This window comes from Buteo buteo, chromosome 3 (assembly GCF_964188355.1).
Source record: "Buteo buteo chromosome 3, bButBut1.hap1.1, whole genome shotgun sequence".
Taxonomy (NCBI): domain Eukaryota; kingdom Metazoa; phylum Chordata; class Aves; order Accipitriformes; family Accipitridae; genus Buteo; species Buteo buteo.
The window spans coordinates 70,503,153-70,575,241 of record NC_134173.1 but is presented as its reverse complement, the minus strand read 5'-3'; positions in this window follow the sequence as shown (position 1 = coordinate 70,575,241).

Below are 72,089 nucleotides of genomic sequence, written 5' to 3'. Positions count from 1 at the left end.
CCTGTTCCCTGCTCTAGCTGTTGTGTGATTGGGCACAGCTCATAGTGGAGTGATCTATTAAATAACGTTTTCTACCCTGTTGCCACAGAAGCAGGATGTTGCCAAGTACAGAGGCAGCCCATAGGGTAAATATTGCTGATAACTTATGCAAAATTGTGAGCACCAGAAAGAGAGGAAACTGTTTCAACAAGAAGACTTTGTTGGCACAAGGATGGCTAGGAAGAAATAAAACTTGAGTAATGGAAACTAGAAGAAACTTTCTAATGAATCAGTGGAATAGTGAAGTCTTGGTATTGCTGAGGCAAAAATGGGCAGCTGCTATTCAGGAAGGAGGTTGATCAGTTTTATGGGAGGTTTATAGTTCACTGCAACAGTGGTGGGTTGGATTTGGTGACTTTGAAAGACCTTTCAAGTCCAGAGTGCCCAGCACACAGTCACTCCTGCTACTGGGAGCCAACACGTGGCACTCAGGCATAGGTAGGACAGTGTGCCACAAGTCACCAGCCCCAGGGTCACACAACAAAGCAGCAATGTCCCATGGCACAGACATATAGTCTCACAGAGCACTGCAAGAATAAAAGAAACTGCTTTGTGCAGGAGGGAGAGGTAACAGGGTTGCTTATATGGAGTGAATGGTTTCCACATCTTAGCTAGGAGTAAAATGAAATAAACACTTGGCTTAAACATTTAGGACACAAAACAAGTATTTGGTTCAAATACTGTTCAAGGAGCTAAGATCTCCATATCTTTATGGAGTGTTCAACCTATATAAAGTAGTGCATAGAGGCAGAATTTAACTGTACTTGGAGTCTTGAATGTGGTGGTCAAAGTTAAAATCACAGGAAACTCGTCTTTCAGTAAAATCAAAATATGGACATTAGACTGGTCACAGAAATGTTGCTGCATGACTACAGCCTGGAAGCAATGCAGTAGAGAAAAACCTATGGACAAAGGAACGGCTTTCCCCTGTTCTGCTGCGGTTCCAGGGAGCTGGAGTGACTCCAGGTGGGATAGGCTTTTGACCCAGGCAGGTTTGAGGACTGTAGCCCTCTCATTCGGACCTCAGCATCAAATTTCCCTTCTCTATTGAAATAAATGTTTTTCAGGAGAGGATGATCCATAGACAGCAGACAACTAGAGACTCACTCCTCATATTGTTTGACTTCCAAAGGGAAACAAAATACATAGCCCATAGTTTAGGGATGCAGAGACAACTAATATGAAAGGAGGACAGCTGTTTATATCCCCTCTGCCCTTTGTGTAGTGTCTATGTGACTCCCCAAAGCTACATACAATTTACTGACTCCCATGTAGTAGCTGAGGAAATGGAGACAGATACAGAAACTGAGGATTCAATCCAGTAAGGATACAAGTACTACTAGCTTCAGAAGGACCTTTCATATATTTGAGATTAAGCACGTCTAAATGTCTTGTTCAAGGATCTGCTTGTTCCAGCAAAGTCCTGTGCAGTTCCAGCAATAACTTCCATAGAGCAAACTAAAGAACCCAGAGATCCTAAATTAAGGCTAGCTACTGTCATTACTGTCAGGTTATCCTTCCTGTTGCTTTATTAGTAGTGACCTCAGTTTGAGAATCTCTGTCTTACAAATCAAATACCTCATTGTTGGTATCCACTAAATTTATCCAAGTAGTATTCCCTTCTCTCATCTCATTGTTCCAGATTTAAAATACCAGTACGCTGTGACCAAAGAAAAGTCGAGTGGGTTTATTATGAGAGTGTTATTTTGGGAGGCCTGGGAAGTGGACAGATTTTGTTCACTTTGGTCCAGTGGATGACAATGCCTTAAACCTTCCAGTCTCCCTGTCCAGAATTACATTTGGTTACTATGGGAATCCAAGTTGGGATCTGCCTTTCAGATTTGCTCAGGTACTCACCTGAAGTGACACTGTGTCCCTCACTATCTCCCGAAATCTTCAGCACTAATCTCTGTGTTCTGTGTGAAAACTTCTTTGAAGGACTTGGAAACCAAACAAGGGAGAAGTTATTGGACAGAAGGAGTTGCCCAGAAAAAGGGAAGAGGGGAGAGGAGAATGGATAACTCTGGTATGTGGTGGGGGAGTGGATGACAAATAGAGATCTTGAGTGAGTTACACTAAGTTCCTGGGCATGGGAAAAGGGCAACAAAGGGGACACGCATCTCCCAGTACTGTTGGGGAAAAACCAAGGGATTTATTACTTCAGGGTAAGGAGGAGAGGAGGTCCTTGGATGCACAGCAAGTTTGTCACTTGAGGGCTTTCACAGAGATCATATATCTATCCAAATAACTTATCCAGAAAACCTGCTTCAAAGAAGTGGGGGTTTTTCTTCTTTTTTTTTCCCAGAGCCATTTTGATCAGTAAATGGCAGAGCAACAACGCAGCTTAGATGTCGCATTTGGTGGCAGGAATTCCCTTTCAAGGATCATAAGTCATCTGCATCTTGACTTATGATCTGTCTGGTTTCATAGGCAGCTGCTTTATCCCTTACATCAGGCATGAAACTTGGGGACTACCCTTATCCAAAATCTGCACTGTAAAAAATACCCAGTGTTCCCATTTTTCAGGATAGAGAAGCTGAATCTTTTTTGTGAATTATGCCTGGAATTGAATTCCAGTTTCCTCCATAGCTGTACAAGCAGGTAACCTCCTTATGCCTTCTCTGCAGTCACAACAGGGTTGGAACATAGTTTTTCAACTTGTCTGGGTTTTGGAGTCTAGTATTTGCTGGTTCCTTCATTTATTCCACATTACTTGGGATTTGCATGTGGTCTTCCATGTGAGTACCAGCCAGGCCTGGAGACTCCATCCAGGAACACTTGTGGGAAGCCTGGCATGCCATGGTCAAGCAGATGCCAGGAAAATGTCAAGGCTTTGGGCAGCTGCTCAAACAGTGCATCTTTGTTTTACTTCTCAGGCCTCCTGTTATCTTGCCATCCATCTGCATTGGAGAAAACCTGCTAAAAAGCAGGACTAATCATCTGCTGTGCACTGCTCTAATGAAAAATTGTTCAACTGCCAACTACAACTCAATTCTAGAGGGTAAATATCAATTCCCTCTGCTCATTTGACACTCCTCACAGATAGCCTTTTTTTTCCCCTATGAATCCAGGTGCTTTCGTTAAGGGCCAAATGAGAGCTGACAGTTTGTGAGCTTTCCTCTTCCTTTCCAACCTTCCCCTGAACGGTATGCCACATAACACACTACTCCTTTCAGCCTGCCGAGTGGAGCTCAAGTAAGAAATAGAGGGTCCAGACTTAAACGAAGGAAGAAATGCCATAGTGTGTAATGAATCCCACACAGTGCGGTGTTCTGACTCCAGACATCATAATAGCAGAACTGGTGGTACAGCTAGGATTTATTCTCCTATGAAATCCTGGGTGAGGTGCAGCTCAGCCCTGTTTCCTCCAAACTGCCAAGAAAACTTCCATTTTAGATAGCAGAATTATTGCAGAATATTACCATGATATGCCTGCTCTGGTCAACTCCTGTTGGTTCCCACATTGCAGGAATGTGGGACAACTCTGATGGATTGTTCCCTGTATATCTACAAACAAATGGATTGGGAAAGTAGCAGGTACATACCAGATCACATAGCCAGCCTAAGGGGATCAGTATTATACTGCTTCTGAGCAGACATTCAGTCCAAGGCAAAAGCTGTCCCTTAAATAAATAAAAAGCATTGTGACTCTGAGTTTATTTAACCCACCGGGGACACAAGAATATGGCATTGCCGCAAGTGGTTTCTTCTTCAGGGTATAAAACTTGGAATAATATTAACTTTTTAAAATTAAAAATTAAAGTGTTACCATCTGGGAATTGCTTCCCTCCTCTTACTCCTGCCTTCATCTGCTATTTCTTCCAGTAGGAACTTCCAGAGGCTGGTCCCAGCATTGGCTGGACCATCATTTATCCAATGGCAGAAGGTATTTCATATCCTTTAGCCTCACTAACATAATCATATTTTTCTCCAAGTTAATGAATAAAGTTCCTGTTATTACATATATTTCCCTCCTAGTGGAGGGAAATAGTGTTATCTGCTTCATGCACATTCCTCAGCACCACATTGTTTGAATGCCCCCAAGCACAATTTTATCTTTAATAATACAATAATAAAAAAAAGGAGAGAGCATTTCTCCTCCTCTGCTGCCTGCAGGACACAGTTTGAGCTTCCAGGGTTTTACTGCTTGCTTGAAAGGGAACCGTTTGCATTAGATTTCTGGCACGTCACAGTTTATGCAGTATGTTTTCATCTTGACTTGCTGTAGCAGTAAGGAAAGGAACATCTGTAACAATATGTTCTTCCAGAGTACCTTTTATCCACTGCTCTCCAGATGCTTGAATCCCAAATTAATTTTCTCTACATTGCTGGAAGGTAGCAGGCAGAGATTTAAGGGGGAGGAGAGAGGACAGCCAAGGTGGCTTTTTACCTCCTTCCCCTGGCTTGCATCTGCTGCTGTGTAGGTGTTCAACTGGCACCAACTGGGGCTGCTCATTGGGGATGCGGCTGGTCCAGTACTATGTGTTACAGTGGCTGGAGGGGGAGGCTGCAGGCTGTCGTCATGGCTGGGGATGAATCACCAGAGCTGTGGTCCCAGCCCAAATGTCAGCTTTCTCAAAAGTTGGCGCAGGCTCTGAGCATGGCCCCACACAAGTACCAAACCTCCTGTCACAAGTATTTCTTCTATGAGATGGGATAGCTTCCCCAGTGGCAGTAAACTGAGAGTACCATCACAGAGCAGATGAAAAAAAGCATCTAGACAAAAGAAGAAAATCTCACAAACAATACCCAAAGCTTTCCTTTTGGAAATTTCTTGAAGTTATGGTATTTCAGGATGTCTGGTTTCCTCTCTGAGTGAAGTGTAATGAATAAAGAAAAGAGTAAAGGAAAATGTTGAAAGTATTTTGCCTTTTTTTTTTTTTTTTTCCAGTTACCTGGCATATAATTTTGTTCCTCATTCTTTCTTTTCTCATTGTCTTGATGTATATATACATATATACACATATGCATATGTATATGCAAATGCATATGAGTTTCATATAAGCAAAGACAACAAGCTTTACCCTTGAAGGAGAAGAAGAAAAGACAGCAAGCTAATTCCATAGAAGAAATTATTAATTATTACAATCATTACTTTTGAAAGTATTTCACCTTAACTAAAGGCAACCTATGAAAGTAGACAAAGCAATTAATTCAGCAGCTATCGTGGTAAAATAAGTCTCTGCTAGAAACCACCATGCATTTCCACAGATCCCTTTATTCCAAGTGATGCCAGTGAACTCTGGCACTTTTCATTGGATAGCTTTTCCACCTTTTCTCTTTTAGCAGCAGCATTCAGAAGTGCAATTGAGAGCACGGCAGCACTGCTGGGTCTCATACAGGCACACAGCAAGAAATTTTACATAAACATGGGAAGGTCTTTGTATCACTAGTTTCTTAGCAGAATAGACAAGGCTGGTAATAAACAGACAAGAAAGCTGAAGTTTTTCCCAAATTCCCACCACAGGTTATTGGTGGAGCTGAGAATGGCTTTCAGGTGACCCTTGCAAGGGATCAAAGTTTTGGCCACTGGATTATCCTTTCAGACACATCTATGCACACCTCATTATAGCACTTGGGATTGCAAAGAACCACTTATTTAACAGCACAGAGCAACACTTGCTGTAATAATTGTCCTGCTATTAAGTACAGAAGAGATAATGTTTACCTAGGGGAGAGGAATATCACATCCAATGGCATTAATTAAATATTTTCCCCTGTTTCAGCAACACTTCAGACTTTGCACTTAATTTTAACAAAGAAACTAGGGAAAATTTTACCTCATTGTTTCAGTTGATCAAAGAAGTTTGCTGATGTTTGTTAATTTGTCTCAAACATCTGCCATCAGAAGGCATTTGTCTCTTCTGTCAGCTCCCTCTTTCTCTGGCTTTCATGAAAGGATTTATATTGCTCAAAACTTGCCAGGGCCTTGTTAGTTTGACAGGCCCAAAATGTGCCTAGTAAGAGCTGTCAAGGCCATGGAGAGTTAGAATGCACAGCCTGGTAATTTAGTGGAAAGCATTGAAGAGTCTCTGCCTGTTAGAGAACATGTCTAAGGTATTTCAGTATGCCTTGGTCTGGTACAGGATTCTGCAGGACAGGCCTGACAAAGCAGATGAGATATAGGTTTAGAAACGTGGTAAATCAAACCATCATACAGTAAATTGCGAGGAGGTTGGCACAAGCAGTTAATTAGCTGCCAGGAATTCATGTCCCATGTCTGACAGGTAGTCAAATAGGTGACAGAAATGTGTGATTGGGTAGCACGAGGTACACCTGCATATATTTATGTGAATAGAAGTACCTACAAAGGGTGCAATAAAAATTCTCTTGCACACATATTTAACCCTGCCCAGTCCCTGCCATCAGTCAGCATGATCACTCAACTGATGGCATCGTTAAAGGGCTATCTTGGTTAATGTTTGCACACTTAGTCCAGCGGTGTTGCTGTAGATCTGTCAGCTCCCTGAAAGTAGGTAGCTGACAAGCTCCTTGAGAGCAGCACCTGTACGTATGCAAACATAAAGAGCAGGAGTATGTATGTTCTCCATCTGGCTCCAGGCTGGAGCTTTAGGTCTATTAATCATGCTCAGAGCCTCAAAGGCTTTTCTAGCTTGTTCATTGCCTGACCCAGAGGAGTAATGGTTCAGTGCTTGGCACTGAAAAGCCAGGGCTTTTGCATTTTATCCCTAGCTCTGCAATCAATTCACAGCACAGGCCTGAGTAAATCTCTTAGGATTAGGTCCAAAGGGCTGAAGACTGTAACACTAGATCAGAGACATTTCTCTTTCCGGGATTTGGCTACTAGACTGCAATCCAGAGCCTGGGGACAGGTGCCTGGTCCCCCCACATAAACTGATGAGGGGTGCAGCCATTACATCAACTGAGGACATCTCTATGGAGAGAAAAATGCTGGAGAAAAGGGCACATACGAAATCTTGCCTTTCCTCCAGATGTGGATGCTTATCTGGGCAACATTCACTCTCTGCTAAATGTCTCTAGTCTTCCTTCACCAAATCAAGACCTCTTCTGGTTTTGTTTTTTTTTTAATGGAAAGCAGTTTTGGTGACATCCTTTTATATGCATTTCACTGCTGAGCACACCATATGGGAGAGCTGGTACCAGTCACAGCTGCATGAAGTGATTCAAAGCCATCTCCAAGAACAAAATCTTCCTATTTGGGTGTGGGGAGGAGAAAGGTTTCCATTCCTCCTGCTGAAGCTGTTCTCTCTTGTGGCAAAAAAGCCCAAAGAAGTTATGGTATTGTCTTTGGAGATACTAAAAACTCAACCAGACAATGCCCTGAGCAACCTGAACTTTGAAGTTCTCCCTGCTTTGAGTGGGGAATGGAACTACGTGACATCCCAAGCTCTCTTCCAGACTTCTGTGAGTCAATGATTCTAGAATTAGATGGAAACTACTTTAAAGCAAGGAATATGTGAGAGTTTCCTTGCAGCCTAAAGTCTAGGGCTCTCACTGAAAGGGACTTTCCTGTCCCCTAAGAACTATTCATGTATTTTACTCCATGTCCAAAACTTATGGACTTACCTCTTTTTGTTCCTTTTCCAATTGCTAGTCAGCAGATCCACACATCTACCTGAGAAACAGGATGCTGCAGCTAAACCCATACAATGTCTGAAGCCAGACTTTCAGAGAAGGTGTCTTCTGAGATGCTTCAGAGCAGGTAGACAAGGTGGTCTGCAGTCTGTGAATCTGTCCAGTCCTGAACAGAATGAAACACAGAAATACAACTGAGGTATCTGAATGATGAAAGCCAAGAGTAAAGTAGTCTTGAATGGGAGAGGTTTGGATTTATGCACCTAAGTTTTACCAACTCCCCATTGTGTGTGCTTACAGTTTTCTTAGAGAGAGCCCCAAACCCAGGATTCAAAAATCGTTACTTATGTTACTAAATAAGGATTCAAAAATCATTGCTTATGTTACTAAATAAGTTGCCTGATTTTCATCTGGAGTTAACAGACACATATGATTTATTTCAACACTTTCAGGATCGTGACTGAAATGAAATCATACACAGATGAGTGTCCCAATTACTACTTTTATTAATCCTGCTGTTTAGGTTCATGTTTAACAGGAGGCATATGCAAGGCTCATTTGATATCAAAACAGTGAAGAAGCTCCTAATCTGTCACTGTCACAGACATCTGCAAAGAGCCACCTGCAGCACTCTTCAGTGCAGAGGGCAACTGAACAGTGTGAAAAGCCACTGTGACAGAGGGACTGAGATATTGATTGTGCAATGTGTTTTCCTTGTCAAAATGGAACAAACCCGTCTCAGAGAATCCAATTTCTCTACATCACACAGGCACACAATGGGAGTCACGAGATGCCACAGTGAATTGGAGGTACATTGCAGTGAATTATCTCTGTTATAGAAAAAATATGCCTCCTGCCCTCGACGCATCAGTGCTGGGCAGCAGAGTGACACTTGCCTGTCCTCTGTGGAGCGCAGAGAGCTCACACTCAAACTTTTCAGCAATGTTTGCCTTAGATACTTTCCAAAATGGAGGAGCTCAGATCTTATCCCAGCTTTTAAAATGGGCTCACCCTACCAGTGTACTCAAAGACAAGTATCTCCACTTCTTCTACAGCCTATGCACAGTAAATCAAACCATGCCAGGGTACTTTCACAGGCACTTGAGTGCAATCATCTACACACTGCTGAAATGACTCCTTGCACAATCTTGGCCCAAACCAACTATCACTCTTCCAGACAATCTCTAGGCCAAACACAAACCAGGGACTATTTCCAGTAGGTAGTCTGCACGTTTTTCTGGTAAGCCAGTCTGTTGCTGGGGACTAAGAGAGTACCAGATATGCACCTTTCCATACTACTCTGCTTCAGCTTCAGAGAACGGTCTTGATCATGTTTAATTTACAACAGTAATTGAAGCCACAGACTTTTACTGGCTTATTGGTAGGAAGGAGTCCCAGCTATTTTTCATTCTGGAGGGGAAGTCAGTGGACAATTTAATAGTGATACCTACAGAACGATGGCCCAAGTATATCTCACAGCACTTTGAGTTTAGTCAAAGATTTCAACAGTCATAGGAAGGTTTTCCTTATCTTCATTCTGTGTCAGGTGAACCATTCATGCTTAGCTGGCTCCCCTGAAAGCCAATTCATCCATCTTCCCTCTTGCCGGTGTGGGACAGGAGAACTGCAGTCCTGGCTCTGGACCCTGGCCATTTACTCTGGTTGCTTGTTACTGACACAAGCCAGAACCATATCCTTCAGAGGAAGACATAGGAAATGGCACAATATTTAGGTTGAGTAATTTCCACCTCTGGATGCCACATTATAAACTCAAGGGCTGCTTCAAATCCTGAAAAAGTCCTGATTTCATCCCTAGGACTCTCAGAATGTTGGACAAAGTGAGCATGGGGAGCCATTCCTCCCTCCCTAGAAATTATCATTATGGAGCTGTTATAATGGTCAAGGATACCTCTGCTTTAATTCCCACACCCAATTTAATCACCCTCTTTTTTTCAAAGCTGAACACAGTGGTGTTTTTTGAATATTAAAACAATAAATATCTAAAACATTTCCACACACGATTCTGTATTGCATGAAGAAAGTGTCAGGCTCATAACACCTCTACAGCACATTTTTTAATACATGTCTGATTTATTTTCTCCCTAATCTCCAAAGTCTGCCAGGTTCCTCTCAAAACCAAGAGAACATACAGTACAGCTGAAAAGACCCTGTAACTTACTTTAGTACACGAAATTTCTCTTGCCAAACAGACAAATATTTAACACTTTTCAAAGCCTTTTATGGGCTTGTGAATGTGAAATCCTTTAAACCTTCTTCAGGCTTGCGTCCCCTGTGAAGATTTCAGAGATTCATTTGCCTCATACTCAGAAATAGACAACCTCTCTCTTTTTGCTCACAAATACTGCTTCTGGCCTTCCTTTTTCAGTCAGCCTTCCTCTAGGGTGGGCTTTCCACTTCTTCTAATTTAAAGATCCTAAGCTGGTCACTCTCTCAACCAACTTTATAGTGTATGACCTGTCAGAAAGGGTGCTGAGGCTTAACTGCCTTCTCCAAAACATCTATTTGAATACCCACAGCCGCAGCCAAGCAGTCCAATGAGAGCTGGAATCAAGTCTTTGATTAATGTTATGCTGAGGATACATTTAAATCCAGAATCCTAGTTATACCCCTAAGCCCACATGGACTTAAAAACGTGCTTTTCTCCCTAATTTTTTACACACAGAACTTGGGTACCTGGCTTCAGGAGAACATCTGCAATTCAGGACATGAGTTGAGGGATCTGAAAGCCCAAGAAAAAACAACTTAACTTCTCATTGAAGCTGCTTCCATTTTCCTTGGGGTCTGAAAATCCTTCTCTTAAACACCTGTAGTGGTTTAAGCCCAGCCAGTAACAATGCACCACGAAGCCACTCGCTCATTCCTCCCCACTGGCCCTAGTGAGATGAGGAGAAAATAGAAGAAAAAGCTCGTGGGTCGAGACAAGGACAGGGAGGGATCACTCACCAATTATGGTCACGGGCAAAAAACCAGACTCAAATTGGGGAAAAAACAAAATCAATTTAATTTACTACCAATCAAATCAAAACAAGGATAATGAGAAGTAAAACCAAACCTTAGAACACCTTCTCCCTACCCTTCCCTCCTTCCCAGCTCAATTCCACTCCCGATTTTCTCCACCTCCTCTCCCCAGCGGTGCAGGGGGACGGGGAATGGGGTTTGGGGTCAGTTCATCACACGTTGTCTCTGCCGCTCCTTCCTCCTCAGGGGGAGGACTCCTCACTCGTCCCCTGCTCCACCGTGGGGTCCCTCCCCCAGGAGACAGTCCTTCATGAACTTCTCCAGCATAAGTCCTTTCCACAAGCTGCAGTCCTTCAGGCACAGACTGCTCCAGTGCGGCCTTCCCCATGGAGCGGTGGCCATCTTCTGGGGCATCCATCCCCCTGCTCTGGCGTGGGATCCTCTCTCCCCAGGCTGCAGGTGGGCACCTGCTCCCCCGCTCCCCTCCGTGGGCTGGGGGGGGACAGCCTGCCGTCTGGTCTCACCACGGGCTGCGGGGGCATCAACCTTCTCCCCTACTCCTCCTCCCCCTCCTTCACTGACTGACCTTGGTATCTGCAGAGGGGTTCCTCTCATATCCCACTCCCCCCTCCACTGCAGGTTTCCCATCTTAAATATGTTATCCTAGACATGCTACCACCATCGCTGATGAGCTCAGCCTTGGCCAGAGGCGGGTCTGACTTGGAGCTAAGGAAGCTTCCAGAAGCTTCTCACAGGAGACACCCCTGCAGCCCCCCCGCTACCAAAAAACCCCACCACACAAACCAAAACCAACACCCCTGATACAGGGTGGTCCTTGCAGTCTGAATGTGAGTGGAAGACTACCCAGAGGTGCTTGTGGCTTTGTTATCTGTAGATAACTCTTTGTCTCCTTCCAGAACATATAGGGCGGTATCTACCATGGAAAGGCAGGAACAGAGCCCTACGGTAGTGGCCGCGTAGTACTTCTGAGTAGTCAGGGCACAGCAGTCACTCAAAACTAGAGAGCTAAATAAATATCCTTACCACCTAGCAGACTTGTGAAGCAGCCTACATCTTTAATTTTGTTGGAGATGAATCACTTGTGAACAATAAAAACACTAAAATGAAAGCCGCTGCAAGGACTAGACTGGGAAAGTAGAGAGCAAGGCCTCAAATGTTTTTTGCTTGGTTTTACTCATGGAAAGCTTCAGGCTGAACTGAATGGGAGGTGGCTGCCCTGAGCATGTCACAGGATAAGGCTTTTAAGCAAATCTTTAACACAAGCTATAAAAAGTCACCCGTTGCTGTTGTATCATGGGAAGAAATAGACACTGAACACATGAAGACAAGTCCTTATTCCAGTCTGAGCTTTCCTAACAGTGCTTCAGCTGCCTTTGCTTCACTTTCTGCACCCATCTACCATTTGCAACAAATTCAACTGGAAACTGTGATGTCTGAGTCCTCCCTTATTTCAATTATCTGTTTAGTCTGCTGACTCTGGCAGAAATATTTCTGATTTGCAGTGCTAAAATGAAGGGATGTTTTGGGTAGTTAGCAGTGCTCTGGTAATCCAGATATTCTCTGAATGGGTTTCATCTGCTGCCTACATTTTCTTCAGAACTGAGTGTAAAAAAGGGAGTCCCTAGGACTGTTTAACACTCCATCTTTACAGTTTTGCAGTCCCCTTGATTTTGCAAATATAACCAACAGCTCTGCGGAATTTCTGTTGCTACAGTCTTTCAGGTAGTTTCTGGTGGCAGGATACTGTAAGCTAGGATTCCTCCCCGTGTGCTTTCAGACGCTTGAACACTTCCCTCCACCTCCTCTGGCTGTGGTTTATTTCCTCTGATGAGTGACTGCTTCATCACAGTAAGTGCATCTAGCTCATGACAAAATTGATAGCTCAATGCTTTTGCCCGCATGAGCTGGTATTTTATTGAAATGTTCACACAAGCTGCAATACACAATAGAGATCCAAAGACAAAAGAGTAACAATAACAATATTATGAGGATAGCTCATCTGAGAGCTCCATTGAGAGCCAGACTTTACAATATCCTAAATGGAAAAACACAATGCACCTACAGCAAACACAAGGTTCATCGGTAGTGCAGCTTCCTTCATCCTAAATTTATGTGTAAACATAGCCCAGGGGAAGGTAAAATCATAAATGAATACATCGCCTTTAAGGAGGTTTCAGAGAAAGATGAGTCTTAGGGTACTCCGTAAAGAGTCAGTTCAACAAGCAGCCTTTGGAGCCAGGCCCAGTCCATCTCCCGCACACCCAAATACTGATCCATGGTCCTGCTGTTTTCTCTTTTTGTGGCTGCCCAGGCTGCTCTGTCTGTTGGCTTCTCTCTGGAAAGAGACAGCCCTTTACCTCATTAGTGTTGGTCTTCCTTTCTTAGTGCTGGGGTCTTCTTGCCCAAATGAGTAACCCATTGCCTCATCAGCAATCAAGTCTACAGGTGTAGCTTTTCTCCTCTGCCTTTCAGAGGAGGACAGCAATACTGTTATGCTATACTGTAAGCATATCAGATATTTCAGAGCATTCCATCTAGTAGGGTTTCCTGTCAACATAACAGCTGTTGACATGTGCCTTGAAGGGTTTTTATTCCTGGAGACTGCAGAATCCTACAGACAACATTGTCCTTAATTATAACAGTCCCTAGAAAGGACTGTGATCTTAACAAGGGACAGAGATGAGTTTGTGCTGTTTATCCCTCTCTTCACATCAAATCTAGAGCTGATCCATAGCTCAATTTTAGAAACAGACATGTCTGATCTGACCAGAGGAATAGTTGGGCCTCTTTCCAAGGAATGGTTTGTGGATCTTTCCTGTTAAGAAATAATCCAAATGTGGGCTACAAACATAGATATGATAGCCCTGATATTCTTCCAGAAAGACAAATGTTCTACCTGAAAATTACATAATAGGGTAGTAACCTGCAGGATGTGACCATCTCTACCATATAAATTAAACCCAAATAAAAAAGGTCATCAAGACTAAATGACATACATGGAGAAAAAGGCATGAAACAACGGATAATTGTGAACAAGATCAAGAAAAACCTTGGTCTCCCAAGAAGTAGTACGCTCACCTAGCAAAGCACAAAACAAGTTAGGTCACTTGGCTGAATTCATGTGGGAGGTCTCGCAAGTGGTTAGTTTCAGCATCTGCCCTTAAAGCAGGGTTGATGTTTCCCTCTGCCATTCTCTCCTAGCAAAATCAAGCTTTGTCACACAATTACCCGAACCACAACCTTTTTTTAAATTATTTTATTTCTTGTTTTAACCCTGGAAGGCCTGCAATGGACTGCCACCCACAAGCAGCTATGCACAAGTGTGACTGACTGTCACTCACAGTTTACAGGACTAGGCTGACCTTCAGGGAGGCCATGCTCTAATTTTCAGCCCTGCTGTACAACACTGAGTGGTAGTTACTGCTGCTCCTCTATGAGCCTCAACTGTTCTTTTGCAATTAGACAGCTCTGATGAACTTTGCACTTTTATCCATGAGTTGCACAAACTTGCTCTTACTGGGAACACAGGGGTTAAATTTCCTCTTCCTCGGGATGAGTTTGGCAAACATATGCCGATTCTGTTTTCAATTGTGCCATTTCTCTCCCAGTGCATGTACAGGCACAGCTGTGAATGAGTTGCAGGTTTAAATTTTTAATGCTGGAGGCTATTCCTAGCTACCTCTTCAACATTGCCACCTCCACTGCATCCTATAATGTACCCATGGAGACATCCTGGGTTCCACTTAATTGGAACACCATTTACATCTGTCTTTCTGGTTTGTTTGTATCATCAAGTTCTTAAATGGAGTCTTGCTGAGGCATGGTAACAAGATTGTCTTTCTTTACTTCTCCATTTGGGGAAAAAAAAATAATCAAAATACATTATCTGCAAACTGTTGCAAAAGAAGGATGAAGAAAAGAGTTCTTAACTCAGAATCAAAGACATTCAGTTAATAAGGAGGAAAGATAATGCTGTTTATTAATGGCTGGACGGAAAATGGTTGCTGTGATTTATTTAATGGGATGAGCTGAGCTCAGGGTATTGTTTTCCAGAGTATTGTACAAATACAGAGCAAGAAGCAGCCTCTGCATTGAAAACCTAAATAGCAAAGACTCAAAAAATAGAGGCAGTGAAATCATCCTTATTTTACAGGACTGAGACAGAGAGAAGGTAAGGTCATACAGAAAGACTTGGAAAATCTGGCAGCTGATAATGTCTTTTGTCAGTTTAAGTCCTGTGCTTTAAACTGAACAGCATCTATTGGATTTGCAAAACTTCCACATATCCATATCTTCCACAATTTGGAAGCAAGCTCAAATCTATGGGAGCTTTAGGTAAAGAAGACATCTTTAGGAAAAAGAAGCAACACAGTCCTCTCTGTAAGCATCTCTGCAAGTCAAAATTATTTTTTTTTTTAATTTTTAAATTATTTTTTTAATGTGTCTTTGTTGCTGGTTAATTAATCAACTTCTGCAGGGAGACAGAGTGTGCTTCCTACATGTTGGAATGGGACTCTGCCAAAATGAGCATCAGAGAAATGTAGTGTTGAATGGGAAAAGTAAAACACTGTTTCTTCTTATGCTGTATTGTGCAAAATCATTAGAAGCTCCTATTGTAGAAGAATTTAGCTCCTGCTTTAGCCTTAGGAAGTGTCATCCTCTCAGTCTCATAATAAAATTAAATAAATAAATAAATCCTAGTTTGATGGAACTATTAAAACCAGCATTTGTATCATATTGTCCACAGTTAAAAAGAGTTAAAATCTCACTGTGAAATCTCCTGGCAATTCTTCCTCAGCTGGGGAACATGCTAATGAGATATTGCCTTACTGTATTTTAATTTGAAAGTTAGAGAGACGAAGTAATGCAGTCTTCCCATATAAAATTATTTGTTTTTGTTTTCAAGACACCCCGCATATTAATGTTAACACAAGCACAGTCTGAAGGAGAGCAGAAAAGCTAGCTTCCAGCCCCTGCTATTTTAGGAATAGTAAAGTTATAAGCTAGAAATCTAAATTCATCGAAGAATCAGTCAGGCCAGAATATAACCACTGCTGACATCCTTCTCATGGCCAGTATTACCCTCTAGCAGGCACAATGTGGCTCAGTATCCCAAAAAGTGATGGACCCTAATTAGCACACCCATCTATCTAGTGCTCCTCAATGCAGATGGACATACAAAGTTGTTCCTGCTGCTAATTAGAGCTGAAGCCTCCCCCACTCCAGGGTTTACCATCACACAAAGACAGGTGATGGAAAACTTCTGAGGGAAAGGTCTGGCTCTAACTTATGGATAGTTAAACGGAGGTCCATATTAACACGGGTAATGTTCTCTCAGTAAAAAGGCGACTGAACCAGGATGAATGGGGTGACAAAGCCCTGTCAGCCCCTGGCATACATATCTGATGGTTCAGGGGTGAGTGTATGCCATGGATATTGTGCAAATCCACTTCGTCTCTTGGCTCACTGATGCTGAGTCAGTTCTGTCCTGTGGCTCTTCATACACCAGCTAGACATTGCTGAGGGTGGAACCACAGCCAGCAGGTAAAGCAGTTTCCCCTGAACCGCAGTGTCCAAAAGCTACTGTCCCTTATTCCTGGGAGGAATAGAAAACATGCTGCTGGCTCGTGCCCTGTTCTAGGAGTATATTTTCCTGTTATATGCTTCTTTCTCACTGAGTCATTCCCAGGGTCTCTCGTCCAAATTTGCGAAAGGCTGTGTGGACTGAGTAAGCTGGATGTATTGTCACCTTCACAATAACCTGTGAGAAAGCTGATGCCTAAACAGTTAATCACGAAGCAGAAAGGTTCTGGGGTTTGTGTTTTGGAGCATTTTTGACAATTGCATATGAGCTCTCTGCCCTCTTTGCTGGCCCTGATTTTGCATTCAGCCCTCAGGGAGTTGAGACAGTCCTGATGATACCAACAAGCCATTTTATTGTCAAGTCCCCAGGATCAAAAATTCTCACTGAGTTTGAGAGAGGTCATTAGTAGTGGGGAAGCACTGAAGAATATTGTTATATTTCTTAGCTTGCCTCTGTCAGCCATAACACTGGAGTAGTGAAACAAGGCTCTCATTCAGCTCTGTTTGATTTTGTTGAGATTCATCTTGTTCCTCAGATAAATCTTCTCATTGAAAGATTCTTGATAATGATTAGCTTACTGACTTTCTGTGCTCAAGAGACTATGTTAAAGAAGGATGAACAGAGGAATTCAGGTTAATGGGAGGACCCAACTGGTAAAATTAATTCCATTTGGGGCCCTCAGTACAGGAGAGAGTTTGACAAACAAGGGAGAATCTAGCAGGAAGGAGGCAGGTTAATTAAAGGGCTGTAACACATGTAGCAGAGATAAATCCTCGAGAAAAAGTTAAGGATGGACCCAATGTCCTCTGTATAATGGGTGGCTATACAGCAGATGGAGACAGAACTTCTCAGAGGTGCACATAAAAAAGACAACTGGACAACTGGCATAAGTTGTAGGACAGGAAATATAAATACTGAAACAGGGGTCCAGAGAGGTTGTGGGATCTCCATCCTTGGAGTTACTCAAAACTCAAGCGGACAAGGCCCTCAGAAATTTCTTTTAACTTTGAAGTTGCCCTGGTTTTGAGCTGGAGCAGGTAGGTGACCTACAGAAATCCTTTCCAAAATTTTATTCTGACTCTATATTCAACATGAGGATGGGAACAACATTTTATTATCTTCCCACTATTCCTCTTCCAAGTTTCACTAGCACTGCTTGAATTATTTGTTAATCCTGAGGAAGATGCTCTGTCACATGTCTAAAATTTGAGAAGACTGTAAGGCACTGGACTGTCACAGTGTTTTTCATATATATATGCATTTATGCAGCACATATGGGCATCAGCTCATATTAGGATCATGTTGAACCTGTTTGCGGTTTCAGTCTCTTAAAATGGTTGCATCTGGACCTGAACTCAGAGACACAAACATACAAAGGCATTTTAAATGGAATTTAAAGAGAGTTTTGCTGAAATATGTTGTTACTTTATCTCATTTTTCTCTGCACATGTCAGCCTGCAGTCTTCTTATCTCATCCAGCACCTACTTTCCTGTCAGACTTCTTTAAGGACTCTGCTAAGCCTTGGTGTCTCCTTGCCCTTCAAGGGAGAACACAAAGCCTCTTCTAAGAGACATGGGAGACAGCACATCTGCAGCAGTGTCACCTCAGTGGCTATTGTCTCACAAATAATCATGCCAGAAGCTTTATGAAACTTGGATGAAGGAAGCTGTAATGTCTGTCTAGAAAGAAACAGATGAAGTGGTTTTCAGCAACACTTTGGGAAATGTATCCGCGCATGTGAAATTGTCCTCTTTTACCTCCATTCATGTAGAATATATTGCAGTGAACTCTGCTTAATTGGGGTGCCTGGTCATGCCACCCTCCATGGGATCAATTGAACCTAATTATAGTGATCAGTAAATAACCACTGCTTAATTAGGCCAAAATTAGCATAAATTCCAGATAATGGGGGAAAATTTCTGTGGTTAACAAAAAAGGTAAAGTGGAGAAAAATGTTGTTGTTAAAGACCCAAATGACATGCAACTGTGCCTTATTAGGGACTTTTGTTAAAGCTTCAAGCTCAGAAGAGCTAATGCAGGGTGACAAGCCATTTGAGGAAACCTGGTCTGGGTTTCACATCATAACCAAGCAACAGTCCTATTCATAATTGCATATGATTAGATGTGTTATGATGTGAAGCATGGGAAGTGTAAGAGCTTGACATGGAAATTTTTGGAGTTGTTTCAACATAGAACTTACTGGGAAGGTGCAAATATAATCAAAACTAAGAGGAAAAAGGAAAACAGTCTGGATCTTTTAGCTAAGGGTCAGACTAGCTGGATTTCTCCTGCAGATTTCGGCTCACCTAGTTTACACCAATTATAGATAGACTGAGTAGCCAGAGCTGTGGAAGCAAATTCAACACGGGAATTGGTTCCTCTGCTTTTTTGAAAGCAAAATGTTGGTATCAGGAGAAGAGAGATCTCTCTTAAGTTACAAGCCATTTGCAACACAACAGGAACAAGCATGTGGTTGGTTAATGTGGCTTTGTGGGCAAATGGTTAAATTACAGTGATACAGCACTTTGCATGTCTCTAGACATTCTCAGAGTGGAATAGTGGAGCCATGGTATTTGCAAAGTCATACAGTTGTGCTGGAAAACTGTCTCAATATTGACAAACAATTGTAATTTTGTTTCTGCTACTTTTTGTCTCTAAGTTCAAGAATCTTATCTGATCATTGGATCTGAGAAGACATGAATTAGAATCCCAGCTATATTGTAATCTCTTTATGATCTTAGTTACTCAGTTCATGATAACCCATTTTCTTCATCTGCATTTTCTCTACTGCAAAGTTCTGGGCATAAAGCACAGCCATCATTTGTAAATGCAAATGATTACCATCCCTTTTCATTGAGATAAATGGCAACAGCCAGATTTTGATTCTCTTTTTTTTCCATCTCATCACTATTCAGCAAAGTACTTCAATGTTGATCTCATGCATGTTGTAGAACTATTTGCAGAATAGTGATATCTTAATCATGTGGTAAAATGGGGCCACAAATGCAGTTGTGTTTAAGGCCCCAAACAGACATCTCAAAAAATGGTACATGCAGCTAATTCATTCTGCAAAGTACCTTCAGTATAAGAGTGATCCTACTGCTTGAAATCCATGAAGCCTCACTTGGGGTAAGGAAGGATTTCAACTGAGTAAATACTCCAGAGCCCAGCCTATGGCCGGCACCACAGCTACCCTCAGACTGTCCCATTTTAAGCATTTAAGTGCAGTTTGGCACAAAAGAATAGTTCATATAGCAGTAGTCTCAGTAAAATTAACAACTGATCATATGATGAAGTCTTGTATATTGAAAGTTAAGGTGTTGCATACGTTATCAAACATGGTGAAAGAACTTGCAGGGGTTTTTTTAGATATAGTGGTGCAAGGCAGAGTTTAACCTTTCTGAGTTATTGTACCATGTCAAATTTAAGAGTCTGGAACATGTATGAATATGTGTATACTTATTTCTATTGTTCTCATTGTATATGATGACTATTTATGAACCCTGTAGCCAAGGTCACCTTCATTAAGACAACCAATTAGAATAAAGTTAACCTAATAAAGATCTTTGACTAATTGTCCTGGTTTCAGCTGGGATAGAATTAACTGTCTTCCTAGTAGCTGGTACAGTGCTATGTTTTGAGTTCAGTATGTGAAGAATGCTGATAACACTGATGTTTTCAGTTGCTCAGTAGTGTTTAGACTATAGTCAAGGATTTTTCAGCTTCTCATGCCCAGCCAGGGCACCTGACCCAAACTGGCCAACGGTGTATTCCATACCATGTGACGTCCCATCTAGTTTAGGAACTGGGAAGGGGGGGGGGGGACGGGAATTTCGCCGCTCGGGGACTGGCTGGGTGTCGGTCGGCGGGTGGTGAGCAATTGCCCTGCGCATCATTTGTACATTTCGATCCTTTTATTACTACTGCTGTCATTTTATTAGTGTTAGCATTATCATTATTAGTTTCCTCTTTTCTGTTCTATTAAACCGTTCTTATCTCAACCCAGGAGTTTTACTTCTTTTCCTGATTTTCTCCCCCATCCCACTGGGTGGGGGGGGAGTGAGTGAGCGGCTGCGTGGTGCTTAGTTGCTGGCTGGGGTTAAACCACGACATTAATGAAAAAAAAAGTTTATTACTAAGCATTAATTAACTTTGCTGTCAAGCAGGCTATGTGTTTTAAGGATGAGTTAATAGGTTTCCAAGCAGCACTTCACATTGACAAAGCTATGCAACTTTCTTATATTAAAAAAACCCAGCAAAACAACAGAAAAGGTTCATAGGATTCTTCACAAAAGTAATAATGGTTTCAAACCAGTTAGTGGTAAAAGCATCCTACTGAAGACATTCAACTTTACTGAGAGCCATAATACGTTACAATTTCCACTGAAATGCTCAGCCCAGCTATCTTGCTCCCAGCAATCTTTAAAACTATTTATATATTACCCATATTGCTTTATTATTTTACCTTTAAGAAGTGCAGTTTAATGCTTGAGTGCTTTTCAATTTTGCCATTCAGACTGCAGATTAAGTTTATAATGACTAACTTAATTTTTACAGGCTGTAGCATGTATTTGGTCGGAAAGATACCCCTGGCGATATGAGGCTTTAGAGGAATTTGGTGTTTCAATAAAAGTTAGATGCAGTCCGATGCCTTCTTGCAGTCATATTGTGGCTGATTATATGACTGCATGTTCTTTCTGGCCACTGCAGTATGTAATTTACAGCATTTTTCTTTCTTGGGGTTTGAAAAGGCAAAGGTCTCTGAACTGCATGGTTAGGAGCAATCTCGCCCTCTATTTCTTGTGCCACAGACAGATTACGAGTGCATAAGGAGTCTGCATTGAATCCCTTAAAAAATGTGCAGTACTATGAGAAAAGAGCACCCAAACTGAAAAAAAAGGACATGGATATACTTGAGAGCCTGTTAGTGGAGACTGCTATTCAGGGTCTGGAACTGACTGGATTTGAAATGGCCATACAGAGACAGGAGACCAGCCAAAAAAAAACCCCTTCATCTCCCTCCTAGAGCTTCTTGACCCTTTGGTTTTGAGTAGGCTTTATTTTATGTGACTCTGGGAGATTTTAGCTCTCACTGAAGTAGGCACTAATTAGCTGCATTGCTTAGTAGACTCCTGTGAATGTACTGACTAGATCCTCATGGACTGTCACAGACTACATACACCCAGGGTGGGATGCTGTAACCCACACATAGGTGAATTTTAGGTGTTGCAGGCTTGTGTGTGCCACTTGGGAACAGTAAGGATCTCCCATAAGACTGTATCTCATCAGCCAGCTCCACAGAGACGTCTGATACTGTAGGGTATCACAAATGATGCTAGGCACAAACTAGTGCTTTTTCACATACCTACAGGTAGATATTTAGGTGTCTTAGTCTAAAACAAGACATACCCTGGGTGTCCTCAGTCCAGGTGTCTCTACCAGAACATTGGCTCCCACTGTAGTTCATGGGGAGCAGGTCAACAGAGCCAGGGAAGTTTAGGACAGGAATCTTTTAACGAAGTAGGAGCTTACCTGGAGTGACGTGAAGGTCCCAGTTCAGGAGTCTCAAATGAAATTTAGGTGTTTAGGCAACCAGGTCAAAACTGAATAGCTCTAGATGCTGCACTCTTTCCATTGACCAGCTCTGCACTGACTGTAGAGGGAACCCAGAGATTCTCTCAGAGATGTCTGTGCTGGAGATTCTCGGATTCACTCAGTTGAACCTCACCTTGGGTCTCCTACACAGTGTACTGTGAGTGAGTGGGCAGCAGATCATTGAAACCATAACTCTGCTCTTCCAAAGTAAGGGCAGGGGCAGGGGGAAAGCATTCTTCTTTCTAGGACAGATGAACCCCAGCAGATTAGATGTTGTACTCAGAGGTGATGCCCCCATAAACTGGTTCACTTGTATTGCTAGAAGAAATTGGGCCATCTCACAATTTGAAGTAGCTGAGGAATGGGAATAAGATCTATTCTCCTGACCCATCAACAGGATAAGGAGGAGACATTAATACTTAGAAAGGGGTATATCGCGGTTAAGCCCAGATGATAACAAAGCACCACAAAGCCACTTGCTCACTCCTTCCTGGGCCTGGGCCACAGGTGGGTCCACTTGGAGCCAGGGAAGCTTCTAGCAGCTTCTCACAGGAGCCATCTCTGCAGCCCCTCCCTGGCTACCAAACCCCACCATACAAACCCAAAACAGGGTAGCAAAAAACATCAGAGATATAAGCAAATTAAAATGACACAATTTGGTGAATGAGAGAGTCAGAAAGGTTGTTTTTCACTGCACTTCCTTTGCTATATAGACGTCATGAAAGGGAGAAAGGACTTAAGAAGTGAACATAAGCCTTCCAACCGTTAAGTCACAGACTTCCATCTCCACTGTTGGCTGCTACTTCAGCAGCACCTGAGATACATGCATCCCACAATATTTTTACGGATGAAACTTTGGAGAAGCATTACTGAACCCGGAATGTCCCAGTCCATCCTGAAAGAGAAATTGGACCTCAGTTTAACTAAGTGTTACATTTCATCTCAATTCCATCTCTGAAAAAAACCCAAACCAACCCAAATCTAAACAAAACACCAAAGAAACCAGATTAGCTGTAGCAACCTTGCTGTCAAGGGTTGAGTACTCACAGTGTGTCTGCAAGGTAAGCCTGGTTTTAAAGTTATTCCCAGATCTGTGCAAAGCTGACAGTAGAAGCAAAACTTGTTTCCCCTTGAAGCCTGAAGGAGGGAGCCCCTGATTTGCAGTGGTGGTGGTATCTGATATGGGAGGCATAAGGTGCATTCAACTGTGAGCAAGTCCTAGCTTGGAAGAAATTCAAACTGAAGGGAGTTCATTCCCCACACAGGTTAGAAATGTATCCCAGCCTAGAAAGAAAGAGACAAAGTCTGCAGTGACAAAAATCCATTCTGGTTTATGTTCAATCCCTTTTAAGCCACTATCTCACCAAATTATTGCCTATTGCCAAGTACTTACACACTGGGATTCTTTACTTCCTTTTCTTTCTTTAATACAAAGAAAAATAATCACCAAGTGAGCAGAACTGTGAACACTTCTGTATGTTTTTGTGAAATGGACTTAAAAGCATAAGGTAAAAAAGAAGTCATTTGATGTCAGATCTAGTATTCAAAAATATGAAAAAGTTCTGTTTGAGAAAGATTTTTGGGAAAAGATTTCATAGAAGAGTGAAAGAGAGAGAAGAAAATACCTTTTTCATATATATATATAAAAGGATCATTTCCTACAGTCTCTGAGCTTCTCGAGCACTCAGCTTTTAGTAAAACTCACAGAAAATTATATTACTTTTCCCTCCCAATGATTTGGATTTCACTATCTGACATCTGTTGTTAGTAATAGATGCAATAAAACTACCTGTGCCAAGAAAGTCAGGCCCTTATGTTTATTGTAACAAAACAGAAAGATTTACAATTCCGTGTAAAAAGTTTTTATGGTTCACTATGATTCTTGAATTCAAAGTGTTTCTTAACTTTGAGACAGAAGAAATAAAAGTGAAGAGATGACCTATTATCACTACCTTTCCTTTAGTAAATTTCAAAGAACATTCCAAAGGTGGTATCAATTTTAGAGATGGTCAATAATTACCTTTTGGAATTATTTTTCAATGGAATAAGGTCATTTGTGAAATCATAGTTTTTCTATTCTCTGTGAGGAAAACAGAAATCATAAATCTCTATACAGCAGAGCATCTGTAATTTCAGTATTCACACAGAAAATGAAATTACACGAGAGCCTTCCAAGCTTTCAACTGGAAGGTTGCAGTAGTACCCAGACCTCTGCTCAAATGCTCAGGCAAAACTGATCTCAGAGAAGACTTGGATCTACATAGTAAAGTTTATTTCTACCATTAGCTTCTTTTACTTATATATATATATATATATATAATATTCCAAGTCTCTATTACTAGTTTAGTTCATTTCTGTAGAAACCTCTTTTGAGGGAGAAGTTTAATTTTTGCATGTTTAAAAATAATATAGATCAAACCAAACTAAAATTTAGAGAAGTTAAGGTACCACCATGATACATTCTTTATAGAAACCTAGCCTGAAAGAAAACACGGAGCTGTTTACTATTTAAGAAGTTTTGTTAACTTTTTAAAGATGTACCCTATTTTAGGAAATTGCAAAAGGACACGTGTGCACAAACACAGTGCAAACAAATGCATTGATGCTCCTGGTCAAAAGCCATCGGCTCAGAGAAGTCAGCTCTCACAAGACAAAACTAAAGGTCTGAAGCTGTGTGTTTATTCCTGGAGAAATGAAAATGTGTCACAATGATGTGGTGTTTATTGTCTGGACAAAAGCAGAATTGCTGGTTTGCTCAAGCATTACTGCTCCAGACCTGGTGGACTGAATGATTCCAAATGTCACTCTGAGCAGTGAGAGACCACTGTCAAAGGGAAAACATGAGTGCAGGGTTCAGTTCATGATCATGGAAAATGTTAGAGTTGACTTTGGGGAGGGCTTGCCAGCTCCCTTTGTTATTTATTGCCAGATACAATATTGGACGAGGGTTTAGCCTGAGTATGATCTCTAAACTAAAGCCAGAAAATGCACTGAGTTCAAATTGCACTTATTTACCTTAGTAAATAAGATAAATATATCTCCTGGTGCTTGAGCCACCTCTTTTATAGTGTTGACAACACAACAGGTTTCTGACAGAGATTTTTCTCTAAAAGCAACCTGGCTGCAGCTAGTCTATTCTTCCCATGTGCATATCGTTGATCAGCAGCTAAGTCCTGATAGCAGGCTTTTACTACAGACAGTAATGAGGAGGGGAATGATACCTTTTCATCTCAGTCTGACTAGGAACCTTCTTGGTTTTACATATAAAGAAAGCACCATTTCAGACTGGGGAGTCATTGAGAGTGGTCAGGTTGGAAAAATATATCACGGGTATTCTCTGACTCCAGCTGCAACTTTGGAGTCTTCTAAAAAGAGACGTATTTGGCTACTGAAAGTAGGTGTATCGCTGCTCCTTTAGTTTCTCTTCTGCCTCTAAAGGGGCCAAGATGATATTCCAGCTTCTCTTTTTCTGCTAGATGTGGGATTTAACACAATATGTTCCAGCAGCCTTTCTTCATCATTCACATCATGATCCTGGCTGGCCCCAGGGGTCCTGGGACTCCATGGGGTTGTGGGATAGGACTGGGATAGGCTCTGGCATGTGCTTTATTCCAAGTGGTCATAGCACCAGTGCTTGTAGTGCTGGAACATACTGGCTAAGAGCTAGCTTGGGTATGTCTGTACTGCCACCACCTATGCTGGAAGAGGATGTGCTGGTTGTCAAGTCTTCATATAGGACATGATTGTCCATCACAACAGTCTATGGAGAAAGCAAAATAACACTCTATAGAGGTATCTAGGAGATGGCATGGGACTGTTCAAAACCACAGAAATGGGAATTTGAGTAACAAGGGAATGAAAGAGTCTGTGTGGGTGTGAGAAGAAAAATTGCTGGGGAAGAGATGCTAAACTTGACTTCAGGCATGTGCCAGATAAAATGCAACTGCACTTTAGGACTCCAGGAGCTCTTGGATCCTCATGTTAGTGGGCCAACTTACAAGTGTTAATCAGGTTCTTTTGGGGAAGTAATGTTGCAGTCATCCTGAATGCAGTGTGGTATCAGCAGAAAGTCAGGGCTTTGTACTGTGGTCACAATTCATGTACTCTCTGCTGCAATCAATTTACACTTAATGATGCATTTAGTGGTAATACAAGTGGGAAGCAATAAAATATTCTTACCATTGTTATAATTTTCTACATTTTAGGTGTCAAGGAAAGATGGGTCATGATGTGTACCATTTTTGGGGAAAAAATCCAAATAGTTGAGGTAGAAAGCTGTGAGAAAAGAAAAAGATAATAAGGTTACTGGGAATTATAAGTATTTTTTCTCTGTACCAACCATGAGAGTGCTGAGTTAGGAAAATGGCATTTAGAAAGTTCTTCTGTTACTTAGAATGCCCTCTTTGCCTCTATACAGTAGTATTCCCTCTGAGATTTCTGTAACACCAGGCAAGGCTTTGAGGAAGTCATTATGACATACAAATAGACCATGCTAAATTAAACTGATTAATATATCATATGAATATTTTTAGCTGCTTAGTTTTAGCTGGTAGCAAGTTCTAATGGACATCTAATCAGCAAAGAAAGTTCAAACATCTGAGAAGTCTGAGTCATTGGGGAAGGTATGACACAATACTTATCTTCAAGTGAAGGACACATGACACACCAGTTTCCATGGGATGAGGATTTTGTTCAGTATACTCCTCCCTGTAGCAAGGGGCTAAACCAGCCCCAATCCAATCTATGAATCTCCCTGCTGGAGGGTTCAGACAGGAAAGTTTGGACATGAGGACTCATTTTTATTCCAAAGTATTATTCTATACAGTTCAAGATTCCCAGGACTTTGAATCAGCGACCCTTGGTTGACGTGAAAAACATTTCTGTCATCCTGCATTTTCTTTGTGGAGACAGGCAATGAAGATAAGGGCAGCTAAAAATGAAATGTGGTCATCAAATAATTTGGACATGCAGAGTTGACTTACTTTTCTCTTCCTGCCCTGGAACACCAAGAGACATTAGCTCACTTTTTGGCAAGGGGAAAAGTGAAATGGAGGACTGAGACAGACTGAAAATATTAGATTGAGCAGGTGCAGGGAGGGTAGGTGGAAATATCATTCAGCTGTTGAATATTGGTTCACACAGTTTGGATTTTATTTTTGTATTTTCCATAAAAGCTTGGAGTTCGGAAGGGCAGAATGTTTTCAAGGGCCATCAAATTTCAATCGATAAGGAGCAGAATGAAGTAAAGCAAATAAAACCACAAGCTTGTCCCAATTCTCTTCCACAACTTAATCCCACCTGAACTAAAAGGCTGAGGTTGAAAAAATTCTGTTAATGATTTTTCTTTTACTATTTGCCCTTTTGGACCTCTTTCAGACTTCAAGATTCTTGCATTACTCTTAAGGAGTTTCCACTATTTGGAAAAATAAAAAGTGCTGAAATGCTAAACAAAGGTAAGATAGCTAAGAAAGTCTTTCTTAACCCTGTGCTCTGGGCTAGAAGCTGAGGATGCAGAAAGCAGAACTGTCAGCAGTATGTTTTTATACAATAAGAATGAGAGTTAGATGTGTTTACAGATGCCTCTGTTGTAAAGCAGCCAGAAGAGAGAGAATTTCGCAATGGGAAAGAACATGGGAAATAACTAGGTGATTGGTGACAGCCAACATGGCTTCACAGAGGGCAAATCCTGCCTGACAAATTTGGTGGCCTTCTATGATGGGGTTACAGGGTTGGTGGATAAGGAAATAGCAACTAACATCATCTACCTGGACTTGTGCAAAGCATTTGGCACTGTCCCGCACAACATCCTTGTCTCTAAATTGGAGAGATGTGGATTTGATGGATGGACCACTTGGTCAATAAAGAATTGGCTGGATGATCGCACTTAAACAGTTGCGGTCAACCCTAACCCTAACCCTAACCCTAACCCTAACCCTAACCCTAACTCAATGTCCAAGCTGAGACCAGTGACAAGTGGCATTCCTCAGGGCATTGAGACTGGCGCTGTTCAACATCTTTGTCGGGAACATGGACGGTGGGATTGAGTGCACCCTCAAAAAGTCTGCCGACGATACCAAGCTGTGTGGTACAGTCAACACACTGGAGGGAAGGGATGCCATCCAGAGGGACCTTGACAGGCTTGAGAGGTGGGCCCGTGAGAACCTCATGAAGTTCAACAAGGCCAAGTGCAAGGTCCTGCACCTGTGTTGGGGCAATCCCAAGCAGAAATAGAGGCTGGGCAATAAGTGGATTGAGAGCAGCCCTGAGCAGAAGGACTTCAGGTTGCTGGTTGATGCGAAGCTCAACATGACCCAGCAATGTGTGTTTGCAGCCCAGAAAGCCAACCATATTGTGGGCTGCATCAAGAGAAGGGTGACCAGCAGGTCGAGGGAGGTGATTCTTCCCCTCTGCTTCTGCATCATGACACCCCACCTGGAGGACTGCATTCAGCTCTGGGGCCCCCAACATAAGAAGGACATGGACCTGTTGGAGTGAGTCCAGAGGAGGGCCACAAAGATATCAGAGGGCTGGAGTACCTCTCCTATGAAGACAGGCTGAGAGAGTTGGGGTTGTTCAGCCTGGAGAAGAGAAGGCTCCAGGGAGACCTTCTAGCAGCCATCCAGTACCTAGAGGGGGCCTACAAGAAAGCTGGAGAGGGACTTTTGACAAGGGCATGTAGTGATAAGACAAGGGGTGAAGGCCTTAAACTGAAAGAGGGTAGATTGAGACTAGATGTAAGAAAGAAGTTCTTTATTCTGAGGGTGGTGAGGCACTGGAACATGTTGCCCAGAGAGGTTGTGGATGCCCCATCCCTGGCAGTGTTCAAGGCCATGTTGGATGGGGCTTTGAGCAGCCTGGTCTAGTGGAAGGTGTCCCTGCCCATGGCAGGGGGGTTGGAACTAGATGATCTTTAAGGTAGGTCCCTTCCAACCCAAACAATTCTATGATTCTGTGAATTATTTCTGCGTCAATTCAATGCAAGAGTGAGAAGTCAGAGTGTGGTGAGTGAGACAAAAACACGATCTGCAGAGTATCTACTGGATTTCACTGTAACATATTTGGGGTAGCTGAGGTTCCTCCTATGTAGGAGAAATATCTTTGCATTTATACTCTAAACAGATCCATTTTCTGTGGAGTCTGGAGCACCTTAGCTCTAGCACTGCTCTCCTGATTGCTGTTCTTCGCTGAAGGGACAAAGAAAAAGGCAGACAGAAGTCAGTCCTTCAAGGCCTCTGTACTAATGCCAAGTGAATTCCCTAAATAAAAACCCTACATGCTCTGGTTTTGTGTTTTTTTCTCAAGTACACTGCACAGAAGAGCTGTAGGAAAATCTAGAAGTAAGCGAAAGAGCTCTATTAGGCCTTAACACACATTTTCCCCTGTTGTTTGCGTTGAAGCTGCCTTACCACCTCTGTTCTCCACCTTTGGCAGGCAGGCAAGAGCTTTTATTTCAAGCTGTCAAGAAGCTGTATGGAGATATGGGCTATATTTATTCAGCCCCAGTTATGGGTTACTCATGTTTACACACTTCTGGATAGCTTGAAGCCCATAATTGCACATTCATGTCTATTTACAAGAGACCATTTAGAGACCTTGTCCTTACTGCTAACATCCACCTCCTGCCTCTTTGATCCTGAAAAGCGGCACATTGTACCTTTGAATAAAAAGAGGAACAGTTCCTAGAAATACTTGCCTAGTTATTACAAGACACAGATGAGTTTCTTTTTCCTGTGAGACTGCCTCCACAATCTACTATTCAATATTGTATACTGGGCACCTCAGTCAGGTAGGGTAATGACATATTTATGAAGTGATTTTTTTCTGCAAGAAATTGCTGGCATCAAGAAATCCAGATACCAAGTGGAATAACAGGATTCCACTAAAGAAACATGTGCTTCAGACACTCCCCACAAACCTAAGGAAATGAGGCAATTTCCCCAGGTGACCTCAACAGGACATATTTGCCCTGGTGATGTCTCAGAGGAGAGCACTTAGGTGGAATTGACTCTGGCTGGGGAGGAAAGGTGCACCCTAAGCAGCCATCCTGCTGTCCCTTGACATGTTGCCCCTGTGCTGTTGTGCCTTTTTTGGGATAGTGTTCTCTTTGTACCACTGCTCCCTTCTCTCTCATCTCCCAGCACCTTGCTGGCTCTGGCTTTTGCCCAGGATAGTCACATTTAGGTGTAGTGCAAGGTACGAATCTCCAGGCTTTTCCCTATCCTGCAGTAACTAAAGTTCCTTTGGTTCTGAATAAAGACATCTTTTCATCTCTTTATCATCTCTCCACATTCAGGACAGCTTCATTCTCCAGTCTCACTTTGAGGAGTTCAGTTCATTACAAAATTGATGGAATAGGCTGAAAATCAAGCTCTTTTATTCGCTTTTTCCACCATGCCAGAATTCCTGTCCTATGTAATCCAGTGACACAAGAGCTAATTCTTTGCTTCTTAGAAGTGTTGTGAAGATAATAAAAGTTTGTTTTCCTTTTATTCCTATCCTTGAATGAGTTGTAAGCAAAACTTCAAAAATATCCATCCGGTCATGAACATTATTTGTGAAAATTAACTATGTCTCTTCCCCCAGTTCATCAGTAGATGGTGGCAAAGAGTTCTTGCTCATCTGAGTTTCAGACCCCAGGGGCTACACAAATATGACAATAACAACAACTAATGGGTAATATTTTGCCATCTGCTGCACTCCTTAGCTTCAGATGCTCTATTCATGTGTGAATGAACCTGTTGCAACTTCTAGTTGCCTTCCCACATGAAAACCTTTGTGAGATCACAGAATTGTTTGCTGGCATCCTTTCCTTTTTTCCAGGTAACCCTTATCTTCCAAAGGCCTCCAGACCTTATTTCTTTGAATGAATCCAGACAGTGCACCTGTCTGCAACTGTCTAGGTACTTCTTTTCTTTTCACCAACTTGCCTTTGGTATTATTTACTCTGCACCTGAGTTATTTAACTTTGAGGCATACCGGAGTAAGATGTATATGAACTGCATGGCAAAACAAAACTATACTGCAAGTTGCATTACTCTATAATTAGGAAATAAAATGAAAGCTTTTTGTCTGTACAGGAAACCAATGCCAAAACATACAAAGTCTCTTACCTGGAAGATCTTATCAGAGAAATAATTATCTCCTGAAATTGCAAACACCACACTTGAATTCCCAACAGCACCTCACAGCATAGACTGGTGTTTCATTATTACAATTACATGGTACTCTAAGATCACTAATCCTAAAACCTTTATTTGGAATTAGAATACAGATTGTATTTTTTTCATGGCCAAAAATCCATTGCAATTTTGTATCAGCAATGTGCTAATAACTAGACCAAATTAGCATTTTAAGCTTTACTTGTAGCACATCACAGCGTGTCTACTGTCTATTCCTTAGCAACACAGCTTGGGAAACACATAGAATTGTGGGTGCCTTTAGTATTGGCAAGAACATTGAAAAAACCTGGTGCAAGTCTATGGGGTAAACAATAATGTTGCTCCTAACATTAAACCTGTTTCTTAGTTCTACCTCCAGTCTGAATTGTAAGCTGACATCTGTGACAAGGAGAAATAGTGAATGACAGTTTTATTTCCAATGCGGTGTTATTTTATTTTTTTTTTTCACCACCACTTCATAACCATCAAAAAGTCCTTTCAACTGCAGTGGGGAAGCACAGCTTTCTCAATCATTCAAAACCAGTCTTGGGAGTGAAAGTCAAAGTCATTTTCTCTCAAAGAGAAATACAATAAGAGTTGATCTATACTGAAATACCCATCCACATTAATAGCTTTTAAATGCTATTCTTAATGATAACATTTATATTAATTTTAAATACTTAAAAGGAAATGAGGAATGTCACTGTGTGCAGCTGATAATTGCAGAAAGGTTGAATGCAGAAAGGAAAGCAAAGGTGGTGTTTAACTGTACAGAAAACAGGGCAGGAAGTAATACAGAAGATCTAATAAAAGAGAAAGATTCAAGCATGCAATCAAACATCTGCCACAGCGTAAAACCTCAAAGGAGAGATTCCGGATACAGAGATCTGAAAGGCTCAGCCCACTTAATGTGGATAGGCAGTGGACAGTGGGGGTTTTAATAAAACAATGAATAGTGAAAAGGTCAGTCATACAACAAGGGCACTTTCAATTAAGCTAAAAGGCATGTTTCAAAGCTTAGAAAAGAAAACCTGAATAATGCATAATTAACCTAAAACATCCTGTCACAACATTTCACCAGTAGCCAGCACCTTAGAGGAATGTAAAAAGAAGCCCAAGTAGTAGTTAGGCAGTACAAATGTTAATTGGATGCCCGACATGGCATACATAATGTACTTAGTCTTTAATTATATGTCCACAGTCTAATTTTTGCACAAGATCCCTGCCTTAAGCATGGAGAAGATGGAACCAGGCAGGGATAGAACTGTACTTGTATGGGTAGTTCAAAACCTACCTGCTGCTTAATGATTAAGGGTTTGGCTTTGTCACCACAAGGATCTTTTTTTAGTTTTTAACTGATCTAGTGCAGCAACACTCACATTAAACATTTCACATTCAAAGTCCTAGATGTCATACTCCGGGGGAACACTGAGTCATTGACACCAACACTGTGACCACCAGTGTTGATCAAATGCTAGCTTTTGTACTGGATTTTCCCATTAAGACCCTTCCATTTTCTGCAGAAAAGGACCTTGGGTCTGGGCAGGCAGCAAGCTGAACATGAAGGAGAAATGTGCCCTTGCAGCAATGAAAGCAAACCAGGCCCTGGGCCACATCTGCAAGCCTGTAGCCAGTAGATCAAGGGAAATGAACAACCCACTCTGCTCAGCGTGTGTTAAGCCATGTGTTAGCAAAACCTTGAAGAACTGGAGATGGTCCAGTGGAAGGCCACCAAGATGATTAGATGGTTGGAGAACTTGACACATGAAGAAAGGCTGAAGATAGGTTTTGATAAAAAAAATAGAAGAAATTCATTTTGCTAAGCCTAGAGAAGGAAAGGTTCAGGGGGATCTAATCATGGTCTTCCAGTACCTAGGAGGTAGTTGTAAAGAAGTGGAAGTGCCCTCTACACAGGGATACATGGTGACAGGACAAGAAGCAGTGGGCACAAGTTGCTTCAGGGGAAATTTTGTCTGGATATAAAAAAAGAAAGCTTCACTGTGTGAGTAGTTAAGCATTGGATTACATTGTCCAGAGAGCTGGGGGAAGTATTCAAGACCTGGCACGACAAGGCCCTGGATAAACTAACCTAAGGCCCTGCTCAGAAGGTTCATCCAGATAATCTCCCCTTCTAAATGAGACTTTTCTATGATCCACTCTCTCTCACTGTCCTGTCCTAAAGGAGAGAGAACAGCTTCATGCTCAGCTTCCCCCATGCTTCATGCATGAGGGAAGAGCCCTCCTGTTTGAGAAAGCTTCTGAAAAGAGTTAGGGAGAAGAGACACAAGAGGAAGGTGACATTTATAGGCTCCAGCCTCCCACCTGATCCAATGGAGAAGCCTGACCTGAGGAATTTGTCCTGTCTCTGCTGCCTAAATGTCCTGAAAAATATTCCCTGTCTCCTGCTGTGACCTTCACTATGGCAGTGACTGTCAAATAATTGCCCTAATAAGCATAGCCATCTCTCCAAATGGAAGAATATGTTGAATCATGTAAAATAAACATAATTCCAAACCCATATCTTCCAGCAGCAGCATATTACACCGTCTCTTAAAGTAATGGATTTGTTAGTATTGCCTCAGTTTGAAAAGTGCAGCAAGCACTGTTAAGGTGAATTATGAGAGGTTAACAATGAAAAGTAAGCATTGTGTACTGAGCTGATGATTCATACAGAGCCCTTCAAGACATGCACATATTAAAAACAGCTAGAAAATATCAGACAACACAAAAAATACACCATCACTTTCCTATCTCTGATGCTGTAAATAAACCTGGAAATTTAGTACTGATTATATCTAACTTTAGAGGCAATGGTGGAAAATACCGCACCACAACAGTTACAATGTGGCTTTTGATTTATTTCACTGACAACCATCAGACCCTTCAATGCCTCAATGACAAATAAGCACAGAGGACAGATACGCAAACTGCAATACAATTGATTTATATGGAGTGGGAAAGAACTCCATATGTGCTTGTAGTCATATCCCCATGCTGGCTGATACATGCTTCTCTAAAAGTATTTCTGTGCCTGATTTATAAGGCATCCAATAGGCTTCTGATCTGTCAGCACCTGCAATGCTGGCTTAGCTTTAAAACCACACCCATGCCCCTGGACCATCCATGAAGTTTGCAGGAGAATTTGAGATGAACAGAATGTACGTTCCTCATGCTCTGTCTCCTTATGTGTCTCCTGTCCACACATTACACCATAAATTGAAAAATGAGAAGACAACAGTTTAACAAGCATTCGTTTGATTTAAAAGGTAAAATGTCAATAGAGTCCTGCTTCAAATATGTCTCTAAAATGAGAGTTCAAACTTGAGAACAATGGGTCCCAGAAAAAGGTCCCCATTAATCTTTAAGAAATGCCAATTGGCTAGATATAAAATTAAATGTAATAAAAAAATAATAAAAATCATCTTTGAAAGCAAATAATTTGTATTGGTCAGGATTGTATTGTATCCACAGCTATTCAGTTCTGATACACGATGTCAGATAAACTACCTAAGGCCCAGTTACTAATTCTGTAGTCAGAGACCAACTACGAAGCAGTAGGGTAAGAATAAATTTCCCCATGTACAGGTGGGAATGTAAGCAGCTTTTGTGACTTACTCAAAGTCATGGAGGGAATCATCTGGAGAGCTAGGACTGCAATGCAAGAACTTCGGGCTCCCAGGCCCACCCTTGGACCACATGCAGATTCACTTTGGATGAAGTTTGAGGGCTCTTATGGACACTTGATGTTTGCAGTTTATCAGGTTATAAAGTCACAGAAGTACATTTCTGAGTTTTCCTTGCTTATGTTCAGCAGAAACAAGATGTGCATCCCTGAATTAAACAAACAGAGGGTGAGAATATGGAATACATGTTGCCCAGAGTGATTAGTAATGTAGGTGTTTGCTCGCAGAGGTATCACTGGATAGAGAAGCAGGTCCATGGCATAAGTGAACCACATCAGGTTGCTAAAAAAAACCCCAACAAAGCAAATAACAATGCCCTCCCGTCCAAATCCAAGAGCCCCCAAACCCCAGGTCATGAAATGTATATTAAAGTACATTCAACCATCATTTTCTTTTCCTAGATACTTGTAATTTCTTGTGATTCAATGCACAGATGTACCACTGTAAATCTTACTTTGCTTTGTTAATTGCAGTAGTTCTCCTTTGGAGATCTTTCCCCTGGCATACCATTCTTTATTATTTTCTGGCCTTAAGCAACTTTTGAATCTACAAGTATTCTTCTAGACTTGTCTATATTGCTCCCTTCTTACTTTGTTCCAAACTGCTTCAAATTTAATCAAAACTCTCCCAAAGCTGGATCAGCACTTTCACATTCAGAGAAGAATCACACATGATGGCTACTCCTATACCAACAAATAAAATCAGATGGATACAAAGCAGTGTCCTTGAAACCAAGTGGACCACTATGGTTCACTTCTACAGAGCTACATTCTCTTTCTCCCTCCTCCAAACAGCAGAATAAATTCAATAGAAAGGGCTTGGATGAGGTACTGTTATTTAGTCTTCCTCTCTTGCAGTTATCACAACTTTTCCCCTGCCACAAACTTATTCACCTGCCACCATCACGTGCTACTCTTTCCTATATTTGGTGCGTGGGTATTTCTGCTATAGAATAGGGGAAATCATGTGATGTAAGGCAGTGAGGCATTTCCATACTATCCTGTTCACCACCCATGACCAAGGAAGGCCTTTCAGACATTGCAAACAATAGATAAACTTAAATCATATGAAAAACTCCACTGAAGCCAATGCATGAGACTGCTGATCTCATGGTGTGCCATGAAGTACACTCCAGGACTTCATTACTATAACCTAAATTCAGTCTCTTTACTGACAGATATGCTGTCTCAGCAACTTTCCTCTCCATTATTCTAAATCAATGCAGGAGCTATCTGGGGTTTGGGTATCACTTCCCTTTCATTTCAAATCCCTTTTTCTTCTCCTCAATCCATGTACATTAATCTGCAGTTCACAATACAACTGGAATTCAACAAAAATATGACTTTTTTACGTGTGCAAATACTCATGCCACATAAAGTTAGTCAAATGAGATTACAGAAGCATGAAATCACCCAAAATGTCAACTAGGAAACATGAGCATTAAAGAAGATACTAGTGAAATGCATAGGCAAACTTGCCTGTTTGATCAAAACCAACACAGGACAGTTAAAGAGTACATGGAGGTGCCAGGATCTCCTTGCTTAATGTTTTCCCTGAAGCTCTTGCGTGGGGGGTGATTCTTCAGAGCCTCCTATGCTGTTGAATCATTCACCACCACACAAATCAACTTAGCATTACTTGGATTACCACTCTGCTGGAGGTCCCAAATGAGGCTGGAAATCATTACATTAGTTATGCATAATGAGACTCAGTCTCTGTACAGCCGTGATGGTTTACTGTGCAAACAGGGTGCATGAAAGGTAGCATTATCACTTTTATTGGCAGCTAGGGATAACAGACACAGAGTCTTGATTTCCTGAGAAGTCTGTACTGTTCCTGCCTGTTATCACATATGCAGAGTCATCCCCTGAAACTCAATCGCCCATCTTAATCCACTACCTTAATCACCCATCTTCTCAGAGCAGGGTGGTAGACACTTGATCTTACTTTGTACAGGTGTAAATCTGTCCAGGTGCTAACTGTGTTTGGGTTCAGTTTCACTCAGGGGTGTATGCACTTGAACAAAACTGTAATTCCATGTTAATCTCACTTCAGGACAAATGACCTACATTTTCTAGGGTTGGCTGTTAAATTTCATTCTCATCTGAAGCCTCATTTCAGAGCAAATGAAAAAGAAAAAATAAGATAATCTAGTCACCTTAAAATGTTTTAAGATTTTTAAAACTGAACATGCGAAAATTGTAACTCAGCACTACTCAGCATTACTATTAGAAAAAATGCAAGCCTGTGGCTGAGCAGCTGATGCTCAGCAGAGTCTGTTAATGAGGCTGGCCAGCATCCCTCAAGACTCTTTATTTTACATAAGCAGTCCCTAATGAAGCCTTTGCCATTTTAGACTGAAGTGGGTAGTTCAAAGAGCATAAGTGCATGCAAGGCCAAAGGCTTAAGCCTAGATGTCCCATGAGGACATAGTTCAGCAGTATCCACAGTGGGTCTGTGTTAGAGCTTGGTCCTAACAGGACCCATGTACAGGCTTCAGCATGTGCTTAGGTCTGGATTTTCAGCAAGGCACAACTTCACCACTTTACCAGATCTGCTGAGTTCCTGATACATGTTGGGATGAGACCTCGGCGTGCACCGTCCCCTCAGGTGTGATTATCAGAGACGTGGTGTTGGTGGGAGCTCACAGGCAATACAGGACAGACAGCAGCACGCTGGGGTGCGTGGAGTGGTGCCATTGTGAGCAAGGGGAGCAAATCATTCCTATTACTCAACACAATGAAAGAAATAGGCAAATTTACAAAAAGCTGTGCCTGACAAGCTGTGAAAGCAAATACAAATGCCACTTAACTTGCTCTTAATTTCTTTTGTATTTGCCATCCATAGGTGGGGCAAGAATTCCTATAAACTGGGCTATTTCAGTGCAAACAGAAGAGGAATCTGTCCTTGTCTGCAGTTGTCTGAGTGGTTCTGCTTTTCTTTGCATCACAAAATGACTGTGTAAATCCACTTTTGCACTGAAAGCTGAGAGGCAAAGTTCACCTGCTACACACTTGCTTGCCAAAGTGCAGGCAGCCTCCTGCTAAGTAATCTTTCCCAGGTAGCAGAATTTTTATGGGTTTTTAATGCTTCATCAGGTGTTAATCATAACATTTTACCGTCTGAATAACAAGCTTATCTCCCTCAAGAAAGTTTTGGTGCACATCCAAAATTCTGTTCCCAGTGTAGACAATATACTTCGATAGCAGTGACCACATTTCACCCTGTGCCCAATGAATTTCCAGACTCATGGATTGAATAAGAAGTACATTTGTTAGTTACTGCCTTTGATATTACTGAAGTGCCTACATTTTATTTCCCAGGATACTGCTCTTGAAGAAATCAGTAATTCCAGAGAGGATAATGTATTTCCTCCCCCTCATTCTTATGTAAAAATGTAGCTTGATTAAGGTTAAAAGATAGCAGTGGGGTGCATGCAGGGTGAAAATCAGAAAATCAATGCCTCACTCATGTGATCCAGAAGTGGACCAATGCAGAAAGCTTTGTATTCCCAGTAACATAGGCAAATTTGTCTTTTCTCTGTTCCATAAGAAAGGCAACAAAGTATGTTCTGTCCCTGCACACAATGGACTCTGAACTGATCCAAGTCCAGACTCTCAGTCAATATTTTCAACACATCTCTTAAATGACTTAGAAACTAAGACTTCATTTTCAGAGTAGTTTCCCGAGCACCTGTCTTCTAAGTTCTTCTCCTTCTGAAAATTAGACTTAGGCTTCTAAGACACAGGGTTAGTTCTAAAAACTTTGGTGCCTCTCCATTATGCTTTTATAACATTTAGCTGGTGAAGCACCGCTCCCTGAAATGTTCCAGTCCCAGGTTTTGATTTGTCACTGGAAGAGCTGTTGTTTCACACTGTATAAGGTCATAATGAATTCTTCTGTGAAAAAGTCTTTAAGGTAGCTATTCCTGTCTGTGTTTTTACCTGCAAAGTAAACATAATTGTATAATGGTATGCTTTAGTCAATGCTCTTCAGACAAAAAACAACAATCCCTTTCATCCTTTCAATGGCAAATTTTAGCCTTTATTTTCCACTGTTTGATTATAGAAGAAACACAGAATCATAGAATGTTTTGGGTTGGAAGGGACCTTAGAGATCATCTAGTTCCAACCCCCCTGCCATGGGCAGGGACACCTTCCACTAGACCAGGCTGCTCAAAGCCCCATCCAACCTGACCTTGAACACTGCCAGGGATGGGGCATCCACAACCTCTCTGGGAAACCTGTTCCAGTGCCTCACCACCCTCACAGTAAAAAACTTCTTTCTTACATCTAGTCTAAATCTACCTTCTTCCAGCTTAAAGCCATTACCCCTTGTCCTATCACTACATGCCCTTGTCAAAAGTCCCTCTCCAGCTTTCTTGTAGGCCCCCTCTAGGTACTGGATGGCTGCTAGAAGGTCTCCCCGGAGCCTTCTCTTCTCCAGGCTGAACAACCCCAACTCTCTCAGCCTGTCTTCATAGGAGAGGTGCTCCAGCCCTCTGATATCTTTGTGGCCCTGCTCTGGACTCACTCCAACAGGTCCATGTCCTTCTTATGTTGGGGGCCCCAGAGCTGAACGCAGTCCTCCAGGTGGGGTGTCATGATGCAGAAGCAGAGGGGAAGAATCACCTCCCTCGACCTGCTGGTCACCCTTCTCTTGATGCAGCCCACGATATGGTTGGCTTTCTGGGCTGCAAGCTCATATTGCTGGGTCATGTTGAACTTCTCATCAACCAGCAACCTGAAGTCCTTCTCCTCAGGGCTGCTCTCAATCCACTCATTGCTCAGCCTCTATTTGAGCTTGAGATTACCCTGCCCCATGTGCAGGACCTTGCACTTGGCCTTGTTGAAATTCATGAGATTTGCATGGGCCCACCTCTCAAGCTTGTCAAGGTGCCTCTGGATGGCATCCCTTCCTTCCAGTGTGTTGACTGCACCACACAGCTTGGTATCGTCGGCAGACTTTTTGAGGGTGCACTCAATCCCACCGTCCATGTTCCCGACAAAGATGTTGAACAGCGCCAGTCTCAATACCGACCTCTGAGGAATGCCACTTGTCACAGGTCTTAGCTTGGACATTGCAATTTATATGGAAAAAGTCATGTTAAGCACAAGGCTTATGTCATGGCATTACAGATGGAGACGTGTGGGGTGGTGTGTCACTGTGAAACTCAGGAAAGTTGGAGGACCCTGCAGCTCAAAAATACAGTGTCCAGCAGCCTTGACATTGCGGAGCTACAAGACACTTCTCTCAGGTTCTTTAGCTGGCACACTGGACACAACAGATTTCAATGCAGCAAGTCCAGGAGTTGCTGTTCTGGGCCAGGTGACACTCTGCGATCATGCTGTAGTTCCACTAAACCTACATGGAGATTTAGGGAAACTGCCCAGAGAAGCAAAAGTTGTTTAGTTTACCCCAGTTTAATATAATTCACATCGATTCTGCAGCAACATTAGCTTCTGGCCCCTATTCTAGCAGGATTTTTAGATGGAAGTGGAAGGCTGAGCTCACTGCAGTCCTTCAGATATTTTTCAAGTGACTTGCCAAATATCTGATCTCATCAAAGGCATTTGTACAAGGTACACCCTGAAACTGAGACTGCATCCAGGGTCTCCAGCCAGAGGGTCTTGTGGGCTTTCAGAGCTTGAAGAGAATCTGGTCCTGTCACGCAAGCAGAGGTATGAAGATGAGCCAGGCTACAGGAGACCAAAGAGACTGTTTATATTTTAACCTCAGTTTTTCTTGTCAGGGTGAATTTTTTTTTTCTTTCTGCTTATACTGTTCTGACAGAAACTGGATAGCTGCAGCCCATTAACTTTTACAGGTTTTTTCTTTAAGCCATGGTCACATATTAAGGAAGGTGTATTTTCATGCATGCCTCCCCTGTCATTATGCAGACTACCCTTCCATCTGTTTGCAATATCAAATCATTTCAGTGGCCGCAAAGCATGGGAACAGCTGCCTTTTGAAATCCACAAAGTCGCATTTTTATTCTGCACTTAGTCTTGGCTAAAGAATTTACCTGTGTTAAAGGTTAACTCCAAAGGCAAAGCTTTTCACCATCCATAGCAAATAAAAAAATCTTATTTTCTCTTCTTATCAATCTTGTCTTACCTGGCTGCTATCTTTTCAACTTCTGTTACTTCCCATTTCTGCTGCCTTGTATGACTGCTCGTTTTGCCTGTGCAATTATGATAGTGCAACTATGTGGTTCAGTCTTCTAAGGAGACAGCTCCTTTACACCACCAGCCTTGTAGCAACTTGTGTCTTTGTATCAGCAAAGATGGCTATCTTGCCTGGAAGCCCTTGACTAAAGGTACAGATATTCATGACCTGTCAATGAACTCATTAAAAAAGCTATCTTACTATTCCTGGGTGTAATGGTAAGGCCAGTCAACAAAGAAATACAAAACCCCCTCTATTTTTTTTTTTTTAATATATTTTTTCTAGTTGTTTACTGGAGAATTTCTACTGGTTTTCTTTTTTCTTTTCTGTTTTCTTCTGTAACATCATTTCTAACAATTTATGAATGCTCAATAGCTTTGTCCTTCATTAACTTGTTTAGTGTTTCCTTGCATCTATGGAAACCTTGTCCTCTGCTACATCCTGGAGAAGTTAGGTCCACAGATTGACTACATGCAGTGTGAAGGAAAAAGTACTTTTTGTTTCTTCTCAGTCTCCTTCCCTTCAGTTTAATTTGATGTCCATAGTTCTTTTACTGAAAGAGGTTGTAAATAATCTATCCTACCAAACCTTTCCATGCCAACAACAATTTTTACAGACCTCATCTATATCTTCCCTTTTTTCCCCTCACCCTGCACTTATCCTAAGTTGTTTCTTGTCCAGACTGAAAATTTTCAGCTTAGTCATTCCTAGTACAGAAGCAGTTTCTCACATCGACTGCACCTGAGATGGTTCTCTGAATCTTTTCCAGACTTATATAACTCTTGCAACATGGGAATAGCAGAACTGTATATAGCATTTGAAGTGTGGGCAAAATATGGATTTACACAGTAGCATAGTAATATTCTTTCCTTCATTCTCTACCCCTTTTCTAATAATTGCTGACATTTCACTTGCTTTCTTGACAGCTGAAGAGCACCAAGCTGGTGTTTTCACTGCACTGTTAACAACCCCAAGCTCTCACACCTGAATGGTAATGGTCAGCAGAGTCTGTCATGTTATACATGGAAGTTGGATTGATTTCTATCTCATGTGTCACCTTATATTTACCTCCACTGAGTTTCACCTGCCAGTCACCAAGTTCTGTGAGAGGTACAAAGGGGACATAGCACAGGACTTTTCCTTTACTATGCTGAATAACTTAGTATTATCAGCGAATTTTATTAGTTCATTACCTTTCCCAAACTGTTTAAGAATAAGGTCTTATATGGGCAGAGGAGAGAGCGCATGAAGCAGACAAGAACAAGAATGGTTCAGAGAAGCCCCCACAGCCCTTCTGTTTGAACCAGAAGCCCCCAGCACTCCTCTCCTGATGGCCTTGGAGCTGTCTGTCCTGTATTACATTGGAAGGAAAAAAAAAACAAAAAAACAATTGCTTAAAACTCTCAGAAATTAGAAAATTGACTCCAGTGAAAACAGATCTCAAAGGCAATGTGTCATTTGGCCCATACATTTGTTCAGAAATGAGGGAGAGAGAAGAGGACACCACAAAGAGTTCAGTCTTTTCCACCTGCTGGAAGGGACTGGCCACTTCCAGTGTGGTTTTCCAGCATTATCCAGGAAGAGCCACCAAACATATGCATATTCTCAGAGAATTTTTTCTCCGAGAAAGAAATTTTTTCTCTTTTGGTACTTTCAGATCCAAAAGAGATTTTTGCAGGTAGTCTAGGGCAAGTTTAATTGCTCAGGCTTCCTTCTCTCAAGCATAAAGATGCCCAAACCACAATTTTTCCCTACAACATTGTCCTAATGCCTTTACCTCCCTATATGCCTACAAGGTGAGGAAGTGCTGTCACTCCAATTTACAGATGGAAGATGAGACAGGAGAGGTTCAGAGCCAAGGTCAGTATTCAGGCCAGGGACAGAAGAGGTACTTGCATCATTGACTCCAAAATCCTTAACTACTGAACCAGCATTAGACCATTTTCCCTCTCTGGTGATGACTTCCCTCCAATAACCTTGTGGATGCTCTGAAAGAAATCAGTCTCCAAGGTCAATGATTCAGTATCTTTCTCTGACGCTTAATGAACAGGAGGGATATTGACCTTCAGACACTTCGTCTGGTTTAAAGAATAGTGAGTCCAAGGTGAGAGAGGAGCTTAAAGCTTCTGAACCAGTCCCACCTCAATCCTGCTCTTCATTCACTTCTGTTCCCACATCCAACACTTCACTCAATTTCCTGGCAAACCTATAGTCTTGTTACTCTGGTAAAACTCAGTTCTTGCTGCTAAATATAACTATAGGAATAATACCACATATGCTGTATGCCTAAAAGCCAGCTGAAATATTGATCAACAAAAAAAAAAACAGAACGAAATTACTTAACTACCTAACCGATGCTTAGAAAAAACACTATTTCCCAGCAATGCACTGCATGGATACATGCAAATAAGTGCTCTGTCAAAAGAGTATTTTGAAAGCTGCTAAGTCAAGCATTCAGAATTTAAGAAAGTATAGTTCAGGTTGTCTTACCCAGGCTTCTTTGTGCAAATACAGTCTGTAATTACACAGTCGTGTACATATACTTTACACAAAAAATATGGTTGCAAAAGATCTGTCTTGGTGTCTCTGCAGTGAGGAACTTGACGTGTCTGTGAAAGGGAATGTACAAACTGGAACAGCCATAATATTGTTGGCCACATGAACTACAGAAACAGAAAATTCCTGTCCTTAGTATTGGATATGCACTTGACTAAAGGTCTGTATTTCAGCACTTTTTTGGGAGTGGGACCAGGGACTTGTTCTAAAAATTCTTGCTTTCCCCCATCATGACATGGACCATAAGAGGCTGATTAAGGTTATTATAGTAGCTCATATCTAACAAACATGACAACTTTCTTTGCAACAGGATCACTGCATTTTTTACATGGCTTCTTCAAAGTACTCTCCTAGGGCTGAATTTAGGCTGTTGAGATAAGTAAACTACACAATTCTGTTTCTAAACTGTGTTTACTTTAAGTTTAATTATGACTCTGCATTCCCTTGATTTTCAATACTTGTTTATTAGGTAACTGCAATTGTCCCAGAATATTTGCAGTTATTAAAGTGTACTCCCAAAATGTAATTCTAATTTAATGTCATTTTTAATGTAGAGAGTTCTTTTGTTTTTAATAGTTAAACCTTTATACATGAGCAATATATAAAGACATTTTAGAAAAAAGAGACCTCAAGACAAATTTGCCTCTAGATGCCACAAAAAAAAAAGAAACATTGCCAAAAAATTATCCAAAGATTCAAAAAAATTATTCAAAGAGTCAAAGGTATGGAATATTGCCTTTGTATCTTTGTGAGATTAAGCTTAACTTTGGAGACTTTGGATTTGCAGGTATGATCAGGCTGAGTCACTGTATTCTGGAGAAGCTGATGCAGATCTGTTTTCCTCTTAAAACCAGCTCATATCAATTTTCCCTGACTCCTACTCAATGGGGAGCTTGTCAAAACACCAAATACACAAAATGACTCCTCTCTTTTCTGTCCTCTGCCTCACACTGACCTTTCTGTCCCCCTCTTATCAGCCTCTTCCTCCTTCTCTCCATATTCCCTTTGTCTTTTCAGAGTCTCTGGAGATACCCCTTTTTTGGCTTGTTTCATGAATAGACTTCTTAGGAAAGAGATTTGGTAAGAAATGTGTTTTGTTTTCTGATGGGATTAATGCCCAGTTTTTGACCTGTTTTGTCTGTGTTTCAACATTTCTTCCCTAGAAGTGGCTGACAATTTTCTTTCTCTTACAAGATATCCTCACGTAAAGTGATGTTTGTTCAAAATGCCAGTCTCTTCTGCTCTCACAGGAAGTCAGACCACCTCTGCTTTTAGCAAAGATGTCCTTTTCTAAAAATGCTACTGGCTTTCCTCTGCAGAGGAAACATTATATGGTTGAATAAACTGTTATCATAATCATTGTGTCTTTTTTTATTACACACATTCAGAAAGAGAGTGAATTTCCCCAGGAAGTTTAGTTCTCATTTTCTGAAAGATTACGTTTCGAAGCTAAAATGGCATAGTTGTCTTTTATGCCAATAACTATTTCTTTAAGAAGATTAGCTTTATGCGTATATATATTTGTATATATCTCCAGGTATTTTAAAAAATTGTATAAAGTACACTGAAGTCTCTAGTTCAGTTGGTTGCCAACTGCATGGGGATCACTACTTTTCTTTTACTTGTCCTTGTGTACATCTATGTAAAAATTACTTAATTTCTCCAATCCCAAGTGTTTTTTTTTTGTTTGTTTGTTTGTTTTTTTTTTTTTTGTGTGTGTGTGTGTGTGTATTTTATTTTGTTTTGTTTTGTTTTGTTTGGGGGGGTGGTGGGGGTGGTGCGTGTCCTGTTTAGAAAAAGGAGCCATAGAAATGCTCACATTTCTGTACTCTTTGAGACCTTAGTGTGAAAAGCCTTGAACTTTTCTGGGACAACTGACCCATTTAAGAATGCTATTACAGCTTATTAAAGGAATGTGGGACTTTTGTGTGTTTGCAGAGATTTTCACTTTATCTGGTACAGCTTGTATGAGATTATTTCCTTCTGGGCAGCTGGAAGGCAATGTCCAGTCTTTCACAGCCTTTTCAGCTAATAGGACTATGGCAAGATAGACAAAGGAAAATCCTGTTTTCCAAGATATTCAACAGGCAGTCCAACATAGACTAAATATTCCCTCCCTGTCTCACACACTGCTTTGCTCATATTTCAAGTTAAATTCCATTTTACTGAACAATATTACTGAATCCAGCAGGGATCATCAAGAATTTTTCCTTGGCTATGTCTAGTCCACGAGTCTCTAGAGGCATAGACATTTATGGAAACAAAGAATTTCCTTGGGCTGCTGCATCTTGATATGTGGATTTTGACATTTGGGCAACCCTGTTGCAAATAATATGTTTTCCTCCCACACAGGTAACTAGTTTTAGCCCTACGTCCTGTGGAATCCACAGAAAATTTTATTGTAATTCCTCTCAAGGAGATCTGGGACTTCAGCAAAAGTCACCTTTTTTCTCTTATCACAGTGGCATTACAATACAAGAAGGAGAAACATGAGTGTCTCACTGACCAGGCTGTAGGAGCCAGTGCACCACTGCAAGCTGAAATCCCGTGTGGTAACATCTCAACATCTTCTCCATGACCCAGCATAAAATTTAGGTTGACTATTTTTCAGTGAAGACATGAAGGTTGTACTGTTTGTTATCTGTCCCCTGGTAAACTAATGTGGGATTTCTGTCACCTAATTTTGCCTGTCTAAAAGCAAATTTTGTAATCTACATTAATCTAATCTTGTCCAGACTCACTTTGGACTCAATGGGAAACAAGACCAGTTGAAAACATAGTTCAACGCCCTTTAAGGTTGATGTCAGATAAGAGGGTAATTGGTCCTCACTCTGGTCTTGACTCTCTTCTTTGGCATTAACTGTGGAGGGAACCTAGATAAATAACCCACATGAGGCTTTTTGTGTCCTCCCATGAATCTTTATGACACTAGTAATGCCACAAAGCTTGTGAGGCACTGCACAAAATAAGGGTGCTGGAAGGAGAATTTTCAAAACTACCCATTTAACGTAGGAAGATATATTTTAAAGGCACCTTTGAAGTTCCTGTCCTCCTCCTTTCCCCAGGAGAATTTGGTCTAAAACTCTGATTCTTCAAATGCAGAGCATGCTTATCTTTACACACCGGATTCCTGAGTCACTCTGGATGAGTGGCACAGAGCAAAACTGACCCTTCTCTTTCTCTGCTGCCGTTCAGAAAAATCAATAAGATTAGTCAGACGCATGAACTTAAGGCACTTGAATAAGTGTTCTGCAAGACTGGATATAAACAAAGAAATAAAATCAAGGTGCAGGCCCCAATGAGACAAGCGCAAGGCATGAAAGCATTAAATCAGGAGAAAGAGCTATTGAGTTTTGCTCTGCGTCTTGGATGTTTGAGGTACTATAGGACAACCTGCCTGAGAGCTGCTGCTGGTCACTCATAGCTCCTGTGTCACATCTGTGAACACCATGAAGCTGCTTCAGAAATCTGAGGTGTTTTCTTCAGAGGCACTAAATGCTAAAGCAGCTATACATGTCCTCTGTGTCATGGTTTTGAGTCCTTTGAAAGGTTATGAATCTACTGTGCTGACATACCTGGTTGGTTAGAAATAGTAGATTAGATGGCTGCATTTTGGGAATAAAAGAGAAAAGTGTCTCTCTGGGAAGATCTGGAAAGCTAGGCAAGAAGTCCTCTGGGAAGAAACTGGAGGGACAGCCAGCCCAGAAGGGGGGACTTGTTCCTCCTTTTCTGTTCCTTTCCACCTCTTGCCAACTGAGATTTGTGCTAGATAAAGACAAATGCAAAACTCGGGAAAGGAGAAGCTGGATCTGAAGGCTGTGTCCATGTGAGGCTGAGCTATCTTCCAGCTGTAAACACACTCCATGGGTGATTTTGGCTCATTCCAGGCTCTCTCTCAGATGCTGGTTCAGGAGTGGCCGGGGTTGCCACAGGGCAGTGACAAGGTACCTCGATTTGGAAGAAGGTTCAGCTCTTTGGGCAAGAGCTGTGTTGTGCCCCTCACCCACAGGGCTATAATCCAGGCCATGGCTTGTATTCATGAGGGCAGACACACCATTTCCAAAGGCTCTGTGTGTGTGTGTCTACATGCCACTGCTGCACCAAGAGCAGGCAAGGCGATTTCTGACATGTCATAGAATCATAGAATAGAATGATAGAATAGTTTAGGTTGGAAAAGACCTTCAAGATCATCAAGTCCAACCATCAACCATGCCCACTAAACCATGTCCTGAAGTGCCTTGTCTACACACTTTTTGAATACCTCCAGGGATGGTGACTCCACCACTTCCCTGGACAACCTGTTCAAATACCTGCCAACCCTTTCAGTGAAGAAATTTTTCCTCATATCCAACCTAAACCTCCCCTGCCGCAACTTGAGGCCATTTCCTCTCATCCCATCTCCAGCCACCTGATAGAAGAGACCAGCACCCACCTCACTACAACCCCCCTTCAGGTAGTTGTAGAGAGCCATAAGGTCTCCCCTCAGCCTCCTTTTCTCCAGGCTGAACAGCCCCAGTTCCCTCAGCCGCTCCTCATCAGACTTGTGCTCCAGGCCCCTCACCAACTCGGTTGCCCTTCTCTGGACACGCTCCAGCACCTCCATGTCTTTCCTGCAGTGAGGGGCCCAAAACTGAACACAGCACTCGAGGTGCAGCCTCACCAGTGCCCAGTACAGGGGAACAACCACCTCCCTGCTCCTGCTGGCCACACTATTTCTGATACAGGCCAGGATGCCGTTGGCCTTCTTGGCCACCTGGGCACACTGCTGGCTCATATTCAGCCGGCTGTTGACCAGCACCCCCAGGTCCTTTTCTGTCAGGCAGCTTTCCAGCCACTCTTCCCCAAGCCTGTAGCGCTGCATGGGGTTGCTGTGACCCAAGTGCAGGACCCGGCGCTTGGCTTTGTTGAACCTCATACAACTGGCCTTGGCCCATCGATCCAGCCTGTCCAGATCCCTCTGTACAACCTTCCTACCCTTGAGCAGATCAACCCACCCTCCCAACTTGGTGTCATCTGCAAACTTGCTGAGGGTGCACTCGATCCCCTCGTCCAGACCACTGATAAAGATATTAGACAGAACAGGGCCCAGTACTGAGCCCTGGGGAACACCACTTGTGACCGGCCACCAACTGGCTGTAAATCCATTCACCACAACCCTCTGGGCTTGTCCATCCAGCCAGTTTTTCACCCAGCAAAGAGTACACTTGTCTAAGCCATGAGTTGCCAGCTTCTCAAGGAGTATGCCATGGGAGACAGTGTCAAAGGCCTTGCCGAAGTCAAGGTAGACAACATCCACAGCCTCTCCCTCATCCACTAGGTGGGTCCCCTGGTCATGTCAAGCTGACCCAGGCCAACCAACAAACCCGACTTAGCCCAAAGACAGGACTCTCTGACCACTTTAGAGAGTGTATTACCTGTCAGGGCTCTAGAAAGAAGATGAGGTTTTCTGCACAGACGTGGATACAATGTGATGCTCTCCTCAAAGTCCACTACAAATATCACAGATGAACTAGTAAGATATTTTTTTCCTTCTTAATAATCTCTTGTCATTGCTCAATTTGTTAAATCTCAATGATGCCTGCTACTCCTAGCTAACTCAAGACCATAAGAGGCACTGTATCAGATTAAAAAACAAAGAAGATCCATTTTCCCCACCATTCTGCTTCCAGCAGCTGCTAAAAGTAGATGTCTCTAGAGAATATACGGAAAGGTCATAGGAGCACTGCAAAAAAAGAGTGACTCTTTCCCAGAATGCTCTCCCAACTTCCACTCGCCCCAGTGAGAATTAATAAAGATCAGGAGTTTGATAACAGCTCTAACAGATGAGACATAGTGTATTGGACTAAATGTTGACAGAAGTATGTTAAAAATAACTAAGTAGAATGTCTTAATTTTCAGGTTTTAAATGTAATTAATTTCAAAAGTTGCATTTAGGGTTTTTTTCATTTCACTTGTATTTTACTTTGTCATTTTGATATACCAACTGCATTGGTTGTTATTGATTTAGAAACTGACAATCCATTAGAATCTGAGTAGTAATGATGAAACAGTTGAGATATTTTATATTTTTATTGCTTACAAATATGTTATTATAGAATACTTTTATAATAACTTATTTTAAAAATAATATAGAGCTAGTTAAAAATGAAAATAAAGCTGACATTCAAACTAAATACATTGACTTAAAGAGTTCTAAAATTAATTTTAGAGGAAGTTTAACAAATTGTTTCCATGAAAGAAAAAAAGAAGTTAAACTGTTGGTGTTTACCACAGAGAAGCTGCAAAGCCTTTCTCCTCACATTAAAATAAAATGGTCACATTTAACAAACACTTCACATTGAAAGATTGCTTTAATTTTTCCAGAAAATAATTTGAAATTAAATGTTCTGAGCTTGCTTTGACCTGAACAGTGCTGAAATCAGAGCTTTTCCTTCTTTCTCTTTTTATGCAAATTGAAAAAATCCTGACCAACAACAATAGTGATAACACAGTGGCAATTGGCCATAATTGATATCAAAATACATAAATTCATTCTGAATCATGTCAATTAAATTACAGAATAGTTTTGAATGAGCTCATGAAAGAATTGCAACTTTCTGACACTTGCATAATAATTTGGTAAATTAGTTTCTCTAGTTGAAAAAACTTTTTTTTCTCCAAGCAGCTTTTTAAAGACCATTTAACAAGCAAGTATTTTGTCTTTTTGAACTCATTGTCTTCAGATGCCCAATACAAGAAAATAGATCATTAAAATTCATATTTTTTTCTTGATGCTTCTGGCTGGCATTTAACATGGCATTGAACCTGATGGTTCACTCTGAAGTCCTTTGCTGCTCTTATGGATGCTATTGCTTATGAATACTTAGTATTTTTGGACAAAAAAATTTCTATACCTCCCCAGAATGTGGTTCTCTAAGCATGTCTGTAGAAGTACTGTTATAGCAACTGCTACAGGTCATTGGAACCAGAATGACTTGGGCCTGTGAGTGATGCATATTTTATGTTTTTTCTACTGTGTTGTTAAAGGCTTAGGGCTTATGAACTTGCTTGCTTTTTATACAGCAGTAGGATTCCAGTGATTCATATCACAACATCCACGGGTTTTGGAGGGGTGGGGGAGAGGGTACGAATACTGCAATAATAAAATTGTTGGAGGAAATTGAGGTCAAGAACAAAGACACACAGGAAAAAAAAACAGTTTGGGGGTATTGCATACATTCAATATTGGTGTCTAGATGAGGATGATATGGTTCAAGAAGACGAACGTAGTAGAGTGTGTTTATATAGGGAGAATGAAGAGAGAAATTCACAGGCTAATACTTAGTAGTGTTCTTCTTACAATACAGAAAATTAATCTGTGGCAAATAATATACTCATTTCAGAGGGCAGGTTTGTTTGTCTGCTATATTATGGTTTTGTAATTGTGTCTGAATTTAGCTGCTCCTCAGCCATTGGAAACAGATCATTCTGCCCTGCAATTACAAATATTGATTTACAATGACATTTGCCTCTTGTAAAGTGTTTCAGTAACATCTGCAAAAGCAGATGATGCAGAGGCATTAATCTCTCCATCTCTCTGATTTAAAAAATAAGTGGTTTTGCCCTGTAATGGCATGAAGGAACATAACTGTGATGAGTAGTTCAAAGAAAGGATTATATTTCTAAAATTCCTATGCAGTGGCTGTAGGCATACAGATAAAGATTATGGGACACTGGAAACACAACAGCATCCTGTTTTGCCACGTTAAGCAAATAGAAATAATAACACACAAACTGCACATCCTGCTTTTTAGTTCAAAATGTACCCCAAAGTATAATTGAGCTAAAACTAGTGGAAGCTACAAACGAGAGTGGTTTGATACACTGCAAAAACTGCATGAGATTCATTAGCAAATTTATCAGTGCTCATGGCCTGAATTCAAGTCTGCAGTCAAAACTGAAACCAGCTGTATTTCATATTCTTTCTTCTTTCACTGTGAATGTCTCATATATTTTCCTCTATTTTTCCTATACAAAACACTTCACCAACTGGCTTCAAAACAGCATCCAAAAATAAAAGATCTGACTTCCAAAACACTACTGAAAGAATCATTAAACTGCTATATAAAACTGGTAAACTGGGAAAAGAATGGATTGTGAGACCTCATCCCCTTGTAACTCATTAGTCAACATCTCTTCTCTCTTTGCTGAAGGTGAAATGTCCCCCACTACTTTTCATAATTTCTTACCTCTTTTAAAAGCAATTGACATGCTCTATTTAATATATTTTCGAAACCCGAAAGAGTCTCCTGATGATAAACCAATAAATAATAAGTCCAAAGAACAGTGTAGGAGAAAAATCTGCTATACAAAATAACCATGTAATTGCTGGGATACTTCCTACCATTGCTTTAACTGACTTTGGGATTTAGACATGAAGTGATAAATACTGACTACTTAGATCCTACAGACCTTTTCAAAAAGGAAGGATATTAATCATATCCCAGAAACTCCTCTTGTCCATTTGAGGTGCCCCAAGTATCTGAGATATCCATGTTCGTCTGCTCAATAATATACAGGCTTATGTGTGAAGTATGCTTTTCTGAAGATGGAGCAAGAATACTTAAAGTATATCATAAGGTCTTGGGTGCCAATACATAGGATATGATTCAACTCATCACTCACAGGCATCTATACTCATCTGGATGGACTAAATCTCCATTGACTGTGCAGGTAATGGAAGATTAGACACTCAGGTAAATATTTAAATTTAGATTTCTTCATTTGGGGTTGACTGTTACTCTTATGTTTGGCTATACGAATGCCATCTTGAATTATTAACTTCTACACCATAGCTCAAGTGTACAAGGTGGGCTGCAGGTGGCCTTAATACCACCCATGAATTGTCCTTATGAGGTGTCGTGAAAATGAATATGTTTAATCTTGTGACCTTTAATGGTAATGGAGCCTTTAAACTTAAATATTTAATGACTGCAATTTTAGAAAACACAGTATCTGTACAAAGCCCCACTTTTCTTTAAGCACAGCAAAGCCCTCAGAAACCACAGGGCAGCTCTGTTACTTAGAAGCCAAAATCTTTCCTGCCGGTGACTGAATATCATAGAATCATAGAATGGTTTGGGTTGGAAGGGACCTTAAAGATCATCTAGTTCCAACCCCCCTGCCATGGGCAGGGACACCTTCCACTAGACCAGGCTGCTCAAAGCCCCATCCAACCTGGCCTTGAACACTTCCAGGGATGGGGCATCCACAACCTCTCTGGGCAACATGTTCCAGTGCCTCACCACCCTCAGAATAAAGAACTTCTTTCTTACATCTAGTCTAAATCTACCCTCTTTCAGTTTAAGGCCTTTACCCCTTGTCCTATCACTACATGCCCTTGTAAAAAGTCCCTCTCCAGCTTTCTTGTAGGCCCCCTCTAGGTACTGGATGGCTGCTAGAAGGTCTCCCCGGAGCCTTCTCTTCTTCAGGCTGAACAACCCCAACTCTCTCAGCCTGTCTTCATAGGAGAGGTGCTCCAGCCCTCTGATATCTTTGTGGCCCTCCTCTGGACTCACTCCAACAGGTCCATGTCCTTCTTATGCTGGGGCCCCAGAGCTGAATGCAGTAATCCAGGTGGGGTGTCATGATGCAGAAGCAGAGGGGGAGAATCACCTCCCTCGACCTGCTGGTCACGCTTCTCTTGATGCAGCCCACGATACGGTTGGCTTTCTGGGCTGCAAACTCACATTAACCGGTTGTGTTGAGCTTCTCATCAAACAACCACCCCAAGTCCTTCTGCTCAGGGCTGCTCTCAATCCACTTATTGCCCAGCCTCTATTTCTGCTTGGGATTGCCCCAACACAGGTGCAGGGCCTTGCACTTGGCCTTGTTGAACTTCATGAGGTTCTCACGGGCCCACCTCTCAAGCCTGTCAAGGTCCCTCTGGATGGCATCCCTTCCCTCCAATGCATTGACTGCACCACACAGCTTGGTGTCATCGGCAAACTTTTTGAGGGTGCACTCAATCCCACTGTCCATGTTCCCGACAAAGATGTTAAACAGTGCTGGTCCCAATACCAACCCCTGAGGAACGCCACTCGTCACTGGTGTCCACTTGAACATTGAGCCGTTGACTGCAACTGTTTGTGTGCAACTGTCCAGCCAATTCCTTATCCACGGAGTGGTCCGTGTGTCAAATCCATGTCTCTCCAATTTAGAGAGAAGGATGACATGTGGGACAGTGTCAAATGCTTTGCACAAGTCCAGGTAGATGATGTCAGTTGCTCTTCCCTCATCCACCAACATGTAATCCCATCGTAGAAGGCCACCAACTTTGTCAGGCATGGTTTGCCATTAGTGAAGCCATATTGGCTGTCACCAGTTGCCTTCTTATTTTCCATGTGCTCTAGCATAGTTTCCAGGAGGATCTGCTCCATGATCTTGCCAGGCACACAGGTGAGACCGATTGGCCTGTAGTTCCGCAGGTCTTCCTTTTTTCCCTTTTCAAAAATAGGGGTTATATTTTCCCCTTTTCCAGTCAGTGGGAACTTTCCCGGACTGCCACGACTTCTCAAATATGATGGATAGTGGCTTAGCCACTTCAGCTGCCAGTTCCCTCAGGACCTGTGGATGCATCTCATCAGGTCCCTTGGACTTGTGCACCTTCAGGTTCCTTAGATGGTGTCGAACCTGATCTTCTCCTACAGTAGGCAGTTCTTCATTCTCCCAGTCCCTGCCTTTGCCTTCTGAGACTTAGACGGTGTGGCTGGGGCACTTGCTGGTGAAGACTGAGGCCAAAAAGTCATTGAGTATCTCAGCCTTCTCCATGTCCTGGGTAACCAGGTATTCCATTTCCTTCTGGAGAGCGCCTACATTTTCCCTAGTCTTCCTTTTATCACCAATGTACCTACAGAAGGTTGTCTTGTTGCCCTTGATGTCCCTGGCCAGATTTAATTCTATCAAGGCTTTAGCTTTCCTAACCTGATCCCTGGCTGCTCAGATAATTTCCCTGTATTCTTCACAGGCTACCTGTCCTTGATTCTACCCTCTGTAGGCTTCCTTTCTGTGTTTGAGTTTGTCCAGGAGAGCCTTGTTAATCCATGCAGGCCTCCTGGCATTTTTGGCTGACTTGGAAGTCAGCTTTGTTGGGATGCATTGCTCCTGAGCTTGGAGGAGGTGACCTTTGAATATTAACCAGCTTTCTTGGGCCCCTGTTCCCTCCAGGGCTGAATCCCATGGTACTGTACCAAGCAGATCCCTGAGGTGGCCAAAGTCTGCTCTCCTGAAGTCCAGGGTATCAAGATTGCTGTGTGCCCTCCTTGCTGCCCTAAGGATCTTGAACTCCACCATTTCATGGTCACTGCATCCAAAGCTGCCCCTGGGCTTCACATTCCCCACCAGCCCCTCCTTGTTGTTAAGAACAAGGTCCAGCATAGCACCTCTCCTCAATGACTCCTCTATCACTTGGAGAAGGAAGTTACCATCAATGGATTCCAGGACTCTCCTGTATTGCTTATGCCCTGCTATGTTGTCCCTCCCACAAATATCAGGATTGTTGAACTCCCCCATGAGGTCCAGGGCTTGTGAACGTGAGGCTGCTCCCATCTGTCTATAGAGGGCCTCATCCACTCAGTCTTCCTGGTCGGGTGGCCTGTAGCAGACCCCCACTACAATGTCACCTGTCCCTGCCCTCCCTTTAATCCTGACCCATTAGCTCTCAGTCGTCTCCTCATCCATTCTGAGGCGGTGCTCCATGCACTCCATGACATAAAAGGCTACACCCCCTCCTCATCTCCCCTGCCTGTCCTTCTTAAAGAGCCTGTATGCTTCCATTCCAACCGTCCAGTCACAGGAGCCACCCCACCACATCTCCTTGATGCCAATGAGATCATAGCCCTGCAGGCATGTGCACATCTCTAATTCCTTTTGTTTATTCCCCATGTACGTGCTTTTGCATAGAGGCATTTAAGTTGGGTCCCCGATGAAGATGACTTACTGGCTGGTGTGGCTGGAATTCCTTTGTGCTGTTCTTCAGGTGCTCTCCTGCTGACCCATAATCCTTCTCCAGGCTCTCGGCATCTATTGCTGGCACTGGCATTGAACTGGTAGTGGTGGGATGGACTGAAGTTCCCATCCCCCAGCAACCTTCCTGCTTCTTTATAGTATTGAGCTAGACTTACATATCAAGTGGGAAAATTCTCATATATCTGTAATTTTTGCCAGCTTATTTGCCTCATTCTCTTTTTTTGTTCCTTCATGTATTATGCACTGCCTGAACTTCCAGGCTCTGTGTGATGGAAATCATGTGCTCTCCTCTATGCTTTTTCCAAGCCCAGCAAGAAGCAAGGCCTGCAATAGAAACCTTTATTATAATCACATTTAAAATATCTGCAATCAAACTAATATTATGATGGACACATACAGCTATTTAGCCGCTTTTGAAATCAAGCATAGAACTGCATTCAAGAGCAATAATCGCAGAGGGGTGAGAGATGCTGTGGCTTCAAATATTATATTTACATTTGCACTCAAGTTGGTACATCCCAAACTCTGAGAGCACAAGATAAACCACTGACAGCTTTCCTACCAAAAAGAGCCATCCAGCTGGGCTGAAAAGTTGTTTGAAATGGGTCTAGTTTGAGACTGTCAGCTCCCTGCTTTCTCTGTGGCTGCTGTGATCAAATTTGCCAAGACTTCCATTGCATTTATAACATCGATAAATGGGACAGATGGATGCCAAAGTAATCTCTGTCTCTGTGGCAGCTTATCTAATTAAACATTTAGACAGAGAAAGGTATAATTGCAGAATAATCTATCTGCTTTTGTCATGTGCTTTCCCTTAAGACACTCCCGCTTTTCCGACGGAGCAAATAAACTTTGACAGATGTTTACTTTCAAAGTAAAAAAGATAGTGAAGTTCTATTAACACAGACTGTATTCAACAGCAAAGCTATTTTTTCACTGCACTCGATGCCAGCATTCTTTGTAGAACAAAGATTTTGGTACTGAGTAAAATTTGATTTGCATGCCTGAGGGAATAATAAAAGAAACCTATTATAGAACGAAATGGACTGTAATCACATTGAGAGGATAGAGATTGTTCCTTGGGTGGGGAGGGGGGAACGCTACTGCCTGGTAAATGGCCTACTGGAGAAGAAAACACAATGTTATCCAAGATACAACATACGCCAAAGTTTGAAGAATGACATGCATAACTGCTTCACAACACAGACTTCCATTGCCTTCAGTGGGAGCTGATACGCACTGAGTGTTTTGCATAGGGATACAGGGAGGAAGACATTGTTGGACACTGAACACCGGGACAGAGCAAAAAACCATCCCACCATTCTCATTGGATTATGCCTTAGCTAATGATGACTCAAATTCCATAGGGAAGGTCAGAATCCAAGTCTAAGTTTGTGTTCGTTCTCCCCATGGCATACAGCACTTGTGGAGCACACAGCACTTCTCCTCTGGCCAGGAACCAGCCTCAGCTGCTGGTGGACTCAGCACAAGCCAGGCAGAGAATGATTTCAATTACTGAAGGAACAGCTGCTGCTCCAGAAGACACTGGTGAAGCCAATCCCTTCTCCAAGAGCTACTTGAACTGAGCAAAGAGCTGGCCTGCAGGCCCATGGCACAGCTGTTCGGCGTTACTTTGCTTTTCAAGCACAGGACACGCATTAAAGTAAGGTCAGCACCAGCTTCTCACGTGTGCATGTACCTCAGCAGAGACTGACCTCCACTTTGCTGCATCCTCCATCTGTGTCTGCTAGCACTATTTCCAGTAAGTGGCATTGTGCTGAAAATTCTGGGTGCTTACTGCAATTTTAAGAATATTCAGCACCATGTGCCTTGTAAGCTCACTGTGACACAAGCTGTTCCCGTTAAAGGCGTTTCTGCACGGGTTTGTAGACAGAAATGCTGAGCTCCTACAGGCTTTCTAATTCTTCTCCTTGTTACTCCTAGTAACAGTCCTGATGTCTGTCCCATCATCTTATTCTGCTCTGATTTTACAAGGAATTTTCCCCCGGGATTATGCACTATGGAAATGTAATTCTAATTGTATTGAGATATTCTGGTTATACAATGGTATATATTATATTTCAAGGCAAATGACCAAAGTTACAGGGGGACAGCAAAAAAGACAGTTATAAAAGAAGTTCAGTGGTAAACGCTGGAGATGAAAAAAGCAATACAGAAGCAGACGCTTTGTGATTTGAAGATTTGAATTGGCCTTGTTTCCAGAATGCTACAGGAGTGATTGCAGTTGACAGCCACACTTCTTGTGATAGGCATAATGCCATTCACTGCTTTTATACTTGAATGACTTGGATACTACACAGTCTGTCAAGTCTAAATCTATTTAAGTCATGACAATTTATGTTATACTACAGTACATTACTTGTTTTGATCATAAGACTAAAATCATTCTTGCATGAAATAAACTAAAACTTTAAAAAATCCAAGCAAGGTCTGCTGTTTTCAAAGCAACTGAAATTTTCCTGACTGGGAGACTGACAAACAAACTACAAATTCAGAGGAGCAATGCAGAGGACCAAACCTTCCTCCATCTATATCCTCAAGTGTTCAGATGAGTGCGATCAAGGCCGCGAAAGAGTAGTCAAATGTTGCACACTAGATAATACTCTCTGGTGGGAGATCAGATCTGCAGGCAGGAGGTTACCTTTTAGGTACAGTGCTTGGTTTATTGCCTTTTGTCAGAATATGGTCACTGCAATATTGGTTTTCTATTTTTAAAGGTAGGAAATAACTGGAAGGTGCATATAGCAAACATCTGGCCTATTTCTTTGACTTTCCAGCTATGGGAGAAACAGAGATCATGGCAAGGAAATGGAGGAAAGGCGCTTGCCATTAGAGCAAGACTTAACCCTAAATTCCATGCACGGCCACACAGTCAAATCCCAGCAGGATGAACTCAACAGTTCACTCATCAGACAGAAATACCTGTAATTCGTGTTCTCCTACAATGGTTCTTAAAAATCAAAACAAACCCTCTCCTGCCCTGCCAGAAGTTCTTCCTGTCTCGCTTGGACAAGGACACTGTCATTTCCACGAGGCTGAGTGCATGCGCCCGTGGGCTCGGCCATGACATTCTCGTCCTTGTTCCTACACATTGTGCAGGTTTGAGGCTTCCCTCTGCCCCTCGAAGGTGGCTGCCTCCCGGTACCAATGGGTCTGACAGCCCGGCCCTCAGGAGGTGCGTGGTACGTGGAAACACACGGCCTTTCAGAGCGGGTGATCTCCAGGTACCAGCCGAACCACCGACCGACCTGTTGGGAGCTGTGGCAGGAGCAGAGGCAGGCTGACAGGTTGGATCCTTGTCGTGGTTTAACCCCAGCCAGCAACTAAGCACCACGCAGCTGCTCACTCACTCCCCCCCCCATCCAGTGGGATGGGGGAGAAAATCAGGAAAAGAAGTAAAACTCCTGGGTTGAGATAAGAACGGTTTAATAGAACAGAAAAGAAGAAACTAATAATGATAATGATAACACTAATAAAATGACAACAGTAAGTAATAAAAGGATTGAAATGTACAAATGATGCACAGGGCAATTGCTCACCACCCGCCGACCGACACCCAGCCAGTCCCCGAGTGGCCAAATCACTGCCCCCCCCTTCCCAGTTCCTAAACTAGATGGGACGTCACATGGTATGGAATACACCGTTGGCCAGTTTGGGTCAGGTGCCCTGGCTGGGCATGAGAAGCTGAAAAATCCCCCACCATAGTCTAAACACTACCGAGCAACAACTGAAAACATCAGTGTTATCAACATTCTTCACATACTGAACTCAAAACATAGCACTGTACCAGCTACTAGGAAGACAGTTAACTCCATCCCGGCTGAAACCAGGACAATCCTGCACGGCAGAGGATGACTTTCTAGAGAATGTCTTTCTAAAGAAAGACAGAAAGGTGGGAAGTTCAATTATATGTGATCATTGAAATGTTCAGTAATAAACCGCTCGCTGTTACAATCCATGTTGAGAGGCAGTTTGCTTTTATGAAGGTCTAATGGAGAGACAGGTTCTCCTTAAACTTAGAAAAGAAAAGAAAATTTAATTAGAGTGGTAGTCCTTACGATTCTCGGTTCTGTGGACAGGTGGTGTAGAATTTTCCTCAACCTTGGTCTGATTTATTCCTGTACTAAGACTCCTAAATAATTTCTTAATCTTCATTTGCAAGGTAAGATTTGATATACAACCTCTTTATTGAAACCTCCTGTTACTCAGTTATTTCCAGACCTATTTTAAGAAGGCTTAACCAGAATATAAAGAGCGAGCTTCAGTTTTTTACGTGAAATCCCTGTTACAATGTTCATATTTTCCTGACCAACTTTTTTTCCCTGTATTTTTAAAATAAAAAAAAATAAAATCTTTTTCCCCAATTTGTGTTCGCAAGTCTACAGGCCTCACCTTGTTTGGTTGGTTTGTTTTTTCCCTTCTGGATGGCCTATTAATTTTTGTCTAGGGTAAGTAAAGTGAAAATAGAAAAAAAATAGGTGAAGGGATGAAAAGGCACAAGAAACTAGATCTCACACATGGGAAGTGAGCTTCCTAACTTTCCATAGACATAAATTAAACTACATTCTATGACCAAATTAATTTAATCTCCAAATGTATACTTAAACACTATTTCTCACTTTAAATTTTTCCAAATTCTCATAATCCTCAATCCATTTCTTTCCAATAGCAAATATATCAATTAATATGATAACATTCCTGCATTTGTATCCTTTCACCCTTACTCTCTTTTGTCCCTTCCTGTTATACATTATTCCAGGAAGAAAGAATTCCTTGAAAAATCTAGTTTTATGCTTAGGTTACAATAAAAATTAAAAGACAAAGATTGGAAATGTAAGGCTTTAATCAGGGTTTGCAATAATAGGATGAATTTGGGAAAACTAATATATCCATGAAATTACATTGTTAAAAATATAAACCCATATACCTTGGCACACGAGTGAGATCAGCAGCAAATCCTATTAGCAAGATAGTGCGAGGAGAGGGGCTATGTCTTGTAACTGCTTTTAGCAACTGCAGTGAAATGGAAGCATGAGGAAACAGCTGCAAACTGATGAAAATTTGCAGGCAGCACTGTATTGAGAAGTGTAGTGGATGCCCAGGAAGACAGCAAATTAAGACAGACACACCCAAAAAAGGTCAGCATGAGGTCTCAAAAAAAAAAAGAAAAAAATGGGAAGAAATAGGCGATGCAGTTCTAAAATGTATATGTCCATCCAAAAAAATATGAAATAGGACTATTGAGTCAGAGAGCACAACTTGACAATGCAACCCTTTGCGAAGGGATTTAGGTGGGATTTAGAGAGCAGTCAGTTTAACATGAGTTTGTAACATGACACTGTCGTTAAATACAAAAATCAAGAAGTCTGTGTTTTTTCTTCCATACAGGGATCTTTTCACTTAAGGACATTGTTATCTATCTATCTACGTATTTTCTGTTGAAAGAAATAAAAATCCTTTTCTGTGCAATACTACAGTGAAAGCATATGCCATCTGCTTTTCTCATTATTGGAAAATGTACTGAAAAATTACAGTGAGTTGAGAATAAAGTGCTGACAGTGATTAAAGATGGGGAGGAGTGACTTATGAGAATGCTTACACACTCCTAAGGGGACCCTTACACAACCTTGGTTTTCTTTGATGGTAAAGCTGCTTAAGACATTCATGCCGTCCTCACAGTCCCTGACTGCTCATTTTCTTTCTGCATGCAGCAGGTTCCTGCTCCCTCAGGTCTGCCAGTGCAGCTGTTTATAAGGCCGTGCTGGAAATCCTACCACTGAAAACCTGAATTTAGAAAAAAATTACAGCCTCCTTTCTTTAATAGACAGAAAGTCTTTTTACCCAGCTCTATTTTCTTGTCCAGGAGTCCAGAATTGGCCCCATAAGTGATTGTACGAATACATCCAAAGGAGGAAATTTATGGGACTATATTCTGGGACTGTAGTCAAGAGCAGAAGGAAAGCAGACTCTTCTGAGAAAGATTTTGCTGCTCAGAGAAATCTAGATGGCTTTTTTAGGTGTAGTGACCTCCTAACTGTTGGGCTCGTACATAAAAGCACAACCTGGAAGAGACAGCTTGGCAAAAAAATGAAAAGCAAGGAATGTGCTAGTCTACAGATATGTGTGTAGTATAAAAAAAAAGTTGTCTCAGCATGATATAAACAGAAATCTTTGTTTTAAAACTATGAAGAAAATTGCAGGTTGAATATCATGCAGTACAGTCTGAAGGTGAGACATAGTCTTGCATGGAAAAATAGTATGTAATATTTGCAAGAGAAGTCTCAAGAACAATCGTCTATAGAAAAGGAACAGATTACGGAGTTAAGGATCTTCTTTCTAAGCTGGCCAGTAAAGTAGTATTTCTAGTTGAAAGTTTTTATTGTATTAAAGGATTTCTCTTAGATTACAGATATTTTGGTTTAGATGTAACAGTACACAAGTGGTTTTGAATACCATTCTACTGAAAGCAAAGGAAAAATCTATGGTTTTCTGCAGGCATAAAAGATGAAATTAAGCTGCTTTAGGAAAGAATGAATATGGTCTCCCACACTTTAACATTTTCTTTTTTTCAAAATTTGAGCTTGACAAAATGTTTTCTGAAATTGAAAGATGAAAAACCCGAAGAAACTATGGAGGTGTTGGTCTGAAGAACCAAATAAAGACAGAGGGAAGGAAAACCTTAAAAAATTTCTGGATTTTTTAAAAATGAAAAAACCTCTACTTGCTGGAAGGTGCTTTAAAAATTGCTGGGAAGCCTTAGTAGCGAATTAATGTCATCAATATCCATCACACTGAATAGATTTCCAAATGTACGGAAAAAGATTGTTTGGAGTTGACTTTTAAACTATCTCCTAGTAAATTTGCCTCAAAGCACTAGTTGCTCAAAAATGGCAGGTTTTATAAGTTTTTGGGGTCAACATGAGCAGCGCTGCTGATGCCAGCGCTGCATAGCCTGTGAAATAGCGTAGCTTGTGTGTAAATGAAAACCAGAACCGCGTACAGCCCGTAAGCATGGAAGAAGACGATATATGAGGAGGGAGTGTTTATAATGAAGTGATAGAGTGAATTCTCCACTGCAGCCCCTCAGTCAGCACAGGCAACACACAGGCAGCACATCTGCACAGCCCGTTCTGCACTGCTTTACAAACAGCCTGTGTTTTACGAGACTGTTTACAGCGGCAGCTTAGAGCCATGCTATTTATAGGCTCCTTCCTCCACAAAAAAAAACCCCGCATGTGAGAACACGATGGACAATTTCATATGCATAGCTGAGTTAACATAATCAGGCTTTCTTCGGTGTTAAAAAAAAGAGAGGATGGGGAAGGGGGTATTCGCACAGTGTGCCAGGTTGTTTTCACAGTCATTAGCAAACAGTTTCTCTTCTCCTCCCCCTGTCTCCCACACAAGACTGAGTAAAAGTCTGGGAGAACCAGGGCACAGGGTATGGATATCTGGTCCATATATCAGTGGTTGTATCGCATACATAGCAAGGTTGGTTCCTCTGGGCATGTAACAGAGAATCCTTTCACCCCTTGCATAGGGTTCCCTGCATTTTAAAATCTTGAGGTATGGGCCCTCTAAGTCCAAGTCTTAAGATGTAGCAGTGTCCACCTTTCTGCCTTGCACCACCAAAATATGCAAAATTGCCCTTCTTTATTTTTAAGTGGGTGTTTCTATAGCTCTTACACCGTGTGACTGCCCTTTTCCACCTCCAGCCTTGCCAGGTTGCTGAGCTGTTCTCATGGGCACAGCTTGGCTTGGGTGGCTGCTTCAGCTGAAGACCCTCCTGGCACTGTTTGACCCCAGCCTGGAAAATAAGGCTGGACTATGCAGCAAGCTTTGGGTGAGAACTGATGATGGTTGCAATGCTTATGAGATGATAATCCCATCTAAAAGGCAAAGAGCATTAAATTATTGTAAAGACAGAAGAGTGCTTGAAAGGATACTGTTCACTGGTGGGTAAAGCATTTTCCAACTTCCCCATTAACAGTGATAAGAAGCATAGAGGACATTACACTGTATGAGGATACCAGAAGATTTGTAAATTCAGAATTACCTTGCATAGCTCCAGGAAAAAAAAAAAGGAAAAAAAATATCTTTGCTCATTATAATGCTGCAAGTCTTTTTGTTTACACAGCCATACCGAGTTTATGCATGTTTAGCTTCTGTTATGACTGCAGCAGGAATTTTACTGTTGGTTCCTTTGGAGGCAGATAAAAGACGGAAGGAGAGGGACATTGTGCCACTGTCATCAGCATCCTACAATAATCTGTGCTGATTTAGTTTTCCTTTGAAAATAAATATAATTAAGACATAAAAAGGACTGTAAAACATTACTAATGTAATTCAGACTTTAAATATACCACACTTAAGAGTGGGATTTGCTTCACTTACTTTAAGACCTCTAAAAATTTGGGGTCTAGTTTACAAGTCACCCAGCTTCCCTCTGTCATCAGTGGAAAAATAGGTGTTTCCAGAATGTTAGTCACACCATTATCCTTAAGCTGTGTCTAAATGGGACAAACTGTAGAGGAGATAATCTCTCTCTACTGCCTACCAAGCAAATGTTGCTGATTAGCTCAGATGACTGAAATTTGGAGGATATGAACTGTGCCCCAGAGTGCCTGATTGAACTGGTAAAAAAAAGAGGTATTTTCCTTTAGGTGGTTTTGATCAACATTTTGAGCAATTTCTTTATTCAAATTTAAAAAAAAAAAATAAATTACTTGTAATAAACTACTAGTTTCCTGCTGAAAATAGAGTGTTTTTGAGAAAAGCAGACATTTTCTGTTGACATTTTTTTTTTCAGCTCCAAACCAAAGCATCCATGGATGCAACCCATAATGTGTTTATAGAAGTATTTGTGAGGATTAGAATCTAATCCTCCCATTTATTTGAGATAGTTCTATAATGTGAAATTTTAAACTGATGAAACAGCTAGTTTTTGCATGAATGGGGAGCTTGTTTAACTTCAGTTTCTGTAAATTTAGTTGACTGTGTATCTTCTGCAGAGTGAAAAACTATCATCCTGTAAATGGTAACTACTTCTGGCTGCATGGCATATTCATCTGCTGTCCAGGACCATGTAGAATTACCCTGATAAAGGAATCTGGAGGAATTAGCAGATCTGACAAAAACTTCTTGCACTGCCCACAGATGGAAACAGAATATTGGTCAAAACAGACCATTGATCTGATTTGTACTTGGACTGTCAGGTGAATCAAAACCTGTCCCTGCAGGAGATACAATAGAAGAGGAATAGTTGTCCTTCTGCGCAACTGAGGAAGCACAGTTGGAGCCTAGGAAAACACAGCCGTGAATAGATGTAATCCCAACACTGGTCATGGAGTACATTAAATTGATATTTGGCTAAGCCTCTGTGGATAGGCTGTGGAGGGAAGTCTGGACACAAAAGCCCAGCAATAAGGAAACTAGAGTTTGTACATCTCGGAATAATAAATGACAGCCACCTTGCCAGGACTAGGCGTATCTGAGATCACATCCATTTGGTTTGCTTTGCCCAAGTACCTGGCTGAAGGACCTGTTTTCACATCAAGCAGTATTACGTCTTTCTAAGAACAGCAGCTCATATCCACACATGCAGTCTCTTCTGTCTTTTCTTTCTGCATGCGATAGAGAAAAACACCTACACGCCTGTAGAGCAGTGAGAAAGGCACTCCTTTTTGCAATAGTCAGGATGACACAGTGCTGGGCACCTCTGACACTGAAACTCCCACCACGTGTCACCTGGTTCAGGACCGTATGGCAGCTTTGATTTGATCTAAATGTCCTTGGCTCATCAGGGATTCGCATCTCACAAATTCACAGAATGGCTGAAGTTGGAAAGGACCTCTGAGGTCACCTTGTCCAGCCAGCCTGCTCAAGCAGGGCCACCTAGAGTGAGTTACCCCAGACCATGTTCAGACAGCTTATGAACATCTCCAAGGATGGAGACTCCGCAACATCTCTGGGCAATCTGTGCCAGCGCTCGGTCTCACTCACAGTAAAAAGTGTTTCCTAATGTTCAGAAGGAATCTCTAAGTTTCTGTTTGTGCCCATTCCCTCTTGTCCTGTCACTGAGCACCACTGAAAAGGGCCTGGCCCCTTCTTCTTTGCACTCTCCCTTCAGATATTTATATACATTTATAAGATCCCCCCCACCCACCCACACCGAGTCTTTTCTTCTCCAGGTTGAACAGATCCAGGTCTCTCAGCCTTTCCTCATAGGAGAGATGCTCCAGCCCCTTCATCATCTCTGTAGCCCTTTGCTGGACTCTCTTCAGTATGTCCAAGCCTCTCTTGTACCGGGAAGCCCAGAACTGGACACAGTACTCCACATGTGGCCTCACCAGCACTGAGTAGAGGGGAAGGATCACGTCCCTCGACCTGCAGGCAATACATTGTCTAATGCAGCCAAAGATACAATTAGTCTTCTTTGCAGTGAGGGCACATTGCTAGCTCATGTTCAACTTGGTGTCCACCAGGACCCCCAGCTCTTTTTCTGCCAAGCTGCTTTCCAGCTCGGTGACCCCCAGCATATATTGGTGCATGGAGTTGTTCTTCCTCAGGTGAAGGACTTTGCACTTCTTGTTGAACTTTATGAAGTTCCTATTTGGCCATTTTTCCAGCCTGTCGAGGAGGTCCCTCTGGATGGCAGCACAACCCTCTGGCATAACAGCCACTCCTCCCAGGTTGTGTCATCTGCAAACTTCCTGAGGGTGTTGTCTGTCCCATCACTCAGATCAGTGAAGATATTAATCTCTCATCTCCTGTGGAAAGTGTTGGTTCTGACTTGGTATCCCAAACTGCACCTGCTCATAACTTTCAGACAAAATGCCTTTATATCAAAACCACACCTTTTGGGAACTGCACTTGTTTCTACAGAAGGTTTTTTGAAAAAATGTTTCTCTAGTCCAGGACAAGACTTGTGGTCATATTAGAAATTGATCAGAGAATAGAAATGATTCTTATGCTTACAACATTGTTACAGAATTTTCCTATTAGGAGAAATTCCTTTTCTTACACTGAATCAGGCAGACCAGACTTCAGTGCAGTCCCCCCTGGTGTTAGCCAAATACCTTGTCTTCTGACAGTTCCCGAAGACCTCTCCTTCCTTCAGAAAAAGTTAAAAGATTGCAAGTGTGGACTATAAAACATTCTCTTTCTCAGTGCTGACACGATATCTCACAGACAGGCAGGTGTAACTGCATGTAGACTCCAGACCACGTGAGCTGTAATGTAAATTCATATTCACCCAAGGACAGCTCTCATGCTCATTTGTATCTGGTGTGGGCTGAATAAGCAGACTCAGGCAAGAATTTGTCCCAAACTTTCACCTAAATATCCTCACAGAAAACATCTTTCCTTCCTTACTCATGAGCCAATTCTTATTAAAATGCTACATTGGTCTTTATAAAAAAATAACAAAAGAGAAATAAATTTGGGGAAGGATGGCATGACACCACATTTGACAGAGCCATGAATCACGCTGCTCAGATGAATGGTTATCCAAAGCCATTAAAAGTGCTTCTGCACTTCAGCAAAATGCATTGTTTAAGAGGAGTCATACTGGGCTGGAATCTGCTCTCTGTTTCACCAATCTCATAATGAGCTTTAGCAGGAGCTGCTCTTGATTTATGTTGGATTAGGGTCAGACTGGGAACTTTTCTATCTCTCCATAGCGTTAGTATCATCTCATAAATAACTTCAACACCCAAAACTACAGCAGAGAAGGATCCAAAACAGTTAGTGCAGTATAACTCTAAAATGCAAAGCTCCCCAAATTACACTGACAGTTATTTTTAAAAGTAAACTCTTGAAATAACCAAACCCTATGATTTTTGCCCTATAAAAAGCAGTCTAAGAAAAACCCAACTGGTGCTTAAAATAGTTGCTTGAGTTTTTTTTAAATTCAGAAGTCACTCATAAAACCTCAGGATCCAGTGAGATATAACTGTATCTGTCATAGACCTGCAGGCAAATAAACTTCAAATTGACAGGGATAATGTTACAGTTAAATCTCCTTGGGTCTTCATTATTCACAGCAAAAACCTGATCTGAGACAACAATCAGGCACTTGAAATGCAGTACTCTATTAGGTGTTCGATTTTTAAATGGAAATTTGGTAAACCTTTTTTTTTTTTTTTTAAACAGAAAACATTTAAAGAAAAGTTTAAATATGTATATGCAACAGTGGTGGAATTCACAAGAAAATTAGAGAGAACAGTTGTTCTGAGGAGGTTCATTACTTGACCGGATTCTTCATTCATCATTGTATAACTGCGGATTTGGCCTCTTTCTAAATCCATCAACATCCTATATTTGAGTCATAAACTAAACAACTTTCTAAGAAGTACTGACACACATAATGCTGCTTTAAATTACTTCTGAAGTAACTTGGATTTAGAAAGAATTGCTAGGAAGCAATCAAATAACAGACTAACAGCACAGTTGCTTTCCATCGGCTTTGTGCTAGAACTGGGGGACAATTCTCCCTATACTTGAAAGTGTTGTGAGTTCATGAGCTATAATACTACTGTTACACTAACAGAAGCTATAGTCTTAAGTGATGGAGTAAGCAAGGTCATTATCAAGGGTCAAAATGGGACTTTAGAGATGCTGGGAATAAAAAAAAACACTGTGCAACATGAAGAATCCTATTTCTATCCTGTTTCACAGCTGTTCTAAAGGCTACTGTGCATCCTTAAGGCATACTTAAATATACAGGTCTATTTTGATCACTGTGCTCCATAAAGAAAATATAAACCATAAAAATAGATCTTTTCTTAGAGGACAGAGAGTGCTACATACATAGAAGTGAGTTCAGGATCAGAAGCAGACAGTAGTTTGAAATATTTCTTATTTTGAAGTCTTTTCCATCCACTTGCACAAAAGTTAATGAAACATGAAAAATAAATAAAACCATTTCAATGAAGAGAAAACTGGATGTTCAGTTGTGAACTGTGCAGGTATATGGAGTATCTGAGTCTAAAGACCAGCCCTGGAATATGAAATGAGTGGGGCTGATGCAGTAGAGGCTTAGGGGAGTCCAGAAAATTTCAGGACTACAGCACGCAGAGATCGTTAGCTGTGCTTTGTCTTCTTAAGCAGACAGCTTTTTTGCTCTTTTTTAACTAAATTAACAAGTTACAGCCCTACCTCTTTTTAAATAGGTTGAGTGCCCATTGGGAGGGATTATAACCAGATCTGGTTAATGGAGGTTTAGTTTATCTGCACTTCTGGATACAAATAGTCTTATTAGGAAGACACCCTGCAGCACTGCATATAGTGTTGACTTCCTATTCATCATCTGAATAAAAATGAGAGACAGAATTGAGTATAAGTTTTATACTTTTGTCCTGAAGCTTGGGCAAGGATGCCATGCTGTGAGACGTTCCTTGCACAAGAACCTACCTCTGTATTCAGTCTGATAAATCACTCCTACAGCTAAAAACCTGTACTCCTAAACTTGGACTATGTTGAAAATTCTGGAATAATTTTTTTGTTCTCTTCAAAGTAATTTTCAGAAACTAGGATGAACTGGGATGCTCTGAAAAAGGAACACAGGTAGACGATGCTCTAATCAAAATCAGCAGATGTTTGGTATGTAAAAAAGTCCATCTCTTCACCATTTTCTGTATGGTGAACTGAATTGAAAGGAATAACTGGAGTTGAGAAAGGATTGGGAAACTTTAATGCACTGCTTTGGAAGTTAACTGGAGTTTAGAGTCTTAGGTGGTGTGATTTATCAGATCATGCTTTTCTGAGATCCACTGTTGGCTTTCCAGCTTCTGCACTACTCACTGATTTCTTCTGGGCTTCTTGTACAGCAAAGATGGTGAATTAATCAGCAGATTTCTTGGTTAGCCAAACATGAGTTTCTCAACTCCCCGCCTCCCCTCAAAGTTAGAAAAGAATTCCTAGGCTTTAGGTGCCTAAGGGCTTAGTAAAATCCGGGGACATGTGCTAATTTGTAATCATTGTCTTCATTATCATCAATGTCCATCATCATTATTGTCTTCTGTCTCCTATCAAAGTTTGCTTGACTGTACAATGAGCAATGACTCTGCAGTACCTCTGTCCTTCACAATATGATTTTTCAAAAATGTGAATCATAGATGGAGGCAGCTGTATCACCCAGGAGGAGGCTGTCCTCCACACGTTAGGGGAGATTTGAGCCCCACAAGTAGTGTCCAAGGTCAGGACAAGCCTGTAATTCCACCTGGGAAAGAGAGCCAGGCTGTGCATGCCCATGTGGGTTCTCTCTATCTCTTCACTTGTGAATCATGGGGATTAGAAATCTGACTGGAAGATATCTGAAATTAATTTAGTCCCTATGGTATATCTGGTAAATCTAGACTACTCTTGTGCAACATGTCTTTTCTGTCTTTTTTATTCCCCTCCTTAACAGTTGTCTTTTAGTTCTGTAGCCCTTGGTATTCATGTTTTTATGCTGAACTCTGAAATTAAGAGAACTATAAAGTTCTAGAAATTGGGCTTTGAAAAATAACAACATATCACCACTAATCACAGTAATAAATAAAATGATGGCTTCCTTAGTGAATGAGGAGAAAAGTGACTGTATGTGTGGCATCACCAGTGAGGTCAACATCTCACAAAACATTAAAGATGATTCACCATTTTCCTAAGAAAACACATCTTGTCAGAAAAGAGTATTTTGCCAAATACAACTTTTCCATGACTCTTATTTGATTTGGACCTTTTATAAAATCTATGTAAGAAAGCTTTGAGTTTTCAAAAGTGTTTGAGTCCCCAGTTACAGATTTCTTTTGAGCACATAAACAAATGTAGCAATGTTCCCTGATGAAAGATCTCTATACATGTACTTTCACAATTTTACATATCCTTTTTTTTTTTTTTTCTGAGAAAAATAAGAAAAGAAAGCAGGAAGAGTATGAGGAAAGAACACTACTTTTCAATATTTTATGAATTCTTCCTGAATAAAATTTTGAAATAAGAATTTTCTAGGGAAAATAATATTTGCAGTTTTCTCTAGAATGCAGCACATAACTTGTTCGAGGTGAATTTTGATACATTTGAGAATAATCTAGTCCACTAACTTGATTTCACCTTCATTTATACCTGTAGGATTAACTTATGATGGTGTAGGCATGATTTGCACCAGGGCAGGAGTAGGATGTGAAACACATTTCTTCTGCCTACATCTCTCCATCACAGAGAAGAGCTTTTAGTGTTCACAAATAAATCAATTGGAACAAATTTCTTAAAAATTTATAAGGTGGCCAGTTAGACTGTTTTTGGCTCCCTGTAGGTTGTGAGTTATCATATTGTTTGCAGGAGTTTATGACTAGGAGCAATCTTTAGATTGTTCAATCTGAGTAATTAAACCACAGCTCACTAACCGGAGAATATACCAGAGCACTTCAGCCCTTCAGTTTCTAAAAGGTGAACATGGAAGGCATTAAAGGAGTCACCATCACCGCCAGCACCAAAAGCTGCTGCAGGCTGTTGTAGCTGGGTTATTGCGACATAGTCCCAGCAAGCAAACTGGACCCATATCTGCAGAGAAACATGAAAATGCTTTGAATCCCATCCAGTCAGGACTGTATAATTTTTCCTGATACAAAATCTGGTGAAAACAGTCTGAAGCATCCAGCTGGGTATCTGAGAGGATGACAAACTAATCTGAAAGTGCTCTGACTTAACCCAACCCATGCCCTTCATCTTCTACTTCTCTCAGCATCCACAGGCTACCAGCTAAAAGACCAAAGCATGAGATCACGCTTCTTTGACACTAGGCTTGTTTCCCCTCGCACTCCGTCAATGACAGCTGTGATCATTCATAGCAATGGCAACCTCTCTAAAAACTCCCACTTAAGCCACAACTCCCAAGGGTCAAAGCTGAACGCAACAGCAAGGAGACATGAGACCGCTCAGTAAGCCGCCAACACAGAGTCATCCCGGCTGAACCCAACACGTCCTGTACTGTTCCCAACACCGGGCACATTCCTCCTGGGCCTCAGATGACGACTGCAGCAGTAAATATTCCAGAAAAAAAACCAGCCTCATTAAAACCAGTGAATCAAATGTGTGTGGGGTTTTAAATCAATGGAGTAATACAGGGATAAGTCTGGCCTGGTACCAAGCGAGATGGCTGCGTCTTTTAAAAAACTCAGACCCTGCAGTCATAAATTCAGCTACACTTTCTGAATTCTTGTTGTACCACAGCCCAGTCCCTCATCAACAGTCCCCTTTGCAAAATAGGCCTGCGAGCAAGTTAGTGGTTCTGCAGCGATGCTTAGGAGTGTTCACCAGCTGCAAAATAAGCCTTCACAGAAATGACTGAATCATTTATTATCTGCAGTAACAATATAAATCCTGCCTTCATTTAAGTTCCAGCTCTGGGATTGAACCTTCCCCTCATGGAAATCAAAACAGGTGGACTTGCCCTCAAATTTCAGTTTGTCACTGAAAGACAGCAGGTCATGGCAAATTGTTTGGATTCACATCTCCAGACAACTCTAAAATATTTTTTTTTCCCTGGTCAGACTGCATTATGCTCCTTCAAATCAGTGCTGATGCCTCTTATTTCGGTGTGTTGCATTCTTTCTTCCCTAAAACTAAGCTGAGTAAGACATCTCTGTGTTACAGCTTCTGTTTACTGGACATATCAGACAATTATTAGATCACAATATTATGTTTTACCCCTTTTCTTTATGGTGTGTAATCACCCCATATAG